Source organism: Polyodon spathula, chromosome 2 (genome assembly GCF_017654505.1).
Source record: "Polyodon spathula isolate WHYD16114869_AA chromosome 2, ASM1765450v1, whole genome shotgun sequence".
In the NCBI taxonomy this organism is placed as follows: domain Eukaryota; kingdom Metazoa; phylum Chordata; class Actinopteri; order Acipenseriformes; family Polyodontidae; genus Polyodon; species Polyodon spathula.
Genome location: NC_054535.1, coordinates 26,626,222 through 26,698,310, shown reverse-complemented (window position 1 = coordinate 26,698,310; position 72,089 = coordinate 26,626,222).

The window sequence follows — 72,089 nt, the reverse complement described above, 5'->3', positions numbered from 1 at the left end:
ATCAGTTTCTCTGAACTAAAGATTACACGTTTGGAAAATAACAATTATACCGTTAAAGCAAGCCTTGTTTCCATTTGGGTTGGGTACATTTTCAGAATTTGCAAGTTTCACAATAAACAAAAACAAAGAAGGCTGCAACCAGTTTGTATGCAAGTCCTACTATACGATGGTCACATGAATGAAGTTCTGAAATAAATCAATGTCGGAAATAACTAACAATAAATCAATCTTGGGGCACAGACAGCCCCAGTTGTGATTGTAAGGCTGGCAGAAATCTATCTTTCAAAATGGCTTTGATGGAGGAAGTGACTTGATGCACATGATGTAATTAATTCAAAAAGGATGTTAAAGTGTAAAAAATAGTAAGCCAACCATCAATATCTGCAGGACGGAAAGAAAATATACTTATTGTCACTGAAACTTTTAAGGCAGCATATATTACAAAATGCCAAATATTGTCAGTTTGCAGCACATATACGGTATGACTATAACCTGTTCCTCTTTTAAATGGGTTTGCTTATATTACATTATTATATCATTCTGACATCTCCTCTTGTTAGATTTGCTAAATCCTTGATGCAGGACACGAAACAGATAATGTGGGTTCACTAATTGCTAGGCTGTTGATAACCTGATGAAGTGTAGTCCTGGATGTTGAAATGTTGGCACTTAGCTAACCTGTGATGTGTGCAAGTGCATCAATTATATAGATTATACTTTAAATATCCATGGAAGGAGTACTGGTTTTCTTTTAAAAGAGACCATATACCATACGCATAGATTGAAAACAATGCACACAGATTGAATGCCATACACATAGATTGAATACAAAACACATAGATTGAATACCATGCACACAGATTGAATACAATACACATAAATTAAACCTTTAGTTTAGTTTATGTTATTTTACTCTGAGAGACCACTGGGAACACATGGGCCTTTAAAAGACAAGTGCATTAATAGCATCACATGTGGTGCTTTATTTAATTATGGATTACCCATGTATGAAACAGATGGAGAGAAATAACCTTGGAAAGCACTCAACATGGTGAATATTTTATTGTGTTTCTTTTTAATGTAGTGATATCTATTTAACATAGTGCTATAACATACTAGCAAAAGTAAATTTAAAAAAGCATTGCTTAATTTTGAAGTTGTCTTCACTTAAATCCATGTGAGACGATCTCAATGAGGTTAAAGTCAGAATAAAAGAATACCAGCATGTGGCCTGCCATTATCCTGTTCCAATGTGGCAATGTCACTCTGATGGATCAAGAATAAGCAGGCTAGTTTATGTAGCTGATAATGTACATGTTACTCTGATTCAATAAAACAGCACCATTCCATTAATATTTGTATAAACATGCAGAACGAAAGCATAGTACTTGTACAGTAAATTATTAAAATGCTTTTCTCATTTTAAAAACAGACTAACCTGCTGACAGAAGCAAATTGCACCTAAATGAAAGCACAATCAGTGGTTTCCTCATACTGTAGCATGATGTTGAGTACAGATCAATAGAGCTCATGGGTACACACTCTACCCAAAGGATGGGTTTAAACAGGATGGCACTGACTGGCTGAACAGACTAGAGTATTTTACTATTGACCTAAAAGGCGTTAAGGGGCTGTCTCCTTCCTTCATAAATTATTTTACCACCTCCTTATTCCCCAGGTCACTCTTTGAATGCTGTTCCACAGTAGGTCACAAATGCCAGTAGGAAAGAAGGTGAGAGAAAACTTGTGCCTGTAACACATATCTATCAGAATCCTGGAGCGGTTCTATTTTTGTTGATTAAAAAAATGTGTATAGGGGCAATCCTTTCAATGAGTTAGCATTTCTGATTTCAGTTTTAAGGGATCCCTTGTGAAACATTTGTGAAAGGTATAGAAGAAATGCCAATTTAATTTGCCCCTATTGGTGCTGTTTGGCAGAAGCAGATTTTGTGGTGCATATATGTTTAAAGCATGTGAGTTATACTGTAGAAAACGTGATGCAATGTACTAACTTTTTTTTTACATTTCAATTTAAAAGATTGCACTCTAAGTCTATATTTGCTGTGGGCATTTGATGGGCTTAAAATATGATACCCATACATACCAACAGTCCCTATATGATCAGGACAGTCCCGATCCTAGCAAATGTCCTTCATCCCGATGCATAGGAAGAAAGTCCTGATATTTACACATAGAAAAAAAAAGTATTCTGCACAGCAGTTAATGAAAACCACACGCTGTGCTCTTCGTGCAGCCAAGACATCTGCTGATCACTAACTTATACAAAGGTAAGAACGCTAAACAGTGTCCAGTGTTGGCAAGTGTGGATACCCATGATAAGTGCTGTATTTTTTTTTTTATCACAAGATATCTCAATCCACTTGCTGCTTATGCCACTCATCACTTAAAAATTATAATTGGCCCAGTTTGGCCCTGACTGTATGTAACATTAGTTGCAGAAACTTTGTTAGTGCTATTTTTAGTGTTCCCACTTAAGTACAATTCGTGAGTGAGTTTATATTTAACATAATTGAGAGATAGTCAAAAATCTCAATTGCAGCCAAATCATGAAAAATCGCAGAAATATAGTTATAGTGCCTTATTATTTGCGATCATTAAAAAGCCATACAACAATTGATGTTTCGAAAATGCCAATACAAAATGGTAGAAATGTGAAATAACTAGCTTTTTTTTTTTGTGGCAATTTTATATACTGTAAATCCAGAAATATTTGCAAGCCTTTTATTATGTGATTTTCGCATATCAAAAAATAAATAAAAATAAATCGCAAACATTTTTGCTGCATATATAAATGCTTCCAATGGTTGACTCATACAAAATTCATCCGACCGCTAAAGGACGTAAGTAGCTGACATTACTGATATTGATGTGGACCTGAAAACATCCACAATAAAACCACAGCATGCAAACTGGCTTATGTCTGCTCTCTATGCACTAGGGAAAAAAAAAGAACAATTAGCATTTCAGGCTGGTCTCTTATGGGGATATTGAATGCAGTTAAGGAAAGTTGCACTACGAGCACAAGTGATATTCCTGTGTAAAATAAATAAATAAATAAATAAATAAATAAATAAATAAATAAACAACTACATTTGAAATTGTTTTTTCAGATTGGTTTGCAGTACAGTAGTTTCATATTTTTGGTACAATTTATATTACCGTGAAAATAATAAATAAGCTGCTGTAAATGTATTAATTTTCATGTTTTGCTGTGGCATAGTAATTCTGTAAAATCCATGTTCCAACTGTGGGTGGATATTTTTTTAGAACATTACACATAGCTTTTCTGTGATCCTCTCTGTTGTAAATTAACAAATAGAGTTTGGTTTAAAATAAATAAATAAATAAATAAACTTTTATTTTTGGTAATACTTTCTAGTAGTATTTTTGTTGATTTATTATGATTTCAGATTTTGCATTCAGTTCTGTTTTGGAGTTAATATTGCACTAGTAGGCCTATACACTGCATACAGCACTTGAAATGTCTCTGAAGTTGTTTGTGTAATTCTTAACATTAGAAACAGTTTTGGTTTATTGATTTACATCTTAATTTTCCTGTCAGTAAATTAAATTGTGTATGCAGTATTGTGTGTCTTTTTTTTTCTTCTTTCAAACCTTGTGATAACTTGTGTTACATTACACTTGTGTTACATTGTGTAAATAAACATAAAAAAAAAAAAGTTATTTTATTTATTTTTATTTTTTGAAGGCACATACAGTAATATTAATCATCATCAGGTCTTCATGTTGTACATACAGTATTATGAAGTAGTATACAACTTTCAGGGCAACAAGTCGCCAACATTTCTGAAGTGAAATTGGTCTTCTGGGTGTGATATATGTGAAATATTTTGGCCCCAAATATTTCTGGATTTACAGTAAACGTATACATGTTTTTTTCTTTTTTTTTTTTTTTTTTTTTACAGTAAAATGTTTACAAAAAAAATGTCCAGTAAACTTGATAGGCTGATCGTTGCATTTACAATATTTCACACTAAATAAAGTTGTGTAACACAAAAGCGAACCCAGACCTACCAGTATGTTTACAGTTTACAGGCATTTATTTTCTAAAATGTGCTTATTACAAAACAAATGCAACTGGAATGCCAAACCATTAATGAAATTATCAAGTATTTGCAGGCATCTTTTTCATTAATGCACAAAATGCACAAGACTGCAATGGATTTGTTGATCTGGGTAAACTACAACATGAAAGAAAAGCATAGCCACTATACAGACCAAAATAACAGACAAACTTATGCAATACTACCGAAAGTGTGCGGCAATAGCACTATCATTCCTTATGTGATATGCAGTGAAATTAGCAGTCCCCGACAACATTCACTTGATTCATCGTGAGAGCTGACACGTTTACGTGAGTTGCTGGAGGTAAACCCCGAGGATGTATCAGATTCTGTCAAAGAGGATACAAATCAGTGTACTGTGCTGACTGTTATATTGTTATTTAGGAAGGGCCTTAAAATAATATTGTGACTAAAATGGATGAGGAGTAGATTTCAGTTTATGACAGACACATTCAGTATTTTGGTCCTATACATTTTGAGTGAATCTGTGAAATATTTCCTTATACAGATATGCCTCTACATGCCTTGTAGAAACTCGGAGTTGGAGAGGGGGCAGGCAGGTGGGCAAAAACATATTTCCACCCCATATAATTTTCCTTAGCGGGTCGATAGCCCCTCCCTGTTATGCCTCCTATGGTATATAATAAATATTAGCTGTACATATTGGATATCTATGCAGTTTTAAAGAATGCTGTTGTGTCTTGTTTGGTATTGTGGGGAAACAATTCATGTCTTGAAATATTTTTTAAAAACTGTGACTCAGAACAGATGGATTATTGCAACATTTGCACTGCTGTTGATGATTCATCAGATAAGACTAAGTTAGTGATTTATTTATTTCGTAGGTTTGCGTGTTAAATTTCAAGAAAATTCCAAGGTTGCAGAATGTATTGGTAAATAGTGTCAGTGAAAGATAAATGTGTCACTTCAACATTAGATAATTATTTGTATTGATCCACAGATCAAATGGGATTTATTTATCTGTCAAATTTAGTCGTCAGCGTGTGACCAAATTGTTCATGTCAACTAGAGTGCGCTTGCTTTTGAGAAAGCAAAAAGGATGATTACATTACTGAATTAAAACTTGGGAGTAAAATGTTCTTGTTTGTGAGAATTGTCTTGGTTAGCAATGGTTGTTTCAATGACAATATAGCATAAATTTTGGTAATCTGAAAAGACAACTACACAGCTTTATTAATATAGTCTTGAAACAATGTTATTTATCTTGCCATTGCTTTCTGTTATTTAATCAAGATGGGTTTGTTCATGTCCATTAAATTGTGTATATTTTATTAGCACAAAACTTTAAAACTTGATGTTTTAAAGGGTGTTTGTAAACATTGTTTTAGGTTTGCGTCCATGATTATAGCAGGCTTGAGGAAAAAATGACACTGATATCTGAGTGCAGAGTCCTTTATACCCTCGGGGGCGGGCATAGCTGCGTCACAGCCTCAGCTGAGCAGCTTTGTTATCTTATTCAGACTTTGGGTCTTTAGGAGGTAAATACCCATTTGGTAATGGTTACATTTCTATTTCAGCGAACCAGGGTTCCCATTCAATTGAATGACAACCATTACCGAATGGGAAGAGCCCTTTCTGACTGCCAATCACTATAAAAAAAAAAAAGCTGCCCTATCAGGGCCCTGCTGTGAGGGGAAGTCCTTCCCACCTCCTGCTGAAGAGGGATGTCCTCACAGTAGCACATCGCCATTTTGTCTCTCACTCCACTGAGACAGGTCACAGATTGCTTTGTGCTTTCTTTGCCCGAATTTGGCTGATTTGTCGTTTTCTTACCATCAAATTTTATTAATCCACAGTAGAATCACACTTTCGAGCATTTTTGAGAGTGACACTGCCTGATTCTCATGACAGTTTACTGACTAGAGCTGGTTTCGACCCCTCTTCGGAAGATTGGTAAGCGGCCATTACTCTCTTTTCACTGCACGAGGCCACATGTAGTGTTCATTTACTGGTGGGGAGCTGTTCTGGTGCTGTAAGGAGACCCCGCAGGGAACCAGGGTTATGTTTTTGACTGTGTTATCTTCACGATTAGGCTAAGCAAATTATTTAAAATAAAATAATAGTGGTAGCCTAAATTAAATATGTATATAGATCCTGCTGTTGGCTGTTCATGATAATATTATTCAAAGTCAATTTGTGATTAATTTATTTATGTCACAGAATTGTATAACATTATTCATGTATTTTTTATTGTGTCAGATACAGTACATTACTAGGGTACATGCTTTTATGTAGTATAATTTGACAGCAACCAAACCATCACAATTAATCAAATTGTAATTATTATCAGTCAATCAATCTTTATTTTATATAGCACCTTTCGTAGTGGAACACCATCAGTAAATACAAGAAAATCCATAATACTTCAGAATACAGAGAAATGCATAATACATGAAATACAGTAAAACCAAAATGCATAATATGTGAAATACAGTGGAAAGTACATAATGCATGATAGCAGCATAATACATGAAGTAGTACACTAAATACAGTAGAAAGTGCATAATACATGAAATAGTAAATTAAATACAGTGCAAAGTGCAGAATAATGATAGTAACATGAAATAATACGTGAAATAGTAGCAGCAGCTAATAGCAGATATCAGGCTTAAGGACCATGGAAACCAAAAAAACAGGTGGGTTTTGAGAGTTGTTTTAAAGCGAGTGATGGTGGGAGCATCATGCACCAAAGCTGGGAGTGAGTTCCAAAGTGTCAGAGCCATGAAGCTAAATGAGCATTGTCCAGCACCGTGTGATGAAGGGAATTGTAGGTGAGCAGGAGAGTTTTGAAAATAATCTTGGGTGGGGTGAGGGAGAAGTACTCTGAACTAACTGCAATTGGTTTATGGTGCGAGCTGGGAGAGCACCATGTAGAGAGTTGCAGTAGTCGAGAGGAGAAAGTGAAAAAGTATCTCCGCATCTGGGAGGGAAAGGTAGGGACGGACTTTGGAGATGTTTCAAAGATGGTAGAAGATTGACCATGTTGGAGATGTGGGCATCAAAGGAGAGGTTGTCAAGAAGTACACCAAGGCTTCGTACTGTGGGGGAAGGCAGCAGAAGGCAGTTTCTAAGGTTCAGGGCAGCGATATTGAGATTCTTAAGCTGAGTTTTAGATCCTACTAGAAAGAGTCCAGATTTGTTACTGTTCAGTGAAGAAAATTGGCAGACATCCAGGCCTCAATGTCGTGAATGCAGGCAGAGAGCCGGACCATGGCAGAGGGGATACCAAGGTCAAGTTTTAAGTAGAGCTGGGTGTTGTCAGCATTGGAGTGAAAGATGAGGTTGTGTTGGCGGATGAGGTGGCCCAAGGGAAGATTTTGAAGAGAAGGGGCCCAAGAACATTATTGAATGTTCTGGCTTTTTATTTAGCACTATATACTGTATTATCATCTGGTATGTAATTTATAAATTCAGTTGCTTTCATTACTGTTACAGGTAGTGTTTTTTTTCTTTTTGGCTGCAAATACACTTTGGTACATCCTGCAATGATAAAGGGAATTAGGAACACATTCAACACTAGTAATAAGGATTTTATTTTGTTACATTGTGACACGACCTGGTCTGACTGCCCCAGTACACAAACAGCAATGTGACTGACTGCCGAGAAAAGATGAACAAAAACATTACTGCCTCAAATCATCCATCACATACAGGCAGCTATTTTCAAAGAAGCGTCATTAGCTTCTTGAGGAATTGAAATAGAAGCTTTTACAATTTCAGTGTTTCATAATTAGGCTCTGTTCTAACAAGTAGTACTGGCTTGGACAGACCATAATCTTTTTTTTTTTTTTTTTTTTTTAATACAAACAAAAAAAACTGTTTCCTTTTCATACACTGTCTTGAAATGTCTGACCTTTTGCTCAGTTCAGTCACCGGCCCTAGCCTAATTTACATGGGTCCTTCTGTTTTTGTTTTTGATCAAAAATGCATGTAGATCATAGTAACAATGCCTCCAGGTGTATGTAAGGCTATGTGATAATAGAGGAGCTACTTATATGAGAAATATGTCTTGACATCATCACTAACTTGTCAAGGCAGCTATCATCAGCAGGGCCCAGTCATTTTTGTTCTGGAGGAGAGTGCCTGAAACAAGTACTGATATTGAGGTTTCATTATTTATTTGAAATACTTCACCAAGATAACCCCATTATGTATGAGGCAGTCTATCCTGACAAAATGAATATACTTGTGGTGACTTCTTAGTAATTGACATTCTCATACTCATAAAATAATAAATTAGTTCCGGATGTGTTCAGTTCAGTGTTTAATGAGTTGAACAATATACTGGCAATTAAATGTGAAAAAAAACAAAAAACAAAGGTTGTACCAAATTTTATAAAGATATATTGAATGGGTGTGAAGACTTGCATCTTTTCTTTACTAAACATAGTATATTAATTGTTCTTATGGACTGATGGTAATAATTGATATCTAAAACAATATCTAAAACAACAGAAGGTCAGTATTATATATAACCCACCAGCTTTCTTTTTATTAATTCTTTATCTTATTAATGTTTTAGTATTGTTCACAATCAAGTTTATATACATTTACAGAGACTGTAGAGTGGCCTAGATATGAATCATGCATTACGGATAAGGAAAATGACAAAAATAGCCAACATTAGCTGTCTGTGATGAGATCATGACTCACATACTGTGTACGCCTTAAAGGACACTGGGAGCCCAAAACTTGCAGATCCTTATGTTACTTGAGGTACTTTCCTTTGCCAGCATATTTTGTATCCAGTTAAGCCATATATGTATAACTCGAGATAGGAAACTCTATAGCAGAGGTAGCCAAAACACCACCCCTGAGCCTAATGCTGCTCTCGGGCAATTCAAATGTAGCTTCTTTCTTTGAGCCTGCATGTTCACTGCAAGGACATTTGCTCATTTGATGACCTTTGACATGGCACGCTGGCTCATGCATATTTAGATTACCTCGAGTGCAGTTCAAAGTACAGTAAGTTGAATAATTTTGAATTAAGTGCTTGTTCGTTTTGTGGTAACAGTGGCATTTAGTAAACCCTCCATGAATAATAAGTGAAAGTATAAGGATTAAAACTGAGGCTTTAAACCAGAATGGGAGGAAGAGTCTGCTTTCACAGAAAACAGCAGGAAACCTCTGTGTCTTTTATACATTACAAGGCGAACAACCGAAACATCATTATGAAACAAAATACAAACACATTTAAATTTGAATACCCTCCTGGATCAGACTTGAGGAGAAACAATCTGACCTCTTTAAAAGCACACCTCAGCAGTCAGCAGATCCTCCTTTTAGCATTCAGTAAAGAGACAGATGTAACAACTGAAGCAGGTTTTGTTATGGCATGGAATATAACTTGTGCCTTATTCAGCTGGAGAAATTATTGCAAAGTTGTGGCAATTTTGACTCCAGATAACAAGAAACTTCAATGACTAGTAAGCCAGATTCTGTCATCAAGAGGTGGGTGGCTATAGGGACAGGGTGTTAATTTCTGACCTTACCCAGACAGCCGTTTCCAAAGCAAGCTGAAGCATCTGCAGCGGGACATAAAGTCGAGAGACGTTAACCAATTTCCTCATCTCAACAATATGGAAGAAAACATTTCCTGAAATCAAACTAGAAGGACAGCAACCTGAGGAATATAGCACCAAATTGCAAACTGCTGGATGACACAGATTTGAAGACTTGCCTTTCTGGTGAATCCATTCATGGTTGATGTGCTCAACGACGGGTTTGGACACATGGAGAAGAATCTCTTTTCCAGTTTCATAAAATGGCAAATGAAATACACAGCAATATTAAAGTAGACCATCAATGGACAAGAAAATAAATATTTTTAGATACCACAGTAAAACTTGAAGAAGGTTTAATTGAGACTAACCTCTTCTGTAAATCTGCTGACATGCACCATTATTTACACATGCCCTCACACACTTAAATACACCAATACACACTAAAAGGGCAATCCCAAAGGGTCTAGGAACAAGAATACAAATAATATGCTCAAATGGAAATTACTGTGTAAAACAAAGAAATGTATTAAAAACAAATCTTAAAAAAAGGATAAAAATAAAAAAATAGAGACAGTTAAGAAAAGTGGATAAACTAAAAAGAGATGATCGACTAGATATAAAAATAGAGATAAAAAGGTCAAAAGAGCCACATTAGTATTGACTACCATTTCTAAGATAGTCTGGAAACACTTATGGATTCTACATAATTCAGATAAATTGAAAAAAGTATTTCTTAAGGCCCCAGTTGTAGCATTCAAAAGAGAAGCTAATTTAGGTGATATTTTAGTTCACAGTAAACATAAAAGAATAATTGACAAAATAGGTTCTACAAATACTTACAATAGTACATGTAAAGGGTGCAAATCATGGACACAAGTACAAATATAATTAAACATACAAAAAACACATATCCACTAAAAACTAATACCTGCTGTAAAAATAACAATGTTGTTTATGGAGTAGTCTGTGATAAATGAGATGAAATAAAATGTTGGAGAGACTGGAACAACTTTATATAAATGAATTCAGAACCACCTTTCATTAATTAGAAATAAGAAAATGAATGAACCAATAGTACAGCACTTCACCAGTCAAGGACGTGACAAAAATGATGTAAAGTTTGTGGTGTTAGAACAGCTAAAATTAGATAATACGACATGCAGAAGAATAAAAGAAAGTAAATGGATAAATAGACTGAACATGATTATGCCAGCGGGACTCAGCAGAAAAGAATGAACTAATTAACTACAATAAATATATAACATCTAACCCTTTGCGTTCTTATGTCGGACCAGGTCCGACATTACAATTTTCCCTTTCCAGTCTGATGTTGGACCCTGTCCGACATCATCAAAAAGACGTCATGCATGTGTCTCTAGTCATTTTTTCTCTGGAAAAATCAGAGAAAACCTGGCACTGCTACCTCAATAAATTTAATATATTTCAATTTGTGTCGACTTAAAAAGTTTATCCAACTCTTTCTCCAATGATTAATCGGGGATAAGTTAGAGATCTGATTACAAGTACTTTCAGGATTTTAGACGTCTCACACAGCGGACTCCCACACCAAAGCAAACTCTAGAATAGCTAACTTGTATTAGAGTGTCCAAAAACGGTATCTCTGTCCCAGCTGGTCGCAGGCTGGAGCTCCAGATTATCACAGTTCAAAGACTGGTTTGTGTATTGGAGCCTTGGATTTCATGTCAGGAGCGTTCTTTTAATGTCAGGTTCATATTTTTGTAGGTCTCTCTCTACCCCTGTGATTGGATAGTTTGGTTAATTTGGGCAGTGCCTGAGTCCACGTGAAGTGTTTGAACTTGCAACATGATGTCATTGAAGATCACATAGCCTTAGCCCACTGTGCCACTGCATAGTTGTTGAAATGCGTTAATTTTTTAAGCTTGCATCCATGCCTGACCAGCTTTTGCTGAAAACCTGAAGGTTCTAATTGATTCTAGAAATACTCTACTTCCTGTTTGAAAATATCTAGTTTCCTGTTTGGTAGATACCATAGAATGGAAGCTGATCTCTGATAAATAGTAATTAAAAATAAATAAAGGAATAATTTATTAGGTAGAAATAAATAAATGATTTAAAAAATGCATAGGGGAATAAATATTTTTAAATAAATAAATGTAGAAATTAGTGTTTATATTATAAATGTATAAATAAATGAATAAATAGCAAGCCAGAAAAATATGTCATATTAATTGATTTTGCTGATGTTTTTATCCAGAGCAACTGACATTTGTATACCTGTATACAAAAAAGTATGTTTCATGTAAAAAATAATAAATAAATAAATAATTGAAAAATTGTTATGCAACGAGACATTAGTGTTTCTTCACTTGTAGCATACCTGGAGTAGTGGTTAGAGCACTGTCACTGCTGTTGACTGGAAGGTCGCGATTTCCATCCCAGGTAGGGGACACACACCTGCTTTACCTAGATTGGTCCAGTAAAAAACCCAGCTGTATAAATGAGTAATTGTATGTAAAAAAAAAAAATAATAATAACATCACAATTGTAAATTGGCTTGGATAAGGGTGTCAGCTAAGAAATAAAATAATATTTTTCAGGCTTGGTTGGTACTTGGATGGGAGACTGCTTGGCAATATCAGGTACTTCAAACTTTTCTTTGGAGTTTTATTCAGTGGCGTAGTTGAGAGTATATGTAGGTAAATGGCGTTTACCTACTTTGAATTTGGGCAATATATCATTTACCCACTTCTCATATAAGGGATACAGAGTTTACTCACTTCTAATCTCCTGTGATGTGCAAATCCTGTGTTAAAAACAATGTGTTTTAACAGCAAGTGTCTGTTGTGTTCAGAGAACGTGAGCGGAGCACAGACATTTGCAGTTATATTCTGTGAGCACGATTCATCCTGTAGTTTAGATGGAAGCTGTTGGGTACTAATGCGGGCACCAAAATAAACTACTGCAAATCAACATGCTTGCATTTCTGATTTAAAAATCATAATTAAAAAAAAAAAAAAAACGTTTCCTATGTGAGACAATTTTTTGCAAATGTCTGTGGGGAATGTTGAATTCTGCAATCATTTCTGTGATCGCAGAATTGGGGAATCCTGGTAGGGTTAGTGATTAAACCTGTTGGTTTATGATTTAAAAATAGTGTAGTGTTGGATGTAAAGATGTACGAAAAATAAAATAAAGTAGGTGAGTACAAAACATTCTCGTTACATACTGTTTCATACATGCTAACATTCTGACAACTAAATATAGTTAAATATTGAACACTTGATTTGGTGTGTTTATAAATAAGAGTTAAATGAACGTTTGGGGGGGGGGCACAGTAACTCCTGCAGTGGGGCCCATCTTCCTCTTCCTCCACCACTGATCCGAATATCTCATAGGGAGCTGAAAGCAACCCACGAACACATATGAGTGAGTCGACGGGGCTGATTGACCACCCAGTACTAGTGTATGAACTATCCTTAAGAGTGCAGAAAATATAAACCATGTTCACAGCGCCGTATGGTGCATAACCGTAGAACTGTATATGAACAATAATCGCAGACAGTTGGATACACAGACACACACACACACACACAGATTATGTTTCTCACATTTTTATATGGTACAAATGCAGCTCCACAATCAGGAATGAATACAACTCAAATGATTGTTTCTTTCCATAACGCGCTATACGCCAGGCTTCTAATTTAGCCAATCGGCGTGCCATATTGCTGTCGTGTGACCCTATTGGCAGCGCCCGGGAGGTATAGTAGCGTATTCCAGCTTGTAAATTGTGATTTTATAATTAAATGATGAATAATTTTTAAAAAATGCAACAAAGTCAATTTTGTAACGGGGTGTAGCAATGGTGAATAAGCATTCACAAATAATGCTTAAAAACTGTCACTCGATCGGAAATGTGAAACCTCCCTTCATCTCCCTTGCAATGCCATGTCGTGGATATTTATGTTGTATATCTAGGATTTATGTCACAACTGTGTCCTCACAGTTGAATTCTGTTGGTGTGATGTTTAAAACAAAGTCTTCTTAACACAGTCGTCCTCTCTGTGGAAGTTAGTTGTGCAGTAGCGCAGTATCTTCGTGAAGTCTGTAGGCAAAAGCTTTCGTCATTCCAGAGGGAGCCCATCTTCTCCAGGACAGCTTTGAAATTACATAATTGCGTCGTCGTTGAAGAACTTTAGAGTTTGATGAGTTGAGAGCGATGAGATGTTTTGAAAAAGGAGCGAATCCAGCGAGAATCCAAAGAGTGCGAATCCAGAGAGAATCCAGAGAAAAAGAAAATCGTTGTTTGGAGTTTAAATAACACGATGTATAGGCTTTCACTTGTACTGTAAACAAGTCCTTATCGGTCCTTCCATTGGTTCATAGCATTTGACAGTTGCGTGTCACACAAAAAGGGCGTGTTAGAAATGCAACGTATCCGCCCATTTCGTTATCAAAGGGTTTTACATTTATCATTTAAATAAAATATAATTTAAATTTAAATTCATTTAAATTCAATATAACTTTTATTAGTTATTAGTTTATAATATTCATTTAAAATAAATAAACACTTCAGATTTGTTGGGAAATTAAATTATAATTCTTAAAGCATATAATGATTCTTAAAGCAGTTTAACTAACTTTTAACACAATAATGGTACAACTGCATCGTCACTATAGCTTCCCTTGGTAAGTTTTATGACACCTTAGCAGGCCAGACAATCAGATAGCATTTTGGAAGAGGAGCTTCAAAGAGTTAACACAGTTTGTGGCCTGTGCCTTACCAGCAAGCTTTGAAGTAGATCTGGTTAAGGATATTCTAGAATCTGTGTTAACAACCCAATCCTCACAGCATGACACCCAGACAAGTTTGAATTAAATATCTGGGAAATGCTTACTATATTAAAATGAATTTGACCATGAAGCCAACCTCACTTAATGGTGTTTTATGTTTGTTCTCCTTCTGCGCGGGATGCAAAGTTTGTTGTTTTAATTTACTGAAATGCGTTGCATCTTTAGAAGTAAGTGTAAATGTAAAAAAATGTGGAGATTTATACTTGGTTACGACCCTGACTAAAGATGTCATTAGTAAAGGGGGCCGGTCGTACTAACGAGGTCAAACAATAGGTCACGTTTTACTAAACATTTTAAAACTAATAAACAAACAATTACCATAATGAACACTATCATGATATGTTGCTTAAAACATAATAACACAATATTCATTTTAAAGTTGAGTTCTTATCTATAAACAGTAACACGTTTAAACTTGGTACTCGCTGTCTATAGATTGGTGTTGTTAACATTATCATCAGCATATTTTAAGTGATTGAAAGCTGAAATTACTTTTTTTAAATACACACTTTTCTTATACCAATACAGTATTGGTGAACGATAATCAGTTTGTTTGATAACCAGGCTTTATTCGCTGATACTAGGTGCACAGGCAGTGATTCCGTGAGTGCTCCGGGGCTCAAGCAGTAATGGGAAAATAAGGTTCTGCACAGTGCAAATAAATCACCTGTTCTGTCAAATTATAATGTGGATGCTTCACCAGCAGAACTGTTATTGCAGCATTTAAAAATTTAAAATCCATTTATACCATGTCGCCCAGCTTTCAGGAAAAGATCTGCGGTTCCCTTGTTTTGCTCTCATTAGTATCTACAATAGATACATCAATCATATACAGGGTCCTCCATAAGTATTGGGACAGTGAAGTCAAAAATGCTATTTTTGCTGTACACTCAAGCAATATGAAAATATGATTAAAAGATGAATATGAGGCAAAAGTACAGAATGTCACCTTTCATTTTAGGCTGTTTCCACACAAATATGTTTTACCAACTAAGAATAACAGCACTTTCAGTGTTCCTTCCCTCCATTTTATGTGAGCATAAGTATTGGGACATTTGGCTCACAGGTGTTTCTAATTAATCAGGTGTTTCCTGTTGCATTGATTCTTCACACATAAAAGAGCTGTGAATGTGTGGTCTCAGTTTTATCCTTTGCTTTTGCCTTTGGAGTCTGTAGGTGAAAGTAAAGCAAGCGATGTGGATGCTAAAAAAACAGGGGAATTCAATTAGACCCATAGCACAAAAGTTGGGCAGAGCCAAATCAACAGTTTGGAATGTCCTGAAAAAGAAAGAAACCACTGGTGTCTTCAGCAATCGGAAATGACCAGGTCGGCCAAGGAGAACAACAGCAGTTGATGACAGAACTATGACCAGAGTTGCAAAAAAAACCCTCAAACAATTGTCAGCGAAATCACCAACAACCTCCAGAATGCTGGGGTGAAAATGTCACAATCTACTGTTCGCAGAAGACTTCAGTAGCAGAATTACAAAGGCTACACTAAAAGATGCAAACCTCTGATCACCACCAAAAACAGAAAGGCCAGATTAGAATTTGCTGAAAAGTACAGAGATGAGCCAGTACAGTTCTGGAACACAGTTTTATGGACAGATAAAAGTGATGGGAAGGCAAAAATATGGAGAAAAAAAAGGAACTGCAGATGATCCAACGAATACCACCTCATCTGTGAAGCATGGTGGAGGTAGTTTCATGGCATGGCTGCTTCTGCTTCTGGAACGGGCTCACTAATCTTTATTGATGATGTAACGAATGATGGCAGCAGCAGAATGACTTCAGAAGTGTACAGAAGTATCTTGGCTACCAATGTACAAGAAAATGCCACCAGACTCATTGGGTGGCGCTTCACAATGCAACAGGATAATGACCCAAAACACACTGCCAAAGCAACCAAGGAGTTCATCAGGGGAAAAAAGAGGAACGTTTTAGACTGGCCAAGTAAATCCCCTTATTTATAGGAGACTAAATAAGCAACAGCTGAAAATGGCTGAAGTAAAGGCTTGGCAAAGCATCTCAAAGGACGATACCAAGAGTTTGGTAATGTCAGTGGGTCGCGGACACGCTACTGTTATTGCATTGAAGGGATTTGTGACTAAATACTAACTTTTATACTTCTTATATTTGAATTGTATTATATTTGAATATTTGAATTAAGTTGAATTGTCCCAATACTTATGCTCACATAAAATAGGGCGATGGAACACTAAAAGTGCTGTTATTCTTAATTGGTAAAACATGTATGTATTGAAAACGCCAGAAATAAAAGGTGATATTCTGTACTTTTGCCTCATATTCATCTTTTAGTCATATTTTAATATTGCTTGAGTGTACAGCAAAAATAACAATTTTGACTTCACTGCCCCAATACTTATGGAGGGCACTGTATATCAAATAAAAGCTTTTTCTTAAAAAAAAAAAAAATGCAATTCTCAAGTCTGCAAAACATAAAAGTGCCTAATTGTGGTTTGAAACTGGAAAATGAGTGGTTACCATGCTCAGGCATGATGGAAAATACTGTAAAGTGACTGCATCTGTATTTGTCAACATTTTTTATAACTCTTTTGTCCAAAATCCATGGCCAAGAATATATTTAAGAAAAGTAAAACCATGCACAGTTCTTCTCAGTGCTGTAAAGGAGCCAGCCGCAAATGTCCGCTCAAGGAAATACACCCCTCCGCTTCCCCACTCCATATACAGTTGGCTTGCTCCAATCCTCAGTCAGAGCTGTGGTGCGAGCAGGTGGGCATGGCCACTGGACAGTATGTTCTTTGTGTGTGTGTGTCTCTTCTTGCAGTGGGTGTTGCTGGAAAATGGGTGCATGCAAATGATGCACTCAGTGAAGTCAAACCATGGCGAAGAAAGGCAAAGGACATGGATATGGCTTTTTATGAAGAGATCAAATGCTTTACAAATGCCTTAAATTGGTGTAGTTCATAACACCTCTATAACAAGGAGAATAATGTGTTTTTTTCAGCATTAAAATGTATTAGTATACTATCCTTTAGCACTGACATGCATATGTACCTTTTTAACCATTCATAACATTGTAGTTTTGCACCTACGTAACTATCAATATATGAAGACCTACCAAAATAGACATATTAGTTTCACCACTCATGGATGTATGTTTGAAACTAAAAGAATACAATGTTTACACTTTCAATACTGTCCAAAAGTTCCTTGTACCATTATTTTACTTTCAAATATTTTCTCATTTCTCTTATATTTCTCAACGTATTATGGTCTTGTCTTGTCTGTCTGTATATTTACCGTACACATTTTTGAATATCTTTCCTTCACTTTATTTATTATTTGAAGAAGTACAAAAAAATAAGTGATATCTGTAACAAAAACATTGTCAATGTAAAAAAAGAAGCCAATGTAAAAAAGAAGCCAAGTTAGAAGGAACAATTGTGTGAATGTTGGGCCCCAGCACCTTTCCAATTGTGCCTATTTGCTTGATGCTTGACATTGTTGCCCCAATTGCTTCTCCTAACTTGGGCTTTTGTATTTGATATCACCACTTTAAACAGTTGTTGCGATTTTCTAAACTTGTTTTTTTTTATATTGCTTTTGTAATATATATATAAATATATATGATATATATCTATATATAATATATTATATATATAATAAGAATGAGTCAAATGCACATGACAATAAAGTGATATTTCCTTTCACAAGGTTGCTTCTGAGAACTGTAGCAGGAATACTGATTAGTCTTGACCTCCAGCATCTATCAATTAAACAGTAGGGGGCAGGTTTAAAATGTTTCACATTCATCGAGTGTAGCTAGCTTGACACAGGAAACGTGTGCAATGTGTCGGAGCATTCTGAGAAAATGTTTCTTTTTCCCTTACTAGCATGTTGCATATCTAGTCTTGGCTTAGGTGGATAATTCAATGCTCCCACAGCCCCATAAGAATAATAATGAGGAGAAAAAATACATTTGTTGTTGTAGTGCACAGCACTCAACTCTCAACAGAAATCTGATTTATTTTAATATTGGAGAACAAGACCCCCAAGTGATTTAGACTTTAGTCTCAAACGGATAGGAGGCATTTGCAAAATGTGTCAGATTCTTTCTGGCTTATGATATTAATGAAGTGGAATAACTGATTCTACTGCTTTTTTTTTAGATTTCAACTATGACAGGTCAAGTGTAACATACCGGTATTTCTGTGAAATGCGTTTAATATATGAACTCTAATATGTGAACTTGTAAAGCGCTTTGGGATGCCTTGGCATGAAAGGTGCTGTACAAAATAAATTTGATTGATTAATTGTTTGCAACACATCCCTCTAGGCAGGGGTTTTCCAACTTTGTCATAGTGAGACTCCCTGCGCTGTGAACAAAATCAATTGCACCTCCCCATTGAACTGACAATGCTGAGAAGCCTGATTTGCATAGATAGGTTGATGAAAAGGGAAGGAGGGCTTTAAGAGTACAGTGGGTTAACTCGACAAACTCATATACCACTGATAACCAAAAATCTTTGAAATTTATGAAAATGAGTGCTGCAGGCTTTCCTCTTCTTTTGGAGGTTTGGCTTAGAGTGAACGGGTTCCTGATCCACCAATTACCTTTGTCCCTGCCCACTTCAGGAAAGTACTCACGAAACTGCTCTTGCAGGCCACCTAAGTGCAAAACAATTACATGCTTAATACTGTCAACTGAAAGATTATACAACATTGTTCAGTGTTGAAAACATGCAAACAAATCCCTGTTACATACGTGAAGATCACAGTTCAAGTCTGTTAATGAATGCTTCTATCCGATTGTCAGCAATTTGCATCTCGTCCCTGAAGTGACACATTGAGAGAAATCAGTATTGACTAGCACCAATATGTCGTCCAGACACGCCAACAAGGCAAGCCAACGAACGTCACTGAAATGTAGTGGAGAGTTACTATCGGCAAAAAAATTACTGACTTCCTCGTGCAGTTTGCTTTTTGCTGGAACCTCTGCTGCTGCCGTCTCTTTGTCTTGTGGGGTACGTTTTCCTCCCTTTGTCACAAAATGATCAATTTTTGTTGTAAACTGTTTCTTACTGTACACACTGCTGATAATTTCGTCTTGAGTTTATAATTTCTGTGATTGTGCGCAGAATAAAACACGCAGCATATATTTGACGTGTCACGGTTGCTAAAGAATGTAACTTGGGAAGATAAACAAAAGATATTTGTGACCTTTTTTCTTTTTTATTTGCATCATTCAACTTTTTTTTTTTTTTTAATCACCAAACCTTTTATTAAAAAAAAAGGCTTAATTCCCTTATTACATGTTATATTCCAGGTATGTGACTGTATCACTTAACCAGGTCCGACATTACAATTTTCCCTTTCCAGTCCTATGTCGGATCCTGTCCTACATCATCAAAAATAAATCTAGCAACATACATATACATCTGTTTTTTCTCCGGAAAAAAAAAACAAAAAAACAGATGTATATGTATGTGTGTGCGTGTGTGTGTGTACAACATTTATAAATATCAAGGAAAGAGTGGATCTGTGCAGATAATGTTTAATTAACTACACTTCTATCAGTTACGTTTTTTCATTACAGTAATCCCTCACCAACTGCGTATTTGCTCCAACCGCGGAATTCATGTATACGCGGTTTTCCTTTTGTATGCCAATTTGCCAGCCGCAGAATATAGATTTGTGTGTATGCGGTTCTGCATGGAAACATATGTCGCATCCGCATTTGCTTCCCCGCCATCGTGTGTATTCTTGCACGCTTTCATCTCGCCAGCATCGTCTCTCGCTATGTCTCATGTACTAGTCACAGTATTACTAATTATTATTATTATATTATTATTTATAAATATTTGTTTTGAGAAAATAATTTACAGTGTGGCCATTATTGCTTATAAAGATCATAATAATAAACATTTATTGTGGCATTGCAATTTTATAATGTTTGCTTATAGTTTGCATTTTATAGTTTAATTTACACTATTGTATTGTTCTTGCTGTTTGTAAAATATTGCTTTGATGATAGGATATTATGTGTATTTGTTTACTGTTTATGTACAGAAAAATGATAGGCACACAATAATATAAATGTTCCCACTACAGAATTTAATTTTAAGATGGCAAGGCAAGTGGATGAATCATTGCTGGTAGAAATACTGGTGTCTGATTCTGGTGAATTAGAATTTTCTGACAGTGATTAATGTTTATAATATAGGTGTTCTCAGTATTGTTTATGTTTAAAATAAATGTTTTGTTCTAAACCATGTATTGAGTTTGTTTATTTAATAAAAGGCTCTAAATTCATAAAAAAACACTCAGGTGAAAGAATGTCTTGTATTTTGCCCATATTTAAAAACAACAATAATGAGTTTTATGAATGTTCTAAATATTTAAATTGATTACTGGTATGTTCATTTCATAATGTTCTGTTGACACTATTTTGGCTAATTTACATACTATAGCGTGCACCCTACATGTACTGTAAATGATAATTTAATGTGCATGATAATGTCCAAGACTTATGACCACGTGATAGCAAAAGCCCCAGCAGTCCAGGTGTATCTTTTGGTCAGTAGCTTATTGTGAAAGTTGGAGGTGGTTTACATTAACCAAAAATGAGCGATCAACAGACACAGCATTCAGCAGCAGGACAGGCAGAGGCAACGTAAAGTGAAACGGCATACAGAGGAGTTAGAAATATTATTGGAGGAGGTTGTTATAAAATTATAATACCTTGTTTGGTCCAGTGTTTTATTTAACCACTTTTATTTTACCAATGTAATGAACTATAAAATAAAATAAAAAAATTATAACATTCATCCACGTGTATTCATGCTTAATATACTTATAAATGTTATTTACAGGTAATTTTCGCTGCTCTATATATAAAAATAGATTCGATTAGAATAGATAGATTTCAACCCAGAAAAATAGGCTTAACTAGGCGCCTGTCAGTGGTTAAAGCCTGTTTTCCATACACACTAATTAATAATCCCTTTAAGGTGCACAGTACGATTATCACCCTTTATTAAATACGGTGTCAATAAAACTCATCTCATTATTCAGAGCGAGATGCCTCGTTTAAATACGTTATCATGCATTACCATACAAATCACATATTAATTCTGATTATCATAGTGTGGCACAAAAAAAATCGGCGTGTGCTATAATTAAGGCTATAAATTTGCCACAGAGGTCACGGAAATTAGGCGCATCCTTTATTTCCTTTAAAACTATTACTTAATACTTGCATATTATTTCTTGAAATTTTTTTTCATGCAATGCAGTGTAAAAAGTAGTCTGTTAGAAAATAAATACTCACTCTCTAAAACTAAACATTGCTAAACAAAATACTTAAGACTGCCATTGAACATCGTTTTTTTTTTTTCTATTTCCTGCAAAATGTAGTAAAACAAGCAGTTGATCTGTTTTCTAGTGGGGTTTTTCTGCTCTTTCTGATCCTCTGGCCCTATTTCTTGGACACGCATGTGTTTTTTTTTTTTTACGTGGCAGTGCTCTGTAGGCTACTCAGAAACCAATTTAAACATCTTTCTTATTATTGAAGTATAATTTATATTTGTATATACACACAGATGAACTCGCTTTATATCATGATTGCAGTACAGGCATAATTCGTGATATAAAGCAGGTCATGATATAAACTGAGTTTCACGTTTGCCTATGACAGCACATTATGAGTGTGAGAAAAAAAGAAAGAAAACTAACAGTGAATTAAATAGCAATATTTTAATACTGTATGTTTAGTCGTTGTTTACATTTAAGCAAATGTATAGTTTATTACAGGACAAATACGTTTTGTATCATTAACTTGAACGAAACAGTTTGTTATTATCTAAAAAAGGCATGAATTGTTGATTGATGAGAACTATCAATTAGACATTGCACTTGGTGTTTCTTTTTATGTGTGTGTGTGTGCATAGCAGTCAAGTTCCCAGGACACTCAACCGGGAGATTTTTGCAAGGGGTATTTTAAGCGGGCAAAGCGGTGCAGGTGGATGTTGTTAACCTCCTCCTGCAGAGAGGGGTTCATAATTTTTTTTGAAATATAGATGCTCGGAAACTAAAATAGAATTCAGTATATAAGTCCTTTAGTGTAGCCTTAGAGATGATGTTGTTGAATCAAGGGTGTTTTTTGGGGTGCATGTTATGCCAAAGTGGATTGCAATCACTCAAGACATGTTGGAATCATAACAGCAGCCGTCACTGATCACTACTTGTTCATACAGACGTCAGGTTGTCAATGGTGGCGTTTCCATGTATGTTTTTTGGGGTTTTTTTTTTAGCTTGAGAAAAATATCTACTGTAAAATGCTTTTTTGGGTTTATTTTACTTGAATAAACTGGGCTTTTCACCCGACGTCATGCAAATGAATGGGAAAGGTTGGGGTTGATATGTAAATTAGCTGTGTGTAAAGTGCTCATGCTGTTTTTGAAGATTACTAGTGAAATTTTGTGAAAATGTGGTTTCCATGCACAAAGAACTGGTACACGAGTGAATCTGAGCTGCTGTAATAAAGCAAAATGCCTTGTGTCTGCTTGGTTAATAATGTGTTTTACTACTCTTGCCCAGATTGTTTTTCAAATGTCATTAGTGGGGTGTCATGTTGTTAGAAGTGAATACTGTTTCAACTAATTTATCTTATGACTCATTAATTAAAAATGAACTCGGAGGTATCAAACAAGGCCTTAGTGAGAGCCTCCAGTACCAAGTATAGACTCCATTCGGGGAGGGCATCCTTTATAGGAGGACGCAATTGTCAAGCACCCTTTAGAAAACAGGTCATCAGTATATGAGCACCTGGGGATACTGAGTCGATGGGAACATGGCAAGCAGATATTGCTGCTAGGTACACTTTCAGTGTAGAGAGGGATTTACCCGCCCCTAGTAGATCTTGCAGAAACTGTAATATGACTGCTATTGGGCAATACATGGGATCATGGCCTCCGGCCCTGTGTCTGTTTTGAAAATATTTCCATTTATAGGTGTACAACGCTCTTGTGGAAGAAGCCCTTGCGGGTCTCCCAGGTCTGGCACTGCAGCAGCTGGCAGAGGTTCGAAAACCAGGTTCTCCTGGGCCATCTGGGGGCCACCAGAAGAACAGTTGTTTCCTCTCTCCTGACCTTATCGAGGAAAGCAGGGAGCAGCGACATAGGTAGGAAAGTGTATAAAGGAGCTTTGGGCCATTCGTGCGCTAGGGCGTTGACACTTAGTGGTCCTCTGCAGTTGTGGAGGGAGAACCACATAGGGCAATTGGTCATCTCTGCCATGGCAAAGAGCTCAACCTGGGCTTCACGGAAGCGTTCCCAAATGTGCTGAGGATGCAGTCGCCATTCTGATGGGTGAGGACCCTCCCTGGAGAGGAGGTCTGCCGCCCAGTCCACCACCAACGGGAGATATACAGCCTGGAGGGACAGGAGGTACGTCTGTCCCCAGATCAGCAGCCGAAAGGTTATGTGGTGTAACTTAGGGGACCAAAGTCGTTCATGTACGCAACCACTGACATGTTGTCCGTGCAGACAAGGACATGTTTGTTGCAGACTACAGGGAGAAAAAGTTGCAGCGCGAGGTGGACTGCTCTCAGTTCTCGCACATTTATGTGCAGGGACATCCAGCGGCCCAACCAGGTTCCGCAGACTCTTCTTCCTGCCCAGACCGCCCTCCAACCGGAGTTGGATGCGTTTGTCATCACCACTTGACAGTTGTAAATTACTCCCATCCTTACGCCTTTGTTCAGGTGAGGTGCTTGCCTCCACTAGCGTAGCGCTTTCCAGCACTGTCAGCCCATCAGCCACTTACTTTCTGCCGACTTGGAATCCAGAGTAACAGTTGACCTGCTCTCTTGCAATATTTACATTGATGTCAGTTAAGGGTAAGCAAGCTCACCTACATTTACATGTGAAATGCAGGTTTCCGTGCGAAACTGGGTGTGGACTGTCCCATGTTTTTCGTCATTTACATGAGTAAATGAGATTTACCCTATACCAGTCTTTGTCCGTTTTTTTCACCACAAACCTGATTTACACAAGTAATTCTCTCAAACGTGCATGTGCATCGCCATTTGACGTGTAACTTGCCCCCCATGGAAACCCTATGAATCACACTCACAACATGCAGGGAATAGACTATGGGCACCAGATGGCGTGTGAGGGTACCAATCTAAAATAAGAAAAAGAAAGAAAAGAAAAAGAAAATATATTGAGCAATCTCGGTTCCCGTAGACAGGCGCATCACACAGGGCGAGGCAATCCACACACAGACGGAGGGCGGGCGTGAACCCGGTTCCTCTCTCACTAAAGTATAGCGTCGATACCATTGTACAAAAGAGCCAGCACCTTTGCAAGGAGCGTATATTGGTGTATGTGTTTACGTCACCTACCAGCCCTGCTGCTGCCTTCCCCCGTTCACGCTACAATATATATAGAGAGATTGCTAGATTAAATGGGTCCAGGGCAAAAGATTTTTTTGACTGGGACTTTGGTCTTAAAAACGGGAGGGTCCCGGTCACAACAGGAGACTTGACAGGTGTGTGTGTTGTCACGTCTGCTGCGTTTCGCAGATTTTCATGTACTCTTTTTATTCGGTCTTATTTATTTTCTGTTTACTCTGCACACACTCTTAACTCAGGGGAGACGTTAGGAGGACAGAGATGTTAGAAACTCCTAGTGGTTTATGTTCGAGCACTGGACGAGCTGTAAGTATGTGCATATAACCTTTATTTAATCGGAAAGAAAGACACTCAAGACTCATTCATTTTAAGTTTTACGAATCAGAGCAATGCTCTTTCGCTTTATTAAAATTCTTTTAATATTGGAAAGGTAGGTTGATCAGACCACCAAATTCCAATACACGCAGTCTACAAGCACCCACTTCTATAGTTCAGTTTCATTCAATATAACATTCTTTTAAAACCAAAACATAGCTTCAAAATCTTATAGCAATACAACCAATACATGTGAGATATAACAATGTTAGTAATATGCTTACCTCCTATTATAAGGAAAAGTAGCGTGATCAAAGGAATTAGAATTGTATTGTGGAGATCTGCAAATGATGGACCACATCACTCTGCCAAGCTGAGTCTTGATTGTGGTGCCTCATTGTAAAAGACTTGAGGTTTTATAGGTTTTTGTCTCCATTGGAATACATGGAGAATCTTTATCAAGTCCAATTCTTATCTCTTTGGCACACAACAGCCTAAAAATTTAGAGCCTTGTGTCAGCAACTTTTCAAGATATGACACCTGGTCCACACATCCGATCATGATCTCACCAGCTCATCTCTCAACGCCTTAGGTGAAAAAGTTAGGTGAAACAAAGCAAATAATATTATTTTGAATATATGAGTGTTGTTTGAAGTATATACAACACTAATGTTATTGTTGAATATATAAGTGTTGTTTGACGTATATACAACACTAATGTTATTGTTGAATATATAAGTGTTGTTTGAAATATATACAACACTATTAGTTATGATTATATTGATTGTATGTATTAATGTCTGAGTATATATTCCCTCATGCCATTCTATTCTTCAAATTAGTTTTCCTTCTCTCTTTACAGGCGTGTGCTTAACAGATATTATAGGGAACTTCCATCTTATGTTTTTCTAATATAGAGTTTCTCTTCATGGATAATCTATTTGTTTTTTATTTAAGTGTAAGATTGTAATGTCTCTGTCCTATGAGTTTCCTAACAGCACGAATTCAGCTGAACTGCGGACGACCTCCTATTTTTTTTTTTAGCTGCACAAAAACCAACTAAAACCAGTTTGCTAGTTGTGCACTTAGTTTTCCAATTTCCAGCAATAATTAAGGTTTTTTTCAATTTCTCTATGGTGAGAAGACACTCTGACCTTGACGCTGTTTGATAAGAGAACTCCACTCTTCGTGCCAACTATCCCTTCCCTTTCAGGCACGACTTTTAAGACAGGCTCACAGCAAGTTATAAAGTTTTACCTTCTTCAAAACCTATCCACTACTTTTAAAATTACTTTTAAAATTACTTTTTATTATTTGTTTAAGCTTCTTATTTTATATTTCAAACAGCATCTCTTTATGTTGCATCATCTTTTAACTCAGAGTCAAACAGTTTATTCCCTATGGCACATGATTACTAACTGTTTTAAATGTAAACTTATCTTGATGAGAAACAATTTAATGTATATTATTATAACAGGCAGTGTTAAGCATATGGTCTTACACGCACAAATAGTTTATAGTAGAAAGCAAGCATGTCAAACCTTATTTCAACATTTAACAACATTTTCTTAGGCTAAAAAGGGTGCTGTAGAGACTTAGCATTCAATTCTGGGAAACAAGCCCATCTTGATAAGGAACTGCCTAAAAACTGGCCACTTGTATCAAACTATACCAGTTTCTACTGCATGATTTTATATAAAGAAAATACATAAGTTTCACAATTACTGACTAAAACAGCATTAAGCGTTACTTTTGATTACTCACTTACATAATTTTCCAAACTAAAGATTATACAAACAATACAAAGGATTATAACACATATTATTGCAGTAATACATTTCATTTTAAATAGGCACAAAGTCAAGGGTTTCAGCTCGCTCCCAGCAAGACTCCACTTCGGTCTCAGGTTCTGCTCGGGTTTGCTCAGCGAACACGACAATAGGCTCTCGAATCCATCGTCTCACATCACAGGTGTGAGTCGCCGTGGCCTTGACTTCGTACCTACAAGACACTTGTACACGCTTAGTAGGGACACCTTCTTGATTTCGTATGTCTACAAGACACTTGTACACGCTTAGTAGGGACACCTTTGTCACATTCTAATTTTCCCAGATGCGCCCATTTTACTAAGTGACCCTTTCACAACTCATGCAATCAATCCTCTTAATATCTTTTTGGTTTACATTTAAATGAGAGAAAGAAACTCCTACAGAATCATTGCATTCAAACAAGATTCTACAGTGTTTAGCCAAATGACTGCATGCCGGACAAAGTCTGGGCCCAGTCACTGATGACTTGCTTTGGCACATATTACATGCACATTTAACAAGAGGATTATATTTTAATTTATGTGTCAGGGTTACTTCTGCACCATGTACAATAGTTCTGGATCTGTACACATTGTTACTATACATTTCTTTCTGCTCACATAGAGACACTTTAGAAGGGATGCCATTCATCCAGAATACAGTAGGGGGCCAAAACTCACTGTTATTCATATTTTCTGGTATCCAATTACTGTTCTGCCTCACATCAGTGGGCAAACTCAATACAACTGAATCTGAATCAGTTGATGAACCATGAGCCTTAGCTACTGAGATTCTCCATACAAAAGGATTCAATGTTTTACTGACCAGCCTAGCTGATTCAGCGTTACTTGCGACAGTGTGTATGTGTGCATTTGTAAGTCTATGTTAAAGAAGAAACATTTGATGGCGTTGGTGTTTTGTAACTGAACTTCATCAAGTTAAGACCGCCCACTCAGCATTTGACAGGCTACACAAATCATAACAATAAGAGAGTTCATTTCTCAAAGAGCCTATGGTGCATGGCGAGTGGTAATAAATGAGATACGAGAATTAAGCGAGGTGATATAAAACAGGATACAATTTGAGTAAGCCACGATTGCAAGAAAAGACTGCTGATACATGGTATTTGCGGTATGTATATTGCTTATATTGAGCATTTTACAAGGTAATAAAGTAGGAAACATATTTGGCAGTTTCAGTCTGCTTGGTCTCCAGTAAGAAGGCTTATCTATATGCAAACCTCCCATGAATCATAATTCAAGTAGAAATGTCAAAACCGCAGTTTTGTCTTTTCAAATTAAATTCTAAATCTCTATGCTGGTAAATAAGCTTTTCAAATTAATTCAGTTTTTCATGCCAAAATAAATGTTCTAAACAAATGTAATCCCATAGAAAAATAGCACTGAGGCATATTTTGCAATGTTGTTAATGGGGAGATACTCATTCTACTCTTGTTCATTTTAACAATGAATTCAGAAGCTTTAGGGATATCTCTTTTACTATGTTGTACTGTACCTTGCATTATTTTAATGTAGAAGTATTTATTTTGAGCTAACATATTTCATGACCCATCTTACCTCCTATTACCTCAATGTGATTTCAGTAAACAAATGAAAAATTGATGTCATTATAATACTTAATAGAAATACGTAATTTGCTTTGCTCCAAACTTTTATGTGTTTTTTTTCAGAGACATTTGTCTATGCAGTATAAAAATGATCAATGCTGCAATATGCTCTTTATTGATAAAAACAGTTTTAAATAAAAACTGAATATTGCCAAAAGAGAAAAGTAGATGAATTATTGATCAATCTTGTGTAAAACATATTTAGTACAAACTTTAGCTTTTTTTTTAAACAGATATGATTCTATAATATATGTGGGAAAATGAATTTATACTAGAAAGACAGTTTTTGACTGTAACTATTTTTTTGAGATACAGGTGAACGTTTCTGGAACAGTATATGCCTATAGATTATATATAATGATTATAGATTATTTTACACTGTAAGCAACCTGAATTGTCTTACCATTGTAATACCATACATTCTAAACACATAGGTGTAAAACTGTGTAAACTTTCAAGTAATAAATACGAGGAAATAATATTACAAAAACATTAATGAGGACAAAAGGACAATACAGAAATACAAAACACATTTTCTGTGCAAAAATACAGTCCATCAAATACTCAAATGTTAAGAACGAGCCATATCCATCATTTAATTTATATACCCTATACATACAAACACACACATCTAATAGCGGTGTTAAACAAACAAAGTTCAACATTTATATCCACAAAGAAAACTATCGTAAGTCAACCTTTGTGATTTATAAATGTTCCAAAGCAAACTTTAATAAAAGCATTTCAAGTTTCAACAAAGCTTAAAAGAGTTCCCACATAGCTTGAAAGAAGGTAGTTAATGAATTAATGTCTTTGCAAGTAAAGACTAGTCTTTAATTCTTAATGACCTCATTGTGGCAGCAACTGTAACAGGGGCATTCTGTTACGTGTGGGTATCCGCTGAGAAACGAGAGAGACACAGAGGCTTTGAGCTTGAAAATGCAGCTCGGGCGTTCAGGTTTTATTAAGCAAACAGGCAGTTGTTGCAGTGGCAGAGTTGGTGGCCGCCACTAAGGTACCACCAATGGTATCCCTAGTGCGGCCCGCCGCCCTTTGGGCGTGGACTTTTGGGCTTTTAAGGGGGGAGGTGGCCATTGAGGCCATGTGTGCTTATTGCTTACAGCAGGCAGATATCGCGGGTCTGTGTAAGGAAACACGAGTGTTTAAAATGTATATGTGTATATTATATATTATATATATATATATATATATATATATATATACACACACACAAAACAAAACACTACAAAAACAACTAGAAAATATCTAAAATATGTCTATCCAAGGAAGACACTGTCAGAAATTATGTTTCAAGATGATTGTTTTCATGCAGTTAGACTAGAACTCTTACTAGGCCCGACACTCAATTTGTGCTTCATAAGATAGTGGTTCTGTCAGGAAATGGTTACAATCCTATGCTTCAATGAAATAAGTGATTAAACCTTTTAAGGAAAGAGTTTATTATCTGATCCATAAAAAATAGTTCCTGATGTCATCGCCCCGTTTCATCACTTATCTTCCACCGAGACCTACCCCATATAATTAAAATAAAGTCTCCGTGCAATGGGGCTTTTACTGACATGTGGCCTTGGAAACAAGGACTTGGATTATATGCAATTCATTTTCTTTAGCCTTCCTGTTCATTTAGCCCCACAAATTACTGCACTTGGCATGCCATTATTTAAAAGGTATGAAAAGGCATTGCACATGTGCAGCAAGTGGTTTGATTTTCACTTTCACACTTAATTTGTATTTTTCAAGAAAACAGAAACATATAACATGTTGTAGCTTGAAAAAAATGCATTTTAGCATATGCTGTGAGTAGTTGAAACTGAAGATGCAATCAGATTTTACTTGTGAAGGATTTGTGTGTGTCTTGATAGTTAGGTCGACCATGTAACAATACTTTACTATCTGTGGAATTCAAAATCTGTTTGTTAATATTATGGTATCTTTAATAAGCGTATTTCCTTAAAGAAAATGAAAATATCCTAAAACAGTAACAATTAAATAGAGAAGTGATTCTGCTTTATGCTTAAAGATTAAGTTAAACATGATTTTCTGACACAGCTTAAAAAAGTCTTCATCCCTTAATGCTTGCTTTAATTTGAAAGCATTTTACATTTGGTGGCATTCATTAAGTGGGATAAAGTATTTGTAATAATGGGGTCAGCTTTGCATGTTAAAACTGTAATTTTTGAGATTTACTTTTTTACCTAAATTGGCCCTTACTTTTTATTTGAAACTTACAGAGGTAAATGCTCTTTGCAAGCATACTGTCAAAAAACCTATTGATAGCATCAAAAGTTCCAGTTGAGAAAATCAACTTTGACACGCAGACATTCAACTACATGGTGCAGACAGATACAAAAATAAATAAATAAAAAAAAGACTGGTTCTGTTTTCTGTGAAAATAGACTGGTGTAAAGATGCTTGCCTCCAAAAGCATTAAAAAACTCAGGATCCCTTTGAACCAGCTGATAGAAATAATCCGACGTTCAATGGATCTGTCTATAGCAAACATGTAGTGCACAGTGGGACACTATAAACCATTTACAACCAGGGAATATTGCCTCAAAATGATATTTCAACCCCATACTCCATCAATCAATATTTGTTCATTTGGTTCTGCTTGACTGCTAGGCAGTGCAGATTCATACTTGAGAAAGTTTTCTCTCTTTTTTTTAATGTAATCGATTGTCTTGATGGTAAAGCGGTCCAGCCCTGGCATTTTGTTGAAGCAAAGTTTGATTATCTCAAGGTATGCTTCATAGTCAATTTCTATCCTGTCACCATGATAAGCTCCTTGGTTGTATTGACTCACTCAGTGTCCAGCATTGACAACGATTCCTCATGGATCAAGATGCTTGAATTTGCAGATAGTTGTAGAAACAGTTCTAAAAACATGAACTTACTTATAAGTTAGCCCCTTTTCACTGATAGAATCAACTCTCCATTGACAATCATTAAGTGGACCGACCTTTGTTGAAATGTATAATTTATTGAATATGTGCTCCAGTGACCTTTCTTTCACTAAAGGTGGTAGGATTTACCAATAAAATCAAGTTGCTTATCTAGTCAGTCTTTACTCACAGAAACATAGTGGGCTCAATTAATCAAAGTCACAGTAGTTTTCTTGCCATACCATAGCATTGTGCTGTTCCTGTGCCTCAGTCACATTGTCAGCCCTGTTTATTTGGTGCTTACCTATGCTATTATATATATATATATATATATATATATATATATATATATATATATATATATATATATAGTCATACATCGGATAATATTACTAAGTTAAGTCAATTGAGTGATAAGGGTATGTACTGTATATTTAGCATATTTAGCACATACATTTTTTGGTAAATCAGTTGTATTTTAGGAATTTAATCCCACGCTTATATGCAGTGGCACAGCAAATATTGTTTGAAAGCTTATTGTCTCGGCTTACCACAATATTTTTTTTTTTTTACTAATATATTTCTAATATAGTCAGTATTTTTGTTTTTTTACTAATATATTACTAATATATTCAGTAATATACAACTAATTAATGCCATATTTTAGTGAATAACCGATAATATATGCACACAGAAGCACATTTTGTTTAATTTTATGTGAATGTAGAGATACAGATTAGGGTCTGGGTTAAGGTTAGGTTTAGGTTCAGTGTTGTTGATGCCGGATCATTGGGATCCTTCAAGAGCCGACTTGACAACGCATTGAGATCAATCAGCTACAAGGAAGCAGGTGAGAACTGATGGACTGAATAGCCCCCCTCTGTCTACATTGTTCTTACTTTTAATATGTATTGATAATATTCTGTTTCAGACTGAAATTGGTAAATGGTCCAATAAAGATCAGCTTCCATAGAAATATTTCAGTAGTAAAAAAAACATTTTTTTTCCCTTGCCATAGATCTAAGATGTAATATCACTCACCTCCTTAAAATTAATCACTATCTTGTGGAAAAAATGCAGAAAATGGATCAAACTCCATAGAACTATAGTCTCAAAGGCCCTCCCTTATATACAGAGAAGGAAATTCTGAACTGTAATGTTTGTTCACTCTGGAACTGAATATTTGTAAGGAGATATGTAAATCAGTGCTATCTGTACTGGAATGTTTTTGGTGGTAGAACAAGAAAAAGCAGGGTTAATCCAGAAAATGTTCCTTAAGCATGATTTGCATGGGACAAAAAAACAGGTGTCCTCAGAGTTTGTCAAAAGAGGAGGACATCTAGTAACCTCCCAGACATGGATTATTTTTCATCAACGAAAGTCAGTAAATTTAATATAAAAGTGTAATGTTGTGGACAAAAAAGGTGATTTGTAAACAGTGAACCGGGTGTAAATAACTAATTTTGTTGTACCTTATTTTCTATATATATATATATATATATATATATATATATATATATATATATATATATATATATATATATATATATATATATATCTTCAAATGCACCATTAATCAAAGCATCAGTTTTTTAGTTTTGTATTTTTGACCGTCCCCGATTTGGTTATGCACAATGATGACTGGAGAATCTCAAGGACATGATCGTTCCAATTTTAGTATTATATTACATTATGGTGTATTGTGAAGGCTGATATAGCCTTGAGGCGAATACCCCAGAAATGCCGTATCAATTCTAACATTGACATGGTCAATTCTAACAGGACTAAAAAGACACAGGACGTCTGAGTTTGAAATTTTACAGAAGTTCCCTATGTCCTGTAAAAAAAATCAGAGGATCTCTGAGAAAAAAAGTATCTGGGATAAAAAGAAATGGCTAGTTCACACAGAACAAAATTCCAAAACTACCTGTTTATGTGGTGATTTTTAGTCCCATGTAAAACAGGCTTGTAATCACCACTATTACAAAAAGGTATATACAGTGTGTAGAACACTAGAAGTCACCAGGGTTTTGTAAAGCTATTGAACACACCATTTTACCAGTGACCTTTCTTTTCTAGTCTAATGATCTGAACAGTTATTTAAAACTAAATCAGCAATAGAGCAGGACTATATATTTTAAGCCAGTGGTATTTACCAATTAAATCGTTTTAGGCTTTATACACTTCAGAACATCGAAATTACCCCACCTAGAAGGAGGGGGCCCACATTAACAAAACTTGGTACCGAAGTTGGGGAAAGTATTCAATGTAAATTATTGCAATTTCTTGCATGTTGCGGCACCCGGCAGTGCACAGGGCCACAAAGTCCTCCGGATGAGCTGACATTCCAATTAAAGTGATAGGAAATGTTCTGCTTTGAAGTGGCCAACATTTACTGCCACACTACTAAAGAAAAAAAAAAAGACACTTTCCTCTGTCCGTGTTAAATATTATTCAAATTGAAATGCTGTGCTGTGGAAGCTCCCAGTTTGTACCGATGAAAGAAATTGCCCTAACGAGGACACAATTACCTTAGAATTGGCCTCCACCTGTGAACCATTAAAGTTGCTGTCACATTTTCTAGATAAAAACCCCACTGTTGAAGGATCATTGGTAAGGCTGTGAATCTGAAGGAAAATGAAGACCAAAGAGCATTCTACAGAAGATAGAAATAAAGTAATACAAATGCATAGATTAGGGAAAGGGTACAAAATAATATCCAAGTGTTTGGATATCCCAGTGAGCACAGTTGGATCAATAATCAGGAAGTGGAAGCTGCATCACACCACCCAGGCACTGCCAAGAAAAGGCCGTCCCTCAAAACTCAGCGCTAAAACAAGAAGGAAACTTGTGAGAGAAGCTACAGAGAGGCCAACAATCACTTTGAAGGAGCTACAGAGTTCAATGGCTGGGAGTGGAGTAATGGTGCACCAGTCAACTATATCAAGAGCTCTGCATAACACTGGCCTGTATGGGAGGGTGGCAAGAAAGAAGCCGTTACTCAAAAAGTACCATCTGAAAGCACGTCTGGAGTTTGCCAGAAAGCATGAGAGTGACCCAGCTGCGATGTGGGAAAAGGTTTTGTGGTCAGATGAGACCAAGATAGAGCTTTTTGGCCAAAACTCAAAGCGCTATGTGTGGTGTAAACCTAACACTGCCCATGCCTCAAGACACACCATCCCTACAGTGAAGTATGGTGGTGGCAGCATCATGCTGTGGGGATGCTTCTCATCAGCAGGGACTGGGCATCTTGTTACAATTGAAGGAAGAAATGGAGCAAAATACAGGAAAATACTGCAAGAGAATCTGCTTCAGTCTAAAAAACTGAAGCTTGGGAGGAAATTCACCTTTCAGCAGGACAATGATCCCAAGCACAAGGCCAAAGCAACATTGGAGTGGCTCAAGAACAAAAAGGTGAATGTCCTACAGGTGGCCCAGTCAATCCCATTGAGAATCTGTGGCACTATTAGAAAATTGCGGTCCACAAGCGTCGTCCAACCAACATGAACAACCTGGAGCAAATCTGCCAAGAAGAATGGGCCAAAATCACTCCGACACTGTGTGCAAAGCTGGTACATACTTACCCCAAAAGACTTAAAGCTGTTATTGCAGCAAAAGGTGGCTCTACCAAATATTAATGTGTGGGGGTTGAATACTTATGCAAGGAAGATATTTCAGTTTTTTATTTTTCTTTAAAATATTTCCCAACATAAATCCAATGTCACCTTACAATAATTGATTTTGAGTTTAAGTGTTTTAAAATAAAATATTGAACAGAACGAAATTTCAATGTACCATTTGTAATTCAGTTATAATAGAGAATTGGTCAGGGGTCTGAATACTTTTGCAAGGCATGTATATATATATATATATATATATATATATATATATATATATATATATATATATATAAAACTTATATTAGTTTATCAATTCAAAAGCAGTTTGTAAATCTATAAACATTTCATAAAACAACAACAAATTAAGAGTATACTAATCCCCCAGAACCAGACAATTACCATTTGTGTGTTGCTTTAACAATACTGTTAAATAAATAATGCAACGGTGTATAGATTGCAGTGAGTAATATACATCAGGAAGCAGGCGATATTCATAGCGCTTGTTTCAGAGTTGTGAATAAAACCTGCACAACAAAGATCTTTCTCTTGTGTGCATAAACAATTGTATACATTTGGAAAGATATGTGTATCCTGTCCTAGTATGACTTGATCATTATAAATTCATATTTTACATAATCAACATTGTATAGAAAGCAGCCTATACTGCCTTTATACCTTATGGAGTGCTTTATACAGCAGGTTGCATGTTCAAAATATGTTTTTGGTGTGTTACATACAATTATTTATAGTAGTACATTATTTGTATGGCTTTAATTGATTGATTATTTAATAATTTATTCTTTAAGGACAATAATCAGTCACATGTGCATACACATGCATGAAACAAAATTGATGAACTCCATAGAGACCTATATACCATGCCTAAACCTCAAACTTAACGTTAGCTGACATGGGGACCAAGAAAACATGTAAATAAATGTCCCCTGATCTTGAAACAGCCATTGGTTTAACGTATTCCATAGCAACATAACCAGTTATTCAACTTTTTACGTTGCAGCAGCATGCTTAAGTATTCTTATCATTCTTTTGGGATGATGAATCCAATCCCTTGGTGGCTTTCCACAGAAACCTTGCATATAACAAGTTAGCACTTTATGTACAGTATTTTCTATTCTAGATGGGTCTATGAATGATTAATGAGATAAAGCCTGTGCAATGTTATCATTTTCACCATTACTGAAATTCTTTTTGAAGTAGAGTGCTTGGAAAGCTATTTTGTTGAAATGCAATTTCTGCACCAGTTAGTGTAATAAAAGGAAATGTGTCGTATTACACACTGGAATGATACTTCTTATCCCTGTTTATGCTGTGATGTTATATCTTGCCATCATATAATGCAACACAACTAAAAGCAAAGTCACTGGTATGCCCTCAACCTAAAACACCTTTTTCTTCGACACCTGCATAACAGTAATATGGTTGCTCCAGTTGTTAGGTTTCTTATACCTGCAGGTGACTGTTCTTGTAAATGTTGTTTACTAAGAAGTAGTAGTCAAAGTTAAGTAAGTCACAAGACTCACATAATACTGACTTGCTACTGCAGTACAGCTCAAGGTCAGAATTTAACCATGACTCGCTGACCCGGACCGGTAGAGATGGCAGTTTGGCCGGTAGTTGTGAAGCAGCACAGCCACAACTGGACTGCTTACATTTTTTAACTGTGTATGATATATATATATATATATACATACATGCATACATACATACATACATACACACATACATACATACACACATACATACATACACAGGCAGTCCTCGCACTTACAACACAATTGGTTCCTGAAAGTCGCGTTGTAAGTCAAAGCATCGTAAGTCGAAGCAAATTTTCCCATAGGAACAATGTTATAAATTGGGGTTAAGTTCCTGACTCTTTGGCCAGATAATACAGTTTTTACAAAAGTGACCCGTTATATTGTACTCCTGCAAATATTTATGTAAATACTTACACTGAGCCTGGTGGTTATGCTTATGTTACTCAGACACCTACCTGGCTTGTTTAAAAGTACAGACTCAGGGGTTTCCAATGACGTATTCAGTGTGTGTATGTGGAACTCCTAGCAGGAAATACGATTGCCTAAGCTAAGCCCCTCATCATGTGACCCCTCATCAGGTTTTGTTTCGAGTCAATTGCTCTTATCAGTCATTGTTAAGGGCAAATAAATTCTAAAAAAAAAAACCAGTACATGCATTTAAAAAAACGCTAAAGTCAGGCCGACCACGGCCGGCACTACGATTGGCATGGCTCACGTCATGCTGTGTCGTAAATACCGTATCGATGTCGTAAAGTTGAAGCAGGATAATAATGCAAAAGAATAGAAGCATCATAAGTCGAGGATCTCCTGTGTGTGTGTGTGTGTGTGTATATATATATATATATATATATATATATATATATATATATATATATATATATATATATATATAGTATTGTTCACATGGCTTAGATTTCATGAAACCAGGAAAATGGGCCAGTGCGCCAAAAAGCTGGAAGAAAATATTTACAAACACATTTCTAAAAACATAAATCCCCACCTTCGTTAATGGAATAATTGAACTACTCTGAACTTTCCCGCTAGCATAATTTGTTGTATAGTCTGAGACTACGTACTGAAGTGCTGTTGGTAAAAATCTTTCCCTCAACATGGCACATTTTTACAATTTGGGTTGTTTACAACTAAGCAACCAACTGCACCAATAAGCCAAAAGGAAAGCGCTGAAATCTTTAATGATAGAGAGAAATTATGAAAAAAAAAATTGAGACTGAAATTACACTTCAATAATCAAGACCAGACAGAAGGATATCTATATCATCACATGGAAAGCAAAGCAAATGGATGGAGATGCAGATGGATCACATTAGTTTACTGTAAAGCTGCATCTTAGTTGGTGCTTATCTTGGCAAGAGTCGAGTTCAAATCAGCAAGAAGTTTTAACATCTACTCTCATGTAATGGAATTCTAGAGTGTAGTGGAAGATAGACATAATCTGGCTTCATTGACAGTGAAATAAATGACATGTTTTGCCATGTTTGCTGTCAGTTTCCCCAGACTTGTAGATAAAACAAGTTTTTTTTTTTTTGGAAATTCAACATCATATCCAGTCTCACAGTAATAGTTTGCAAGAAGCAGGTGTTTGTCTGCTGTGAGTGCAGCAAAAAAAGATGCACCAATTGATACCCAGATATGTCACATGGAAGCTGGACAATGGGGTTGAATTGTGAATCTTTTTGATTTGGGATACTGTGTGCTCTTCAGGTCAGAAATGCCATTTACACTCTTTCCAGGACTCGTTGGTATCACATGTAAGATTGGTGCTGACTTGGGAGAGGCTACCCAAGTGACAATGTTCTGAGGATTGTTATTATTTTTATTATGATTTATTGTTTTAATAGTGTTTATTATTATACACTGAACAAAAATATAAACACAACATGTAAAATGTTGGTCCCATGTTTCATGAGCTGAATAAAAGATCCCAGAAATTTTCCATACGTACAAAAAGCTTATTTCTCTCAAATTTTGTGCACAAATTTGTTTACATCCCTGTTAGTGAGCATTTCTCCTTTGCCAAGATAATCCATCCATCTGACAGGTGTGGCATATCAAGAAGCTGATTAAACAGCATGATCATTGCACATGTGCACCTTGTACTGGGGACAATACAAGGCCACTCTAAAATGTGCAGTTTTGTCACACAACACAATGCCACAGATGTCTCAAGTTTTGAGGGAGCATGCAATTGGCATGCTGACTGCAGGAATGTCCACCAGAGCTGTTGCCAGATAATTGAATGTTCATTTCTCTACAATAAGCCGCCTCCAACGACGTTTTAGAGTTTTTTGGCAGTACCTCCAACCGACCTCACAACCACAGACCACATGTAGCCACGCCAGTCCAGGACTTCCACATCCGGCTTCTTCACCTGCGGGATTGTCTGAGATCAGCCAATCGGATAGCTGTTGAAACTGTGCGTTTGCACAACTGAAGAATTTCTGCACAAATTGTCAGAAACTCTCAGGGTAGCTCATCTGCGTGCTCATTGTCCTCACCAGGGTCTTGACCTGACTGCAGTTTGGCATCGTAACCGACTTTAGTGGGCAAATGCTCATCTTCGATGGCCACTGGCACGCTGGAGAAGTGTGCTCTTCACGGATGAATCCCTGTTTCAACTGTACCGGGCAGATGGCAGACAGCGTGTATGGCATCGTGTGGGCGAGTGGTTTGCTGACGTTAACCTTGTGAACAGAGTGCCCTATGGTGGCGGTGGGGTTATAGTATGGGCAGGCATAAGCTACGGACAACGAACACAATTGCATTTTATCAATGGCAGTTTGAATGCACAGAGGTACCGTGACGAGATCCTGAGGCCCATTGTCATGCCATTCACCTGCCACCATCACCTCATGTTTCAGCATAATAATGCACGGCCCCATGTCGCGAGGATCTGTACACAATTCCTGGAAGCTGAAAATGTCCCATTTCTTCCATGGCCTGCATACTCACCAGATATGTCACCCATTGTGGATGCTCTGGATCGACGTGTATGACAGCGTGTTCCAGTTCCCGCCAATATCCAGCAACTTCGCACAGCCATTGAAGAGAAGTGGGACAACATTCCACAGGTCACAATCAACAGCCTGATCGCCCCTACCTTTTTTTTTTTAAGGTATCTGTGACCAACAGATGTATATCTGTATTCCCAGTCATGTGAAATCCATAGATTAGGGCCTAATGAATTTATTTCAATTGACTGATTTCCTTATATGAACTGTACCTCAGTAAAATCTTTGAAATCGTTGCATCTTGCGTTTATATTTTTGTTCAGTGTAATTAGTATACTTTAGCGCTGCTGTTACCATATGGTAACAGCTCGGTTGCAGTTTTGCTTATGGAAAAGTGAATGGCATTTGTACAATTACATTTTCCAACCTTGAATACATTATTTTCATATTCTGACAAGCACACCAGTGTGTGCATGTTAAATAGCTGAAATAATGCAATGACATACTGTATATTGAAAGGTTTCGCTTAACCACTTTCTTTTCTTTTGAGAGACATGGGCTCTCTTTGGTTATATATATATAACCAGAGAGAGCCAGAGTTATATATATATCTCTATCGGTATATATATATATATATATATATATATATATGTGTATGTACCAAACATTAATTTTAGAGGCTTATATATAGATCTATATATATATATATTATATATATTATATATATATGGTATATATTATATATAATATCTATATGGATATCGGGTGTGTGTACCAAACATTAATTTAGAGGCTTTAGGACCCTGGGGATAGCCACACACATTGTATGATAATAAATGTAACAATTGCTTAATTGTATAGTTAATGGGCAAATGCTGATCAGATGCGAGTGTTCATTTTGGGGTTAAAAAGGTTGCAGTTTGTGTGTTCAGGAGAGAGAGAAAAAAAACAAAAAAAAAAAACAACAAAAAAAAAACAAACAAAAAAAAACCACAACAACACCTGTACAGTGGAAAAGTGTGTCGGACAAAGAAAGAATTTTCTGATAACGAAACAAAGGTACAGGTTCTGACAAAGAAGTGCTTGACGGTGATTTGGATTAGGTGATTTGTGGAATTAGTTTAAACAGGGGAACAGGCTTAGGCTCCCCTGCATTAGATAGCACTACTTTAACCAGTTTAGTTAGCGCCTACAGAAGGGCTAGGTTTTGTTTTTGTGTTTTTGTTTGTTTGAAATATCAGTTTGCTAACAAACGTACGCCACAGCGTTTAAAGAGCACTTTCATTGTATCGTGTGTAATTAAAGAGACAGACTCCAGCTGAAAAGGTCAAAATACGTTACTACACACACACACACACACAGAGGCGATCCTCGACTTATGACTCTTGCATTATTACCCTGCTTCGACTTTACGACATCGATACAGCATTACGACACGGCGAGTTCTGAGCCATGAGTCATGTGCGCATGCTCGATGTCCTAACCGCCGTACCTGTTGTGGTCGCCCTGACTTAGTCTAGCGCTTTTTAAAAAAAATGTTTATGCGTGTAACTGTTTTTATTATTATTATATTATTATTATTATTATTATTATTATTATTATTTACATTTATTTGCCATAAGAGCAAGTGACTCAAAACAAAACCTAAGCTGTGAACTCTGTCACATGATGAGGGGCTTAACTTCAGGGTCGTATTTCCTGCTAGGAGTTCCACATACACACACTGAATACGTCATTGGAAAGCCCTGAGTCTGTACTTTTAAACAAGCAAGGTAGGTGCCTGAGTAATATGAGCATAACCACCGGGCTGAGTGTAAAGAGTTAAATAAATATTTGTTGGAGGACAATATAACTGGTCATTTTTGTAAAACTGTATTATCTGGCTGAAGATTCAGGAACGTAACTCCAATTTATAACATAGTTTCTTTTTTGAAAATGTGCTTCGACTTAAGACGCTTCGACTTGCAACTCGACTTCCAGGTACCAATTTTGTCATAAGAGCGAGGACTGCCTGTATATATACACAGTTTAACTTCATTGTAACGAACCCCCTGGCTTAGGCAATTTGCTGAATTAGAATAATGAAGAAATGGCCAAATTAAATTGAACATCTTTACAGTATACAGTAGTTCTTTCAAGACTACTTCACATTGATCAACATTTAAACTGCATATTTAAAAGAAAATAGTAAAGAAAAGAAAAAAGAAAAAGTACACACATGCTGAATACAGTCATTACGTGCCCTTTCTCTTGATCTTGATATCCAGCGTAGATTGCTGCATATTTTTCATGCTTTTCTCAATGCATGCTGTTTCAATCTTGTTACCGCCTCACGCCTGTTGCCATGGTTGCAGTTTGTGTGAAGATGGCAACGGTTGCATGCGTCACACATGATTCACACTACAATAGGTTATCTATAAATCAGCCTTATCTTCGAATTAGCCTGAGCTGATCTAGGGCTGCAGTAGCAGAGGGTTTGAATACTGAGATTAATCTGATTTTCTCTGTAAATCTTATTTATATTCTACATGCATTTTTTAACTTGATTAATGTGGAGTAGTTTGTGTAGATTCTACATGTAAAGTCTAATTTGAAAGTGGCGTGGAGGACGCTCAGATGCCAACAAAATGTGAAAACTTTGAAGAGGGTTGAATACTTCTGCAAGCCACTGTGTGTGTGTGTGTGTGTGTGTATATATATATATATATATATATATATATGTGTATATATATATATATATATATATATATATATATATATATATATATATATATATATATATATATATATACACACACACACACACACACACACACACATACACATGCAGGGCTGTCATGGAACATGAAACAAGCAATGTGATTGGTCGAGCAAGGTTTCAGCTGTCCAGATATTGGATGGATACAGAAAGTTGGAGCCTTGTGATAAAATCACTGTGCTGCCTCACAGAATTTAAAGTACAGGAAGCCACCTTGTTTACAGGTACAGATGTACAGTAACTATAAAACTGACTGACTAATTAAAATGCAAAATTAGTAAGTAGACATTCGATTTGGATGAACAATTAAATGAACTAGAAAATAGCAAACTAAAAAAAAAATTGCTGGAAACCCTTCTAACCCTTTACGGTCCATTTATTCAGTGTCTGTCAGGTTCATCAGGTCTAATTTATTTTCACACAAGCTGTTTATTTTACACACACTGTTTAACACTAGAACCGCTGTGTTTATACTTCTTCCTAGAACCGCGAGTGGTAGTCATTTTGACAGGTACATTTTAAACAGCTTCAATATGAAAATGAAACACAAACTATCAGATACAACTCTAAAGTTTTATTTATGAACATCATAGCTAACATTTGCATAGCAGAAACACCAAATTTAAATGAAAAAATAAACATAAAAGGGTTTATTTTCGGCCTATGATGTAAAAAATGATAAACTGTAATAAAATAAACATTTCAAAAGAAGATATTATGTAAACCGATATAAACTGTTATATGTCCTCCCAGTAGTACTCAAAGAAATGAAAGAAGTAATTTACAAACCGCTAACCAAGATCATGCAGCAGTCTCTTGACACAGGGGTGGTACCGACAGACTGGAAAATTGCAAACGTAATACCGATCCACAAAAAGGGAAACAAAACTGAACCAGGTAACTACAGACCAGTAAGCCTGACTTCTATTATATGCAAACTTATGGAAACTATAATAAGAGCCAAAATGGAAAATTACCTATATGGTAACAGGGTACTGGGAGACAGTCAACATGGTTTTAGGAAAGGGAGATCGTGTCTAACTAACTTGCTTGATTTTTTTGAGGATGCAACATCGATAATGGATAATTGCAAAGCATATGACATGGTTTATTTAGATTTCCAGAAAGCTTTTGACAAAGTCCCGCACAAAAGATTAATTCTCAAACTGAACGCAGTTGGGATTCAAGGAAACACATGTACATGGATTAGGGAGTGGTTAACATGTAGAAAACAGAAAGTACTGATTAGAGGAAAAACCTCAGAATGGAGTGTGGTAACCAGCGGTGTACCACAGGGATCAGTATTAGGTCCTCTGCTATTCCTAATCTACATTAATGATTTAGATTCTGGTATAGTAAGCAAACTTGTTAAATTTGCAGACGACACAAAAGTAGGAGGAGTGGCAAACACTGTTGCAGCAGCAAAGGTCATTCAAAATGATCTAGACAAGATTCAGAACTGGGCAGATACATGGCAAATGACATTTAATAGAGAAAAGTGTAAGGTACTGCACGCAGGAAATAAAAATGTACATTATAAATATCATATGGGAGATATTGAAATTGGAGAAGGAATCTATGAAAAAGACCTAGGAGTTTTTGTTGACTCAGAAATGTCTTCATCTAGGCAATGTGGGGAAGCTATAAAAAAGGCTAACAAGATACTCGGATACATTGTGAAAAGTGTTGAATTTAAATCAAGGGAAGTAATGTTAAAACTGTACAATGCACTTGTAAGACCTCATCTTGAATATTGTGTTCAGTTCTGGTCACCTCGCTATAAAAAAGATATTGCTGCTCTAGAAAGAGTGCAAAGAAGAGCGACCAGAATTATTCCGGGCTTAAAAGGCATGTCATATGCAGACAGGCTAAAAGAATTGAATCTGTTCAGTCTTGAACAAAGAAGACTACGTGGCGACCTAATTCAAGCATTCAAAATTCTAAAAGGTATTGACAGTGTCGACCCAAGGGACTTTTTCAGCCTGAAAAAAGAAACAAGGACCAGGGGTCACAAATGGAGTTTAGAAAAAGGGGCATTCAGAACAGAAAATAGGAGACACTTTTTTACACAGAGAATTGTGAGGGTCTGGAATCAACTCCCCAGTAATGTTGTTGAAGCTGACACCCTGGGATCCTTCAAGAAGCTGCTTGATGAGATTTTGGGATCAATAAGCTACTAACAACCAAACGAGCAAGATGGGCCGAATGGCCTCCTCTCGTTTGTAAACTTTCTTATGTTCTTATGTGCACACAGCATTGTAAAAACAAAGTAATGCTTTACAAAAATAACATTTTTTTCTGAAATTAGTGCATATAAAACATGATGTAAAAAAATGAAAAAACTATAATAAAACATCTTATAAAGCTCTGCAAATATCTGTGATACTCTTTGAGCACTGGATGCAGAACCAGCTATCTCCTTTGTTAGGTCCGTGTTATCTCTGTAGTGGATTGGGCTATGAGATACAGCCTTTTTTTTCAGTTTCATTCGGTTGCTATCGGTCTCACTCGGCCATTGAAAGGTTTTCTCTGCATTTTCCGGAGAAGACACTAGTAGAGACCTGTGCTTTATGTCTTTTTAATGATGTCGGACAAGGTCCGACATTGGACTGCAAAGGGTTAAAAGCATTTTTTTTTTTTTTTTTTTTAAAAATGTAACAAATTTTCACAGAACATTGTTCATTCGGGCCACTGGCATCTAACAGAAGCTAAAAGATTAAAGTCATTCTGTTGTTAGAGGTACCCGAGAATACTGTGGCTACTGACAAGCGATTGCTTAACATGCTGTGGTAGAAAGTATCAGAGAAAGTAATTCCACATAATTACCTCCATTTGAGGAATTGATGCCTTCATCTTTCCCAGGTAAACAACAGAATAAGTCAAACTTCAGAGAAACTTTTTCTTGAAAATTGATTCATAACCAAATCGACTATGATGCCTCTGTTGTCTAATGACATTTTTTTTTTTTTTATTCAAAAAAAGTAAATTGATATTTTACTTCGATGTTCTGAATATAATTCTTAATAACACTCTATAATAAGCAATATCGCTCAAAATTCAGTTATTGTTACACTTCTTAGGGCTTAGCATATTTATGTCCCGCCTCTGCTCACTCATGATTGGACAGCTGCAAAATCAGGGCAGATCTTTGACTCTCCCATTAGTTAAACTTACTTAAGTCTGTAAGCTGAGGCTGAGAATACCTTCAACTGTTTATGTTCCACCTCTACTCATTTATGATTGGACTGCCTTGGAGAAAATGCAGAGAAAATTCTATTGTAGTTTTTATTTTATATACAAAATAAAATTCTGCACAATTTAAATTGTAAAAATGTTTTACCTGTGATCAACTATTTAGTTGATGAATCCAGATGATTAATCTGTTAATTGGCACAGCCCTAATATATATATATATATATATATATATATATATATATATATATATATATATATATATATATATATATATACTGGCCAGTTAAAATTGTATCTGGGCTAGTAAAACACTACCTCAGTTGGCCAAGGGGCCAATAGTGAAAAATCTAAGCATAGAACCCTGCAGCTATCGTACTGTTTATAGCAAGATGTGCATTCCATCATTCACTGGTGAGCTACATTATTTCAGAACAAAGCATTTGAGAATGATTTGTTGCATGGCAAGTATTTTCCAATGGGTGGCAATATTATGTAAATCTACTAATTGTCATTCTGGAGCAGATTATCTGAGCCAGTATATGTAAATCTATAACAAAAACATTGTCAATGTAAAAAAAACAAGTTAGAAAAACACAACAGCAATTTAAAGTGGTGATATCAAACAAAAAAGCCCAAGTTAGGAGAAGCAACTGGGGTAACCATGTCAAGCATCAAGCAAATAGGCACAATTGGAAAGGTGCTGGGGCCCAACATTCACACAATTGTTGCTTCTAACTTGGCTTCTTTTTTTCATGGTTCCACTTTATCGCTCCACTTTACTTTGAAATTCTCATTCCCTTATCAGCGGGGTTGTAACCAGAATAAAGATGACATATGCTGCTGCAACAGTGTTTGCCACTCCTATTTTTGTGTCATCTGTAAATTTAACAAGTTTGCTTACTATAAGCCATTAATGTAGATTAGGAATAGCAGAGGACCAAATACTGATCCCTGTGGTACCCCATTGGTTACCTTGCTCCATTTTGAGGTTTCTCTTCTAATCAATACTTTCTGTTTTCTACATGTGAACCATTCCCCAACCCATGTGCATCCATTTCCTTGAATCCCTACTGCGTTCAGTTTGAGAATTAATCTATTACGCTGGACTTTGCTTTGCAGTTATTCATTCTCTATGTGCATCCTCAAAAAAAATCAAGCAAGTTAGTTAGACACGATCTCCCTTTCCTAAAATCATGCTGACTGTCTCCCAAGATACTGTTTCCATATAGATAATTTTCCATTTTCCATTTTGGATCTTATTATAGTTTCCATACATTTACATATAATAGAAGTCAGTCTTATTGGTCTGTAGTTACCTGGTTCGGTTTTGTCACCCTTTTTGTGGATCAGAATTCAGTTTGCAAAGACTATTGCATGACCTTGGTTAGCAGTTTGTAAATAACTTATTTAATTTCTTTGAGTACTGTTGGGAGGATCTCATCTACCAACTTTAATTAACATCTACCAACTTCCCATAAGCATCTACCAAATTTTGTCAGTTTTCGAGCAACTTCCCAGTAATAAATTCCCAGTTTTCACTAGCCATAACCATATAATTTTTAGCCAGATGATGTCCAATGCACATGTGGGAGTGATTGAGTGTCAGCTATGTGTACTATGGGTTTGGAGTCAGAGAGATTTTCCAGGGCAAAAGAAGGAGACATCTTCTAAAAGCACTATACACCTTCAATTGTTTAGTGTTTATTGTTTAGTGTATCGTACTGCCGGGCAGCAGTTTATTCTTTTTTGAGGAATATTCCTGTGTTTAGTACAAATTAATCTCCTATGTTTAACACACATTTAAGATATATGTGCAGAAAACATACACGGCACAATTGATAGGCCTAGGACTAAATAGCAGGGCCAGTTTTGATCAGGTGAGCTCACAGAAGGGAAGCTGTCACAGCACCTATATGTACGCTTTATACAAGACGGAATGTTATGGGAGAACTAGGGTAACTCCACAACTAGTCCTGTTTTAAAGTAATTCTATTTACATTCCTATACAATGCTAAGCATTATGGTACTGTGTTTAAAATGTAAAGGTCATTATGTTTTTCACATGCCTGTTTCTCATGCCCCCTAGGCTATACATTTTGAGTTCCAAGTTGTAGATTTATGATATGTGTGTGTTTACTTATCAGACCACTGTTATTTTAAACAGTTTAAATAATTAATAATTGCTTTGATATTATTATATTACAGCGAGGGGGCTGTGCTTTTAAAATCAAATTGGATTCATACTCAGAGTTGAAATGTGTTAGCGTTTAATACGAGTAGTATGCAAAGGTAATTAAATTATCCAACATTAATTAATTCCTTACGCTTTTATATGAATCATGGTCGAGCCCTCTTAAGGTGTCGTGGGCTAGTTGAGAAAACACCAAGGATGGAAGGTGCCCACTTGAAGACCCCAGAGAAGTACCCTACTCAGCTCAGTCAAGACGGTTGTCATGCTGATGCACTAGGGAGGACGCACAGTGGTTGATCCCTGGAGCCAACATTGCAGCCGTTATGTGTGCTGATGTGCTGAGGAGGCAAAATAGGCTGATCCCTGGAGCCAGCATTACACTTCAACCGTCAACACCAGGCAGAAGGATATCTACATCATCAGATGGAAGGAAACACAGATGGACTAAGTAAAAGAATATACGTCTTAGTTGGTGCTTATCTTGGCGAGAGCTGAGTCCAATATCAGCATGAAGTTTTAACACCTACTGTCATGTAATGGAAATAATTATCTATCTGTCCATCTATCTATATGCAGTGCTCCCTCACTATAAGGCTTTTGGTTATAACGCGCCTCAGATGTAACGCTCCTACAGCATGTCCCCTAATTCCCTATTCTAGTGATGCATGCAATATTTCTACAGTAAATACAGTACCGGTGTTATTCTCCCTTTTACAGTATCCGAAATGAAGAAAAGCTACGCTGGCACTTTATAACACAGACCTCTTATTCAGCATTAGTTTTATAACTAAATACATATTAGGTCTATTACGTGGTTATCTTTCCTAATGCATTTACTTTTTTTCTGCGAGAGGAGCTGCAGCTTTCTTCGGGAGACGAGACGCTTCAGCTTTGCTTCAGCTCCGTTCTGGCAGCCGAACCAGGGCAGAGTCTATTCCCTCTTCCCCTTGCCTGACCCGGTCTCCTTCTTGCACTTGGTTTGCTTATCTGTCGTTTCAAGCTGAACTCCCGACCGCCGTTTATTCAGGCTAGTCATAGTTTCAAAACTGTTTATTAAAATGATCCACGAGTGGGAATGTTACATTTTTTTTTTTGTAAAAAATATAACGTTGGCTACATGATGCTATAAACATGGTTAATAATGTGCATTATAGAGAGTTATTTTATTTTGTATTTTAGTCAGATGTGTGTTATGTGTCCTGCGGCACCACCCACCCCCTCTCCCGTTTATAACGCTCTTCAGTTATAAAGCTCATATTGTGTGCCCCCAGAGACCCTCAATATAGCGAGGGAGCACTCTATGTGTCTGTGTGTCTGTGGTTTCTTATAATAAGGCGGCAGGTCAGCTTTGTGATTTAGGGAAGATAAAGAAGGTTAAGCCAGAACGGAAGGTATTTTGTCACACTAAATTAAACAGAACTAGTAGAATGTGGAGCCATTTGGCTTTATACTTTAGAAAGAACTGTGTTCTGCTTAATTTTGTAGTTAGTTTTGTTGTCGTCTTCTGCATTTCATTTAACCTTGTTCTTTATACGCACGCATCTCAAGGTGCTTCACAAAATGTTAAGTTGCTATATAAATAAACTTTTGTACATCAAGTTGCTGTACTTTGAGGAGACTTGATGGAATCAAGTTCTTAGCATGCTGAAATGTACTTAATAATGAACACTGCACTTGTCTCTGTTTTAAGACTGGAAGGCTGTGTAAATCTAGGCTTAAGGCTTATTTTTTAAACCTGACTTAGTCAATAGCTTTTATCAGATTGTATATCTATCTTTCCATTATAAAGCACTCGGGTGTTCTGGAAATGTAAAATTGTATTGTGTATAAATACTGGCAGCTTTAGCGTGAAACCTAAGTTTGACCTTGTAGAATCTCAGCTCTGCTTATGGCCCTGGCTGTTATTATGATTACATAGTGCAAATCCACAATTTAGGTGTGTATTAAGAGAAGTTTGGAACATTGTTTCTTTACTTATAAATGCTATTTTGTTAATGTTGTACCAACACTAGAAATTTCTGCTGGAGTCCTGTCTTTTTTCTGATTGACAGGTTAGGCCTAGCAAAGGTGGGGCTTTGCCTCTTGGTTTCCATGGCAACCAGCTGCTCAGTGGTTGTGCTGCAGTTAGCTAGCTGAGTATCCTCCTGGCTACTGATGTGTCTGAAATAAAAAAAAAAAATAATAAAATAGGGAACAGAGATAGGGGTAGAAGACTGAGATTGAGTGGACAAACTGGATGTGAAAGGATGAATAGTGGAGAAGAGAGAAGACTAGAAAAAAGGAAAAAACAAGCAACTTTTGGAGTTGGACCAATAAGGGAGAAAAGAGTGAGAGCTGAGCAGTATCAGGTTTGGATTGCAGTAAATAATAATGACAAATCAAACCAAGAATACAAGTAAAATTTACAATTTAGATATTGTGTATTTGAGCAATAGGTACATTTAAAATGGAACTGTATCTTTTTTATTATTTATTATTATTATTTTATTCTTTAAATTTATGTTAAAAATAAACCAAGCAGCAGACACATATTGTTGCTGTAATTCTTTTAGATAGTGATGCATAGAAGTTTAATTCTATCTAAACTAGGAAATCAACTGACCTCTCTTATCATTGATCAGAACTGGTACCATTCTTCAAGCAAAAGTTGATTCAGCAAGCAGGTCTAGTTCATTTTTCAGCTCTTTGAGTGATAATCCAACCAAATGTTTTATGGATTACTACATATTTTAGCAAACTTGACAAGGAATTAAATGGCAATTTTCAAGTTTTCTCCAAAAAACTGCTTGTAAAAATCAATTTACTGTTGGACCATTAAGGGTTGTTGAATACTACTGCTGGATTTCTGGAGCTGTGTGACTCGCGTGAGTTTTGTGAATATAGGAACGTTTTTTATGTTTTCTGTACAGCAGTCAGTTCCTCAGTTCTAAAAACCATTCAAAAACGAGACAGCTCACTGGTAATATGGACTATGTTTGGGTCTATCTATACTTGCAAAGCCTGGTTTTATCAATAGGAAGTTCCTCAACACGATTACAAATAAGCATCCTCAGCAATCTCTTTGCACAGCAACTCCAGCCTACATTCCTGACTTCAGAAGGGTGACTTGGTGACATTGGACAAAAGTTGTGACTTCTCACTGTAGCATGCCACAGTGTGACAATTCCTTCATTTCTTTCAATTATATATATATATATATATATATATATATATATATATATATATATATATATATATTTTCATTGGCAACTGAGTGGAAATAAAAACAAGTGACTTTGTGGCAGTTGTGACTCACACATCAAGCTTTGCATGACCAAATGTCAATACTGGAAACAAAAAAATAGTGTCTGTTTCATCACTGCACCATCTACCATACCAGCTGTAACTGTAGACTCATGTTGAAGAACCAGGACCTCAGACGGATGATCCAGGTTAGTGACATTGCCTGATAATGTTGGAATGCCCTGTTTTTGGAATTCAAATTACAGAAGACCCTTCACTCGCTATTAAGAGGAATTGTGTGTAGCTTGCTTTTTACATATCAGTAACGTGTGTAGTTGTTCAGTCTGTTCCTACTAAATAATGTTACTGAAGAGAGCTGTATTAGTACATGGGTTGCCTGTTCTTGGCTATGTATGTTGTTGCCTACACAGGTAATGTAAATTAGTTTATTAATGTGTGAACAACCTATCAACAGCAATTGGAAAACATATGGAGTAACCAGTTAAAATGAAAAATAAATATGGTTACAGTGTTGCTCTAAAACCTATCTACCGTAGAGAGCTGAATGTCATCTATGGGCAAAGATAATGTTTATCTCACATAACTAACTTTAGTTAACTACAAGAAAAAAAAAAAAAAAAAAAAAAAAAAAAAAAAACATTTTCACAAGTGTATTTTTCACAGTTTACTTTTGCCATATGCTGTAGCTTTGTGTTAAAACTTTGAGCACACTTGGTGCTTAAGCTTCAGCCCCTAACTGAAGCATCACATCTACACCACTGCAATTGTGCATGACTCCTGGGCATAGTAGTTTTCTTTTTTTTTTTTTTTAAGCAATGCATTATGTGCAGATACATAACAAAACAATACTGTGTAGAAAAGCGGACTAGGCCAAACTTAAATGATCTTTTTAAGTACAGTCCAAAAGTCTCCATCACTCTCAGTAAGACCTGGGGCTGCTGTCCCCCAAAATGACCTCCTATCCAGTTTTGTTTTTTGGATTGTGAAAGGCACTGCACCATGGGAATAAAGTTTGTGATCTGATTCTGTAAAAAAGATGACAGTGTTTTGCTGTTCACAGAAGAGGTAGATGTGTGAGTTGTGGGGGTGCAGATGTCTCATTTTTTAGATGTATTAATACCTTATTTAGCTTAGTTAGCACGTATATCCACATTGTACAGGGTAACAAGTATTCTTATTCTTTCTCCATGCTGCCTGTGGATTAAGAGTAAGAGCAGGCGTGGATCACATAGTCCATAGTTTCTTTAATTGCAATGTTTAGTTACAATTCCGTAAAATATAAATGTTAGTGTTTTGAAAACTCCAGTAAACTCTGTTCCATCTTATGTAGGATTTATTTTGTGGGGCTTGATCAAAAGACTGTCTGGGGGTGTGTTTGTTCAGTAGTGTAAATATTTTATAAAAACTGTCTGCTTAGAGATTTCACAGATAACACTAAAAAAAATTAATAAACGTGCACAGGCACACACACTTCAGGATAGTACTGTACATTGCAGAGTCAGGCAGGGATACAAAAACCCCTGTGTGTAGCACTCTATTTATGTTAGGACTCCTTGGAACAACACACCCTAAACTGTATTCTTTAAGATTTGAGACTGAATGTTTGAATCTAACAGTGGTTTTAGTCTATCTCTCTCTGTAAAATATGTAAAACCTCAGAAAGTCCTATTTTAATGAAGGCAATAATTAGAACCACCAATATTTACTGTAAATAATTGAATGTACCACCATGTCCAAAAAAAAGTATTTTTTCATTATATGTCTAACTTGTTCCATCATGTAAATCAGGACACTTTTTTTTTACATCGATTCAATTCATTTTGGACAGTGCTGGCATTGCAGTACATTTGAGCAACTGTAAAAGTGTCAAGTGTCACTCAGTAATTCCCCAAGATTCATGTAGATTTCTGCGGTGCAAGTGATGACCAGACAGCAGGGACTAACATTCCTGGGAGGCAGCGATTGTTTGACTAAAAAGGCACGGCTAAATTAGCAAAGTGTGGCTATGATGCCAGATTATGGGATACAGCGCAGCACCACAGAAGGAGGCTTGAGATCTGCACTTGTAGTCATTGATTACCTGTGCCTGTTATTTTCACTAATGTTCTAAAATGTGAGGTGAAGCAGTTAAGTCAAAACCATACTAATAATTGATCAAATGTGATTGCTAGTGAGAAAGAAATAAAAAGGTGCATATACTGTATCCCATCGGTTTGGGGTTCATAGTGAAAATGGCTCAACCCTCACTCTAACCTTAACCACAAGCTAATGGTATTACATACTTATCCATAATGATCCATAACATTTCAAACCAACAGTTTTGTACTTCAGCTATATACCGGTTATATCCTAAAGTGCCAGTGATTTATTAGATTTTTTCTGTCTGTAAAGAAAGCAGGAGACTGTCAACATTAGCCTGACCTAAGAATTGCAATTAAAGATGACCCCGCTTTATATCATGATTACCATGCAGGCATAATTCGTGATATAAAGCGGGTCATGATATAAACCAAGTTTCACGTTTGCCTATGACAGCACATTAGGAGTGTAAGAAAAAAAGAAAATTAATGGTGAATTAAATAGCAGTGTCTTAATACTGTACATTTAGTCGCTCTTTACATTTAAACAAATGCATATTTACAAATATGTTTTGTATCATTAACTGAAACAAAACAGTTTGTGTCATTAACTAAAAAAGGCATGAATTGTCGACTGATGAGAACTATCAATTAGGCACTGTCATTGATGTTGTTTTTTTTTTTTTTGTGCGCATTTGTATAAAACCATGTTCAAGAGGAAACATTTGGTGACGTTGGTGTTTTGTAACTCAACTATATCCCGTTAAGACCACACATTGAGTATTTGACAGGCTGCACAAAATGTTGGTTTATCAGCCTAAATGATTATATGTTGTTAGTTGAGTTGGAAATTAATTATAGTTAATTATAATTATAATACATAGTTTTATCCCTATTTATTCAGTTTGATTGCTTAATTTGCTATAATTTTAAAATGTTCTTTTCTTTTGCTGTTTTTATTGTTTATATTGTTTGTGTTGTACTAAATGTACTTCTGAATGTTCTTTTCTTTTTGTTAAAAGAGCCTTGGGATGGCTCGCCATGAAAGGTGCTTTATAAATAAAGTTTGGTTTGATTTGACAGGCTGCACAAAACGTGACAATAAGCTGGCTTGTGAGATGATATTAAGCGAGGTAATTTCTCAAAGAACCTATGGTGCATGGCGAGTGTTTTTTTGAAAAGTTATAATAATAAGCAGGGTATGATATTAAGCGAGTTGATATAAAAACAGGTTAATCTGTATTAAAGAACTCAGATTGTTCTACATGGCAGTACAGGGAAACTAAAGATGAGCTTTTGGCTTCAACTTCCTTGAAGCCTTTAAAGCTTTTGGCTAATCCTGGTGATCAGAACCAAACTGCAAAAACTGCTGGGCTTTTCTGCTTTACTTTAATGTTTTCTAAAACCATTTTATTGGAGTGGAATAAAAAAGGCTAGTCTGTTCTTCAGGTATACATCAACTTGGCACAAAGTTTGATGGCAGCCATTTCGGAGTGAAAATAGAAAGTGCAAGGACAGTCAGAATTGTGTATATTTTGACACACATGTGCAAGTATCACATCATTTTACTTTTTCTTTCTCATAAACCTGGAGGGACTGATTAAGACTAATAAACAAAGCGTACTCTGAAGCAGTGATTGTGACGACAAATAATACACATGCAAATGGTTTATAAAACTAGCAAGAAAGTTAGATAATTTAACATTTCCGCCCTGCAGCTAAGTTGTTTCTGCCTAGTTTAATAAAATTACCATAGTTGTATATTGTTGAGAAATTCTTCACTTGCCTTTGCAATACTGTATTCTTGCTGCGATAGATATAATAAATATAGCAATTAAAAGATATTGTGATTGTTGAGAAGCTACATTATGAGTAGTGTATTGAAGCAGTTTAACATATTGGCAGTATGGGTACATTTACAAGGATTACCAGGGATTTAGTCTTGAACCACAGATTGGGAACCTCTGTATGCCATAAAATAAAACAAAGGATTTCTGGAGATGGATTGGGGCTGGTTTAGATGACAGTCTCGACCCCAACCCCAGGTATTAATATGTATCAGTGGTGGTGATTTCTAGTGAATCACTTGGCTGTCTCCCTAGAGGAGTCTACACAGATCCAAAGGCTTACTTTCTGGGGCCTTGAGCCTTAATGGAAATATCAGTCTTGTAATTTCTAAGGATTTTGATCCTCAGGGTTTTGAGCAGGAGGTTGGGGTAGATAAATGAAAGAATGCAAAAAGCAAACTATAGTGAAGAAGTGCTACCGTAGTTTTCCAAGTATAACGTGCAGCCATGTACATACAGTGGGAACCGCATTTATGACTGCTGTGAATCCTTGCCATAGCTTTCTGCTACCCCCAAGTTTAGGCAGATAAATAATATGAAGGCTGCAGTTTCTAAAATAAAAAAAATAAAGACTCTGCATCATACCAATTTTTAAATAATTTCACCATTGAAAGAACTCGCTGAAATGTTAAATTGATCAATTATAATAAAACTCTATATTTGTATGTAACTGTGTAAATGTATAAACAGGTTATCCACATTGTCATCGGTTCTACCTGTGTGACTGCCATGATTTAGTTTGTGACGTACAGTAAAACCGGTCTTATCCAGCCCCATTTAGAAAATGATTCTGGATAATTTTGCATGCTTTTTGGACAGCCAGCTATGTTCTTTCTTAATTTCCCTTTAACTTGAATGGAGTGTACTGCACCACAACCTGCCGTTTACATCTCTATAACATGGCAGTGGATCTCACTTTTAACTTTAGAGTTTTTTAAGCTTGAACAGATAGGGTTATTAACATTATAATATAAATTACAGTAAAAAATAATATAGTAAAAGTTCAACAGAAGGGATGTTTGGTTGGCCGTACCTCTTTGGCATTGCAAAGGTTGAAGCACTGGCATATATTTTTATACAAGGCTATTGTATGTAAGCTACCTGTATATATAAATGAATACTATACCGTTGCTCGTAGTAACTACAGCCTTAGATTGCTCTCATTTTTGTACTTTACAGTTCCTACTGAGGCAAGATCATTTGCTTATTTTGCTCCGTGGTCTTGAAATGACTTACAGTCTAAACTTAATTAAACTTAACAAATAACTTTAGTACAATTCAAGAGTAAACTGCATGATTATCTAATTGAGAGTTGTGCTTGTTTTAATTAGTTGATTAAACCTGTCACTAACTGGTTGTCACTAACTGATTGTTTATTTTATTAAGTATGACTTCTCTGTGTTTTTAAACATTTTATTTTTGTATTTGTATTTTTGTGTTATAATATGTCATGTGCAGTATTTTATTTGCTGTTAACCGATTAACATAATTCAGCAGTAATACAAAGCCACAGTAATAAAACATAGTTATTTTTATATAATGGTTGAATAAGGAGAATAACAATAAAGAGATGAGTCTGCCAACAATACAGAACACTGAGAAATGAGGTAATTTAAAAGTCGAGGCACTGTAGTGGGAATACATGAAAATGGTCTACTCAAATATTCATCCACCCTGTGAACTATCATTAATGTCACCATCAGACATATGAGCTTTGCCTGGCCCCTGTGGTTTGTGAAGTGCGGGATTGTGGTTTAAGGGGTGCTGTACCTGATTCACACCCATAAGTTAAATCCTCAAGAATGTATAAAAGTGCAACTAAATGAACTGGAACACATATTGCTGTAACACAGGGGATCTTGTCTTAAGGACAGCCTGTGGTACCAAGCTGAAGGCATTACAGAATTCTGTCCATTTCCTATTAGAACACCAAGTCATTCAAACTGCAGGATTAGAGGCAGCATCCCACAAGACTGTCTGCAGATCGTGAGACGAGTAAAGGATGGGTAATGTGATTCAGAATTCTGAACACTGAAACCACACATTACTTAAGATAAGGCCGAGCAGTTTATATTTTAAGCCTGGCTCCTGTTAGTTATCAAAACATTATCCTCTCAGGACACCTTTTTCTCCTTTCTTTTCCATTTTCTCCATCTGTCACTCTGTATACATTTGTAGGTATGCAGACACCAAATAGGCAACAAAACAAATCCTACATCTATAGTAAACCAAGAGGACCTGCTCACTTAAATTGATTATAAAGATTCTATTGACAGTTCTGCTCGAGACAGAGACAATTGCACCACAGTTTAGCCTGCAACATCAAGATTTCAGAGTCTCAAAACATCTTTCGACAACAAAAAAGATTACTGTTAAATTACTGTATGTGTATTTTAGATATCTTAAAATGATTTAGAGATATCTTCAAATATTTGAAGATATCTTCAAAAACATATCTTCAAATATTTGAAGATATCTGGAAATATGTTGAGATATCTGGAAATTATTTAGAGATATCGTAAAATATTTAGAGATATCTGTTCCATGTATTAGTTTGAGATCTCTCTAAATGATCATTTGGCTTGCCATAGAGACCAGTGTACCATATGGTGTTTCATGTGTTTGTTAATTTGTAGACCCAGTTCAACAGTCAATCAGAGTGGGGATGATGAAAAAGACCCCTTTGTCTTCTGACTAAATCAGTTTTTATTTTCGATCTGAATTGCTCTGCATAATCAACTAGACTTTGTATTGACAATTTATTTGACTGTTAATCATTAACTTCACATCAGTGCATCAGCAACAACATAGAAAAAGACAGATTTCCCTGTTGGGATTAGAGTTATTGCCATGTAGCCCCTGTTCAATGCTGCTTTGTATTTTCTTTCCCTAATGTAAGCAACAGCACACATTTGAAATGTTTTTTATAGGTACAGCACTATGAGAAACGGGTGCAATTTTTGACAATTTTTGCAACGGGTGTTATTATTGACTATTGCTTGTTTGTGGCAACAGTACTGTATATATTAAAATGGTCCACCTACAAGCCAAGACAGGGAACAAAGCTCACACTTTACTCAGTTGTCAGGTTAATTGGCCAGTGGCCATCTTCATTAGTATTCCAGGCAAATCAATGCACAGCACAGGAAGAAGAGCCTTCTGTAATGGTGAGCCTTGTGGGGTACTCCATGCAGAGAACACATTTCAGTATGGTGGTACTAAAAACCACTTTCACTCAAAGTCATCCCTGTAGCCCCAAGTTAGGTGACCTGCAACCCGACTCACACATTCTTACATTCCTGGGACACAAAATGCCCAATTACACTTGTATTAGCCAATTACTTAACACGTGTTAATGGGATGGGAGAGTAACGAGCTGCTAACTGATGGCAGACTCTTGAATTGTCACACTATCTTGTTATAACTTCCCATTTTTTTGCAAAGCCCAATGTACAATACAGTTAGGATACTTTCACTCTTCATATGGTGTACTATAATATACACCATATGAGTTCCATATAAACAGAAGGCACCTTGGCCATGAAAGGCATGATCTGGTATGAGATGACGGCACTGTAGGATAGAACCCTTGTGGTATCAAACACCCATCTGTTTATGACAAATCATTTCTGCAATTTCATCTCAGTAATACAGCATATGAGACTCATTACTGCAGAGAGAATGCCATACCAGAGGTGATTTTTTTAATATGTATTTTACCTCACTCTAAAGCAGGGGTGTCATACAGCCCTTTTTTGGCAGCCCACTCATTCGTTTCTAAAATTGCATTAATGTACTGTATAATTTTGGAAATATTCTTTTAAAAAACCTGCTTCTTTAATATAACATGTATACGCAACATGTGCAGTCTGCATTGTATGAGTGACATTCCTATTAAGCCAGTCACAGTCACAGTGGTGGTAAAATAGCCAATAGCGCACAGGATTAGTTTGCTCACTTACACATGTAACAGCACAGCACACATAATTTTGATTAGGAGAGCAAAGCGAAGGTTTGTTAAACTATTTATTTTACTTAGTGTAAAATTTTAAATAAGTTGCCAAAAAGTAGTTGGAGATATCACAGAAGTGAAAGGTGGAGTCGGAACACAGAAGATTCCAAAATTGTTGGACAGATTATTTTTTTCACTGAATTTGATGGCAAGGCAAAATGTCTGATTTGCGGTGCAACGGTTGCAGTTATGAAAGATTATAATGTACAAAGGCAATGTGACACACTGCACAAAGCAACGTATTCTGAGTTTACTGGAAAGGATTGTGCTGACAGTCACAAAGATGAAAGCAGCTATGGAGTCTCACCAAAAGTTTTTTCTGAACATGAGAAGAAAAAATGAAAGTGCTGTGGAGGCCAGTTTAATTGTTATGGTGAATTTGTTAAAAGATGCGTGCTTAAAACAGCTGATGTAGTGTGCCCTGAGAACAAAAGAGAAAATGTTTCTAACGTCAGTCTATCTTGTAACATGGTTGCTGAGTGTATTACCGAAATGGCAGGTAATATTAACTTTAATGTCATTGAAGAGCTTTTAAGTTTAACCATGAACAACACAACCACAGGAAAGGATTGTTTTTTAAAACTTCTAAAAGACATGGAAAGTGTAGAATTATATATGACTGGACAAAAGAGTGGACTGGCTGGAAGAGTGCTGGAAAAAATGAAAATTTTTTCTTGCACTGCATTCTGCATCAACAGGCACTATGTGGAAAAGTTTAAGAATAAGAACACGTAATGAGCATTTTTACAAAGTGTGTGGATTTCATCCACAGCAGAGGTTTGCAACATCAACAGTTTTGTGCCTTGTTGAACGAGTTGGAATCACAGTATGATGATTTATTGTATTTTATCCAGGTACGATGGGTGAGTCGCAGTATGTTTATTTACTGTGTTTTACCCAGGTACGATGGGTGAGTCGCAGTATGTTTATTTACTGTGTTTTACCCAGGCACGATGGGTGAGTCGCAGTATGTTTATTTACTGTGTTTTACCCAGGTACGATGGGTGAGTCGCAGTATGTTTATTTACTGTGTTTTACCCAGGCACGATGGGTGAGTCGCAGTATGTTTATTTACTGTGTTTTACCCAGGTGCGATGGGTGAGTCGCAGTATGTTTATTTACTGTGTTTTACCCAGGTGCGATGGGTGAGTCGCAGTATGTTTATTTACTGTGTTTTACCCAGGTACGATGGGTGAGTCGCAGTATGTTTATTTACTGTGTTTTACCCAGATACGATAGGTGAGCCCTGGGGCAGTGCTGAAGCAGTTCTTTCACTTGCATCACATAATACGGGACTTCATATTGGAATGAGGAAAAAATCTTGTGCAGCTCATTTATCCAGAATGGCTACTGGATATTACGTTTCTTGTTGACCTCACTGAGCAATTACTATTTTAAACAAGAAACTCCAAGAGCTAAAGCAGATCATAACACTAATGGATGAAGAGGTGAACTTTTTTAAAGCAAAGCTGAATTTGTGGCAGCAACATGTGTCAAACTGAGATTTTGAGTTCAAACAGCATCTCAAAGATAAAGTCAACAAAGTGCCACAGCAAGATTTCTACCAGTATGTTCCAGTCAATGAATTCCCCAAATTGGCAGAACTTTTTCACACAAACTCTGACTTTATGTTGAAGCACTTACATTTGCGAGCAGCTCTTCTTAACAATGAACCTTAACAAATCAAAATACAGGTCAAGGCTTATGGATAAACGCTTGGCTGCTGTGTTGCAAGTGGCCACAGCTAAGGATTATGTACAGCCAGATATCAAGACACTGGTGTGAGAAAAGAAGTGTTTGGACTGAAGTCACAAAAAGGTACATTTCATAGTGGTGCTGTTTACTAAATCACATTTTCACAGCTTGCCAGTGTCTTTTATTTTTCCCTGTGGTGTTAAAAACTATACTTTGGAATATAAGTTAAATATTGAGACTGTATACACTTGACATACACATTTTTTTTTTTAACTGTTTGAGATTTCCATTGAAAGTAAAATACTCTTCTATTTCCTCCATTATATTACATCTGTGACAATTTGTTTTCTTTTTTTGTGTGTGTGTTTTTTTTTTTTTTTTGTCAGTGTTCTAAGAAAGCTGCTTCTAGTTTTATCTTCCTGTTTTTGTATTATAAAATACAGGGTGATTATAAAGTAAGTTTACCACATTAACGAACCATATCATGTGGTAAACTTACTTTATAATCATCCTGCACATTAAGTAATATGTTGATTAATTGATTGAAACCATGCCTGCATACCTTTGATGACTAGGCATCGTGCAGTGGGGGTAACGTGTTTTGTGTAAAGTTGTATATTTTAGTACATTACTGTGTATAACACCCCCCACCCCCCCCTTTTTTTTACGGTGTGTCCCACCAAGTGAACAGTCTTAAATGGTCCTTGCTGTCAAATGAGTTTGACACCCCTGCTCTAAATACAAGGATTTCACTATAGGCAGTATCAAGCCATCAGTTATAAGCAGAAAAAGATTTGAAAGTAATGCTGGGACAATTGTTTGTGCATGAAAGGGTATCTGTGCGACACATTTGAGTCTGCTGTAACAAAATAAACTGGGAAAACAGGACAAGGTAAACATAACTGCTTGAATGTCAATGGCAATATGTTTTCTCTCACACACACACACACTACCACTTAAAATAAACTCACTCTTGAACACCCACACACTTACTGAGGGATACAGAGAGAGAGAGAGAGGAGAGAGTTTCATTCAAGTGTCTTTTCTGAACACTTATGCAGTGCATGCAGCAGTGTTGTCAGCATTTTAAACTATTTGTAAAACCTATCGAAATGACTTCCGAGTCCAGCCACACTGTTACAGAAACAAATACAGCAGCACCCATATTTGTTTTATGATTGCTTTTCTCAGTCATAGTGTTTTGTAACATCCAGTCTACCAAAAATCAATTACATGGGCTAGTACTTTCTGTATACAGTCCAGGAACCAGGGATTAGCAAAAGGTGGTCTTCAAATGGTTGTAATCCACATGTAATAAACTTTTTAAATAATGCGTCCATCTTTACCGTTGGTTTCCATTTAAAAAATGTTGAGCTAAGCAATTTGACAAAACACATTTTCCTGACCTTGGGGACCCCTGATTTTTTTTGATATACATTTTTTACTTATCCCTCTGTGTGTGTTTGAAGCTTATAATAAATTTTGAAAAAAAAATGAAGGAAGATGAATAGCTTAGATAAGTTTGTGCTTACAAGCATTTCACACTGATCATAGCATTTATCAATTGTAGAATAAATTACTGCAATGCACTGTTTACTGAATTTAATGTGAAAGTGTGGGCAGATTTCCACAGGTTTGATCATTCAAAATGCTGCAGCAAGACTGCACATTTGATTAAAATAGAAATTTGTAGAAGCCTCCAGTCTTGCATCCAATCAGAAAAAGCTGTGTACATTGTCAGGCATAATAGAGACCTCATTCAGACTTTATCCCTACTTGTAACTCACTGTACTTCATGTTATCTTTAGTAAAGAAAACTGTAGGGGCTCCCGAATGGTGCATCCAGTAAAGGCACTCCATGCAGATGTTCCCTATAGCCTGGAGATCGCAAGTTCAAATCCAGGCTATATCACTGCTGACCATGAATTGGGAGTTGCTAGGGGATGGCACACAATTGCACACCAGCGACCCCTGTGGTTTGGCCGGGCGCCTGCAGGCTTGCCTGTAAGCTGCCCAGAGCTGCGTTGTCCTCTGACGCTGTAGCTCTGGGTGGCTGCATGGTGAGTCTGCAGTGTGTAAAGTTGTGGGCAGTTGACAACACACGCTTCGGTGGACAGCATGTGTTCATCTTCGCCCCTCCCAAGTCAGTGTAGGGGTGGTAGCAGTGAGCTGAACCTAAAAATAATTGGACATGACTAAATTGGGGAGAAAAATAATAATAAAAAAGTAATAATTGGCAATGACACTAAATAAAAAAATAAATAAAAAGTAAAGAAAACCGTAGAATGTAATTTTTATTCAACTTGAATATAATTAAAGGCTGAACAGTGTTTTAAGGCTGATTTCATGGTGCAGGTGGAAATGCATAAAATAAAACAAATCCAAAGAAACATAGGGGTTTATTTAAATTATCTATATGGAGGCAGATCCAAATACTGCAGCCCAGTGTTTTCAACTACTAAAGACAATGCAAACAGCACAGCAAATTTTAAGATGGTGGTATAAAGATATGCACACTACTGTTTAAATCATTAATATATACCCCAACAACCTTAAATTAACTGTCGATCATATATTTTTTAAAATGTATTTATTTTTCAATTACAAAAAATGTGATAATTGTTGAAAAAATGTAATGGTAAAAAATGAAAAGTGTAAAAAATGTAATGGTATATTCAGATCATAGTAGCATCAAATTGGACGTATTGTTGAAACTCTGGAACCCTATTGTACTGGGACCATTGAGCTCATGAAAGGCCTGACTGGTCTGTGCTTGCATTGTCCTCTAACAGATTCAGAATCTGGAAGCTAGGGCTAATTAGAGCTGATGACTGCATTTCATTTTCTTCTGTTCCAATCTTAAAGAAATAGTATTAGTTTCCAGTCCAGTTGATAAAGAAAAAAATATCTATCCATGCAAGGGTGTGTGATGGACAAAGGTGAAAACAACAAAGTCCAGTGATTCGCTAAATCATGTTTGATAGGGAAATAATGCAGACCCACGCAATAAAACATTTCTGCTGGGAAAACACAGAAGAGACCAATGGAGGTGTAGTATTTACTGTTGATTAATGCTGATGCAATTATTGTCGGACTGGTGCTGGCACACCCACAAACCCTATAAGATATTAACTTAACTACATTAAGATACTGTTAATTTTGCGACACAAACCCACAAAACTAGGGGAATTGGGGTTTACTATTTTACACTGCAGGAAGTTTAACTGAGGCAAATTCTACCTAGGCATTGCAACATAGATAGGGAAAGCGTGGAGTCTCCCCTGTGTAGTAGTCTGAGTTGGAGTAAAACGTTAAGTTTTTTTTGTCCACAAGCCGCCACTGTAAAACATATATTTTACATTTTAATCTTACTGACTTCAAATCCGTGATTTTATGTACACACCACATGGGACATTCTTGAGTGTTTAAAAACCTGTGTATTTCTTTAAAAACATTCACAAAGTAAATACAGTATATTACACTGTAGTCCCTGCTCCTCCAACGAAGTACGACTTGGTTAAACAGACCTGTTGTTGTGATCCATACAGTCACAAGCTACTTATTCATTTTTTTAGATATTGTATTATAAATTATATATATTACATATATATATATATATATATATATATATATATATATATATATATATATATATATATATATATATATATATAATTTTAATAGCAATATCTAAATAAAATATATATATATATATATAATACATATATATATATATATATATATATATATATATATATATATATATATATATATAGGGACCCCTCAAAATCTGAGGACCTTGGATGCGTTAATCCAGCCCTGCTTCTATTGATACTGCCTGTTGTGATGCACATTGCACTTTTACATTTTACACAGATTATGATAAAACTTGGTTTGGACATTCTTTAGCACACATTTAGTATTTAGTAAGTAAGAAGTCTGATTGAGGAACAATGGACATTGCAATCTACATCCGTAGTCAAACTTTTGAACACTACTGCATAGGGAGGGATGACATGAAGTCTGATTACTACAGAAAGCTATATAATAATAATAATAATAATAATAATAATAATAAATAATAATAATAATAATAATAATAGCGCCTTTCACACTGACGTGTCCCAAGGCAGGGTACAATAAAATGTCCACACATTTATAAACATGGTAAACTTAAAAACAAATGAGATAAAATCAGAATTTCCCAAATACATTGGTAAACAGTAAAAGAATATAAACAAGATATAAAAATTTAAAAAAAAATCTCAGTTAATGTTTCAAAACCTAGGGAGCCTAAGAGAAGACAACCAAGAAGAGGTGCATTTTGAGAGAAGTTTTAACTGAGAAACTGAAGTAGAATTTCAAATGCAGCTGGGCAGAGTGTTCCAGAAGAAGAGGCCATGCAAGTAAAGCTGTGCCCACCAAGAGTAATACGCTTAGGTGAAATGCATTTAAGAAGTCCTGATGTGGAAGACCTAAGCTGTCTGCCACGGATGTATGGGCTAAGAAGGTCCATGATGTAAGAAGAACCCTGACCATGTAGGGCCTTGTATGTCAGCAGCAGAATCTTGAAAGTGAGATGGGAACAGACAGGTAGCCAATGCAAACGTGCAAGAACAGCAGTAATGTGCTCAGTCAGTCTAGTAAACGTCAAGATTTACCTGCTCCATTTTGTACCAATTCTAAACAATTGATAGAGTGAGCTGGAAGACCAGCAAAAAGGACATTGCAATAATCTAAACGAGAAGTGACAAAGGCATGAACAAGGATCTCAGCATCTTTGGAAGGCAGGAAAGGACAATTTTTTTTTCAGGTGGAAGAACCCTGCCTTCACCACTGCAGATATGTGTGTGTGTGTGTCAAACTAACAGAGACAATCTGGTTCATGTTTACCGAATGTAAGATTTCTAACCTCTTTTAAACATAAGTTATTCATATCTCAAATTCCAAGTTATCATGAGAGCTTCTACGCAACTTAAGTATAGAGTACTTATGTCTCTATAATAATACAAAAAAAAACCAAAACTAAACGTATAATTCAACAATTTGTAACTAACATTTGTGCAAGCTAATTTAGCATTACAAAATTATATTACAAAGAACTATGAATTACATAACACTTCACAATTAGGAAGAAATTTCAATTTGTTTTCAATACTGTTATAGATTCACAACTTTAAAACATTCAGTGGTAGTGTGATAATACTAAAATAAACATATCAAATTGAATACATTGACTTTTGTCCTTGACTTTTCTATTAGTATAAAATGTATAGTTGTCTCTTTTATATTGTATCCACAGGAATAACTTATTCAGTTATCATTTTAAAGTTTGTTTTTTATAAGTCTTATATTTCCCCTCCTTTGTACATCATGTTTTATTTGTCATGGGATTTGTATTACTGTATTGTTTTTGGTGCATAAGATGACACTTATGACAAAATTAGGTACTTAAACCTTTTTAAGTCTGGAATTTTCATTGGCCGAAAGGAACCCATATTTTTAGATGCATATCATTATTACAATTAATATTATGCAATATAACTCTTGACCGAATCCAGCTTTACATTTATTGTGTGGTCCAGTGGTTAAAGAAAAGGGCTTATACCCAGGAGGTCCTCGGTTCAAATGACTCATTGTGTGACCTTGAACAAGTCACTTAACTTCCTTGTGCTCCGTCTTTTGGGGGAGAGATTGATGTAAGTGACTCTGCCACTGATGCACGGTTCACACACCCTAGTTTCTGTAAGTTGTCTTGGATGAAGGTGTCTGCTAAATAAACGAATAATAATAATAATACAAAACAAATTATTACAATTCGTTTTTGTCAAGGATTAAAGGTGTATAGCTTATGGATTATGGTTTAATAATACTGGGTTTAAAAAGTTGTTACAATAACAAAAATATGTTTGGTTGTAGCAAGTAATTGTAAAGAAATGCAGGTTATGCTAAGGGACTTATCAAGTGAACAGTATTGTAGCCAAGGATACAGTATCTACTGTTGTGTTTGATTATTTTTATTTATTGGGCTTGTGGAAAACCCAACAAAAACATTGTACTGCGATTTACGATTTTAGCTGTATGCTCAGCATTTTATGTTCACAATTTAATATGACCAGCAGCTCAGTAGAAGGACAGAATGCAGTTTGTATTTGCAGAAGTAGTAGATTGTTTTTTTTTTTTTTTTTTTTTTTTTTTTTTTATTGCTGATCAATCCAGTGACACAGAAAAGCTAATTTCCTTTTTTAATTTAATTATTATTTTTTTTTTACTATTACTTATGTGTAAATCCCTGCTTCGTGCTTATTAAATGATTGCATTAATTTGTGATTTACACTGGGTGAGACGTTAGCAGACTATGCTTTATGCACCTCTGCCCAGAAGGTAATCTGGATTCACTGGGGAATTTATTTTTTCTTAAGTCATCGTGACGTTAAGAGAGGGAGATAAACACTGAACATTGCTGCTACAATAAAGGGGACTCAACTTTGTTTAATATCTTATTGTTAGAACATATTATTTGCTTTTTAATGGCTTTTTAATTTATTTTATTTTATAGTCGCTGTCAGAGTTGAAGATTATTTGTCTCATTTGCTTGGTTGGTGTTTCCGTTGGTGGAGAATGATTGTAAATCTTCATGTAGTCAGATGTTGTCGAGTGATTTAAAAATGAGACATTTTCTTTGAAAATGGTTGGGGTGCATAGGAGTCAAATATGGGTCAAAGGTCAAGAATAATCTTCTGGACGAATATGCCATTTTGACATCACTACTGCAGTATGATGCCTTTTTTTTCAAATGGGTCAGGATGCAAATATAGCCTCATCACATATATATATATATATATATATATATATATATATATATATATATATATATATATATATATATATATATATATATTACCATTGCAGTAAAACCAAAGTTACCCAGTAATAAATATCAGTAAATTTAAAAAAAAAAAAACAGTCCTTGTTTATGTAGTTGTAATTGTTTTAGCATCCCACAATCATGTTGAGTTTTATACTAAAACATGAAACTCTGGTGACTGTTTATTCAATTATTCCGTATTTTAGCACTGTACACTGAACTTAAGCAGAAACCTATCTTAGCTGCAGGCACACCAGGTTCCTTCCTTTGAACCATTCTTACCCTTTCTGCCATTCAACCCAATCAAACATACTTGTTTTTTCTTGAAGCAGCAGCAGGCTATGGATGTCATCTATAAACTTAGCTGGAGCTCAGAAAAGGCGAAACCTATGTAACAAAATATTTTTTTTTTTATTTTACTGATAAGGAATTACAGGAAACAGTATAACATTTCTGAAAGATGTAGAAACTACATAGCAAAATACAAATTTATGTTAACAGGTCTACAAAAACAGAGCAACATTTTAAAGGTTAAAGCTTGCTGATGCTGTTGCTGTGGTGGTGGTGGGCATTACTGTTCCCTGCACCTGAGAAATCAGTTTCCCTGCTTACATCCTGTTTCTCAATGTCTCCCCTCTCTTTCACCTTTAGCAGCCTGTCTCTGAGTATTGAATCAGCATTCCCCTAAAGACTGCAGCTTCTCAGCCACAAGTCTCACACTCTCTGCTCTCATTTATCATTAGAAGAAGGCTTCATTTATCCTCTTTATCTGTTCTTGGGTCATTACTGGATGTCTTCTCAGCCATCCGCTTTAATTACTTTGTGGTTGATGTTGGAAAGAACACCTTTATTCTTGCAATTAGCCAAATTAGTTGGGGGAGCTAGAGTTTCCAACCCCTCATCTGTTTTGTTATCACTCTATCTTGATGTTGCTTGGCTTTACTGATTAATATTATCATCCCACCAACATTTTATTGTGTGGGTGTTACAGACTATAGAATACATGTTAAATCAACAGCTTATAAAAATAAATTGTTAATTGCTTTTTTTTTTGCCCTCTTTGATGTTATGTAAAAATGGCAAAGTCAGTGCATGAGTAAAGAGTGAAGTCCCATAATAGTGAGTGCGCTTTTATTTATTTTTAGCACAGTACAATGTATACAGTATATGTAGTACAGTAAGACCCATCCACTAGCTATACATTCCTGTTTTTATAACAGATATACATAAAGTAGAAAATATAATACAGGGCCCCTTTTTTCCACAGTTATGCAATGGTAAGGCAACAAATTGATGCAATAATTTCCCACTTTCTCAAATTATATGTGTTTCATACTTTCCTTTTACTCCACAATGGCATTTGATTTCATGCTGCATGTGTTTTGTACTGTTTATTTTAAATGAAATAGATATTCAAACACATCTTGTAAGTGGAAAATCCATCACACAAAGCTCTTGAATAGTAGATCATTAATCCTTAATCAATTCATTTTGTAACCATATGGTATCAGCAGTTTAATAAATTAATGGGCTGAGCCATGTTCATAAGGCTAAGGGTTAAAATATGTAGTAGCAAAACACAAAGTAAGACTAATAGCCTTGTTATTGAACCACTAAAAACATGTTACATGTTATGCAAGCGGAATATAACTGATGTTGTAGGCTAATTGGCAGTTGGCTTGTTTTAGACCTCATATAAGCAGAAAGACTGCAACACCCAAGTCATGTATAATTAATAAGGTATGTGGGACAACAGTTTTAAAACCTTTAACTACAGCTTTCTCTGTGAGAACCAGTTTGATTTATTAAATAGTGCACTGCACTTGTGCACTTCACTCTCCTTCAGAACACTGCAAAGAGGGGGCTGCTGCTATTATAATGGCGAACACTGTACAATACAATTTACTGGAGTGTAAAAAGGTAATTGTTGGAATTAAAAAAATAATAATTCCAACAGGATAACAGCAAAAGCTATCTCTGCTATTGCTCGTTTTAGTCTATTTGTGAGCTTTTCTAGATTTTCTCTAGTCCCAAAGAAAACTGTCAAGCTCAATGCAAATCTGGACTTCACAAGCACAGTTTCAAATCACAGGACGCTTCAGCTGCAAGAGGAGAAGATAGCTTGTGTACTTGAAGACAAAACTAGTTTCGCCATTAGTAATCCATGGGTTGATTTGAAAGCCCCTAGTGGGAGAGGGAATTTGTTTACTACAATAGTTTTCATGTAGAATACTGTGTTTAGTTCCAGAGCTGATTGCGCCCAGTGGACCTATTACTTTGTAATCTAAGCTTCTTCTTGTTGGTTCCTTTGGGGTTAATTAAATGCATGAGGCAGCTCCCAGATACAATTATTAGATAGGCCACCTTCATTTTTCATTGATACAGCAGGGGACTATTGTTCATGTGAACAATTGACTCACTAATGGTTTGAGGTGTCTTTTACTCTATACGTTTATTAGTTACTACTCCAAGTCATCTCCTTGATCATCTGTCACTCAATGATCTAAACATACACCATAAACCATGCTTGGCTGTCCTAACTACAGTACACTAACCGACTCACTGTCAGCTGAGATGGTGTGTGTGCGAGTTTTAACTCATCTGTAAAGACATTTGCACTGGGGAAAGAAAATGCTTCCCATTGATGTATGGAATTTCATGTACAAGGGACTACCTCTGCCTGCATTGAACATACATGAATGGTAAGGATCTTTTATTGATTTTTTGGCTTTATACAATATACAGTTTTAATTGTGTGGTTGATTAATCTAATTAAGTCTGTAATTTGTGGCCATAAGTTTACTATCATGACCAAACGGTTGTTTTTTTTTTTTTAGATAAAGATTCAGCCTAAACGTTGTTCTAACAAAAAAATAATGCAGGTGGAAATCTTTATGGTTGAGAAACCTTGTTTTATTCTCATTAGTCTAGAATTCAGCTCATCACATTGATATCGTTCACATTTCATCAAGCACTGAATCAAAATAACTGAAGTCTTGACTGTAAGAAAATGGTATAAACAGTGCACTTTAAGTACTAAACCCACATTGTTGGCTACTGATTTGAAATCCAAGGCTATAAATAAAAACTGTACAGCCTAAGGGTGAACACCTTCAGTGATCTGACACCATAGCGAGCACCTTGTCTAATCTTTCTGATCATGCTACTGTATTTGTTTTACCAGTGTTTCTGATTTCTTTGTCAGCAAATTACCAAGACACTTCAAAAGGAAGTAGGGTGGACACTGAGGGGTGCTTTTTAAAGCTAATTTTACCTCTATTTAAAATACATTGCTCTGTAAGACTTTAGGAAGCAACTGTTTCAGGACTCACAGACCACAAACAGATGACAACTGAGGAATGGTAGATACTATTTAAATTGGATCAATTTTTTTTCGGGGTTATAAAAACAACATGGTCTTCAACAAATGTGTTTAATTGATATTGCAATGTAAAGCTATTTGTGGTCTGTTTTATTGATTTAAACAGCCCTGGATCTTTGATGAATAAAACTCCAGTTTAAGGATCTTATTCCACTGTATTGTTGTAGTCTTTAGTAATGTTATAAGCAAGTCAATTAAACCAGAAGGGTTAGTATAATGTTAAAGAGTGACAGAATTTAAATCACCTGCTGATTAGATTTGTGTCCTCAGAGACTTGTGGCATGTAGCTAATGTGTACATAAAGTACAGATATTGAGCCAATTAAGAGTATGTAGAAACCCAAATGGTGATAACAAAAACAAAATATTAAAAACTATTTGGATTCTCACTGTAGACTTGGTGGTAACACTTTGTATTAACCCTTTGCAGTCCTATGTCAGACATTGCAATTTTTCCCTTTCCAGTCCAATGTCGGACCCTGTCCGACATCATGAAAACGACGTAAAGCACAGGTCTCTAGTCGTTTTTCTCTGGAAAAAGCAGATAAAACCTTTCAGTGGCTGAGTGAGACTTTTTGTTTTTTTTTTTTTTTTTTTTGTTTTTTGTTTTGTTTTTTTTTTTTTTTTTTTTTTTTGTTTTTCGATATGAGCCAAATGAAACTGAAAAAAAAAAAAACTCATAGCCCCATCCACTACAGAGATAACACGGACATAACAAAGGAGGTAGCTGCGTCTGCATCCAGGGGTTAAGAATATAACAGACATTTGCAGAACTTTTTGAGATGTTATACTAATAAAATAATGACTTGGATCGCATTATTGAGGTGTAGGGTGATAAAATAAGTGATCAGGAGAGGATTTATCAGTTTTTGCACGTCTATAAAGAGGTATGTGAAAAATACAGCGAACAAGGGGTGGGGCTTGGCTGTAGATACAGTACTGAGTGTATTTTTTTTGCAAGTTAATGCCTTTTGAACCTGTTTTACTGTGGAAAAAAATAATAATTAAATGGCACGTGTAAAATAAACAGTGCATGTGAAAATAAATTGGACCTGATGAGCACGGAATAAATGGACTGCAATGGGTTAACACTCTATAGCATAGTTATTACACGTTTATTATACATTTATAAAACATTACTAAGCAGCACCTTGATA